Here is a 71,388-nt window from a genome sequence, read left to right on the forward strand (position 1 = left end):
GTAATAACTTATTCTTTGTGTTATCTTGATTTTGCTGGATTTTTCATTCACCTACATCATGTTTAAAAGTTTAATATAAGTATACAACATACATCTTACCCCATACTTAAAACTCGCCTCAAGTCAACTGCTTCCCTTTTTCTTTTTGCCTCCTTCTATTTCCTATTAAACTGAACTATATGGAGTCTACACTCTAGATATAGTAGTGCATATGAAAATAGAAATTGAGAATTAGTCACCTGTTAGCTTCTAACAAACCCTACCTATACACTTATACATAGCCTATATTTCTTTTGGTCCTACATCTCATTTGTGGTCTGCGTGTCCCTTGTAGACCAATTTCCTAAAACATAAACCTACATATATGTTTTGAGAGTGTTTACTACCACAATATTTTTTTTCTCTAGTGATTATTTACTGCTAAGTACTTTACATATTCTACATAATTACCTAATTGGTCTATAATGCATCCAACTATTCATTTAATAAAATAGTTCAAGAATATGTAACGATCCAAATTGTGATTAAGCGTCAACTCTCTAAGCAAGTTGATTGAAAGTTGCTAGCAAAAAATGACATTGGATAAAAATTGAGATTGATGTATAAACTATCAGCCAAAATCATCAAAACATGTTAAGAGTTAGCAACACATTTACAATTTCAGGTTCCACTACCTCTTTTAATAACTTGTAACTTTAAAACACGTAAGAAGCAGAAGTCACTCTACTACTCCCATAAGCGTAGTTTGATTTGAAGTGTCGCAACGTCAAAGAAGAAGGTAACCATCCAAAATTTGCAATTACAAACAATAATCATAGTCCCATAGACAATTTGATAATGGAAAGGTTCACCATCTATCAAGTTCTCCGAAGACACAAACACATGAAGAAGCTCGAGCTGTATACGATTTGATCTGATATCTTAACCAAACTTGCTAAATTTTGTTTATTTATTTATTTTTACTTTTTCAGTATTTAATAATGATGGAAGTATATTGACTCCTCTTGGTGAGGTTTAAGAGAACTTGGTAATAGGGAGAATAATGATGGAAGTATATTGACTTCTCTTGGTGAGGTTAAAGAGAACTTGGCAATAGGGAGAAGCTTTCCTTTCTAGTTTGAGACAACGCAAGGATTTTTCTAAATTTTGTAATTAGTTTAAGTGTTGTGAAAATATTAGAGTCTCTGTGAAGGCTCTTAAAAATAGAGCCAAGAGGGTATAGCTATAATATATATCTATTAAGTATTAAGTATAATCATCCACCAAGTGGTTGAAGCCCCTCAAAGCTTGCATAATTTATGTACATGTAATAGGGTCTTTAGCGACAAAAATAAACGTCGCTAAATATTGATAAAACGTCACCCATGATATTTAGCGACGATTTTTGGAGTGTGTCCACAACATAGCCAATGATATAGTCGGCAATTATATATAGCTGCGCTTTTTTAACGTCGCTAAATGTGACACCTTCAGCAACGATGGTAACTGTCGCCATTGTCCAAATTTCGTCGCTAATTTATTTCCGCGTTCCCAATACAATAACGTCGCAAAAGGTGAATGTTTTGCGACGTTTTCCAAATCGTCGATAATGAGGCCTTACTTAGCAACGTTTCTATCGTCGGTAAATGCCCAAAAAATTTGAAAAATTTAGTATTATTGCTGACGTTTTGATCATCGCTACAAGTCCAAAAAATTTGAAAAATTGGTGTTATTAGCAACGTTTTTATCGTCGTCAAAGGTCTAAGATATTTGAATTTTTAGTGTTTTTAGCGACATTGTTATCGTTATAAAAAGTCTAAAATATTTGAATTTTGAGTGTTCGACGTTTTTATCGTCGTCAAAGCTTTAAAATATTTGAATTTTGAGTGTTTTAAGCAACGTTCTAATCGTCGCTAGAGGCAATAGATATGAAACTATTTTCAGTACTAATATTGTCATTAATTTTGCACCAATAATTGTACAATTTTCACCTGTCCCCCCTCCCATCCAATTACCATTCAACAAATAAACCTAAAATAAAACAACTAGAATATCAATTATTTAATAATATGTAATACACAACAAAATTTCAATAAATAAAAATGAGTCAATTCACTCAATTAAAAACAAAAGAGAGTTGCATCATCCCCTTTCATAAAAAAATTCTAAAGTCATCTTAATAAAAGTATTAACTTAAACAAACACAATTCTAACCCTCAAGTAAGTTGCGAATGAAACCGTCTTCACAAAAAAATAAAAAATTGACCAATAGCATTTAGATTCATCGGAAGCCTCTTGCAATTCCTTATCACCATTTCTTCACAAAAAATAATACCACTTCTCTTTTAACGTAAGATTATCTGCACATTAAGATGTTATCCATTATATCACCCCAAAAAAAATGTGAAACCAAAAATATAATAGTTTCATCACGTTAAAATTAAAATCCAGTGAACACAACTAAGAAAGCAAGAATTCAACTAAGATAGGCCACCAGACATGAAAGTAGATAGCAAATTAACGAGAGAAAAAAAATTGTCTACTCTCCCTCCTATACAGTCGCCACGTGCTACATGTCCAACAAATCATTACCACGTCATGTCACACGGCATCCAAATAACAAAGTCCCACACATCAGAATCCTAACTCGAGTGTACACAATCAAGAACCAAGCACTCATAGAGGATAGCATATATACACTTTGTATGTAAGGGTAAAGGCCTAAGAATAAAAACTTATTTTACAAAATGAACAATAGCCGCTTGCATTTTGCACATTTTGCAGCAGAGAGACTTTTCTAGTTTACAATACAATGTTTGAATCAGGAAACCCACCACGATAATGAAGCAGAAGACGCAAACTGAAATTATTCAGAAAGTACCTTAATATTTTCGTGCATAGATGTGATGACTTGAAATATCATAAAGCACAAGATAGCAATTATCAGATAAAGATAGCAAAAGACTCTGTTTTGGTGAGTGCAATATAACATATATATCTAAGCCAAGATGAAAAGATAATTCAAGTAATACCAATACACTTCTTTTCTAGGAATGCAAAGGATTTTTCACTTACATGCCTGTGGCAATAGACCCTTTTCATGAACAACACCACCTGTTAGAAACATAACAATATTCAAAGACTACGCAGGAACTCTGTTATTCGGGAATTAAGAAGAATGATATAAGCAAACAAACCCCAGTTCTGCAATCTCCTATTCTTCCGAGCTGTCCACTTTGATATGGGGGAGTTGTATATCTGTGAAATTTCGAAAAGTGGCCAAAATTAATAGATGGATGAAAGAAAGAGAAAATTAACACTAAGAGGAAAAGAGAATGAGATTGTTACATGATTGAGGAGTTGGGTTTCTTTAGAATTTGAGATAAAGTTGGGAATGTACATCAAGGTTGGTAGAGAACCAACTTTAAACTCCTTAAGGTTTCTCTCTCCTTTCTCCATCTTCTAAAAGGCAGCTTAATATATGTTTGTTTGTAGAGGTCCTGTGCACAAAGTAAGAGTATATTTAGGGCACCAAAGAAAAGAGGAAAATAGGAGTCTTACCGGAAGTTTTCAGACTAAGACAAAAGTAAATCCACAATTGTTCACCATACGAAAAAATTTAATTTGGCCAAGCACTAGCTAAAAAGATGTAAAAAGAAAACATACAACAAGACAAACACACACACTCTCCTGTCTATTTAACAAATTAAAGAAGCTTTATAGATATGTCAAATAAACACAAAAAGCAGTTTAGGTCTTTCAAATGTAATATGAAGAATGAATTAGCATGAAGATAAGAATGGCATGTGTACCACAAATACAGACACAACACTAAATGCCATGAGTATCGGAAGGCACATGTCATCCCTACTATATTTAAGTCTCAAAAATTAATTGAGATGCTTCAAAAATCACTGTCAAGGTTTTGTGAAACCTTCCACTGTTTTAGTAACATATAAGAATGTTTCATTTCTTTCAGTCATTACCACTTTTATCAACTTTAAACTACCCCTCCTAGGTGAAGGTGAAAATCGATCCAAATACCTTGGGTCCCAAATCCCAACCTCCAAGGCTTGACCAGCCACTAGACACCTTCATTCATGTTTAAAATTACGATACACCTTCAAGCGTAATTGTTAAAGGGGAAAAAACATTGAAACAGGTCCACTGTTGAAAATGAGCCCAGGCACACTAACCGCAAAGACTGAGCACCATAAGGAGTAATTTCAAGTATCTATGCATAGAAACATGGGTAACCATGCTCACAATATTAATATAATGGGCACAAGTGAGTTCATATAAAAGTGAAACCGTAAGCATTAAGCACCAACAGACTTAATAGATGTAACATGCTAGTGTGAGGAAAAGATCAAATGCATAACAATAGCCAATTCTTAATTGATTTTTAAATACATAAATTTGTCTCTTTTGAATCAATGACAATATAAAGTGTAAATCAGATGGAATAACGAGTTCGTACCTGTTTTTTAGTTGAATAACGGAGTGCTAAGGAGAGAGTCGATGGAAGAAAGAAGAGCACTAATATTTATTATCGTGGACTGCTACTAAACATACAATCCTTTAAATGGTGCTTTTCTACTGAACATAAAATATGCAATTAGCAGTAAAATGTGAGTGAACTGAAATGGATAAGAAGTTACCTTTTTGGCTTCTTACTTTGAAGGAAGGAATTGCATCTTGGGTTCTGGTGCAGGATGTATTGGATGGCCTGACGAAATAATTGATGGAACTAATCAAGACAAGCACCACCAAGTCATGCCAGACACTGCAACAACAAAGCATAGAAGTTGCATCAACACTAAAATAAGATTTATCATGATCGAAGGAAAAAAGAGAAATCCGTTAAAAAGGATAGTTCTCAAAGATGAAAATAAGTTCATGTTACTTTGGCTGACTCATAACTGAGTTTAAGTTGCTTTGCCAATAAGCACTTTGACAAGGATGGACTCCAATCCACAAGTGCAAGAAGTTGAAATCAATAACGGGTAGATTGCCCAAATTGAATCATAAAATCCTCAAATCTATATGTATAACATTGATAGGTGAAGTCGTAATCATCTTTTTCTCTTACCTCAATGGTTGTGGAGTTGGGTTTTGCCTATTCTGCTCCCATCTATATTCTCTTTGGGCGTAACTGCACCCAAACAAAGTGGTAGTAAATTAAGAACCTCTTGCCGGCAGACATCACACTTCTTGTTTCCTTTGATGCTGAACCACTTCAATACACACGCTTCATGCGTAAGCCTGAGATCACCCTTGCAATTGCACTCCATCTTAAATGTATTTCGTCCTTCACACAATGAAATGAAGCAGATCCTGCAAACTGCTTCCTCTTCTAGAATCTCTTTATCATCAGCTTCCATGCATATAACCATGACAAAGATTATCTGACTTGGCAATGGATGAGGTGCCTGAAGTTGTAAAAGAAAACAGAGAATCAGAAGGCGTCTAGACATTTCTTAACAGACAAACAAGGTGGTTGACAAGTATCATTTTTACTTTATGTAAGAATGACTTAGCTTCCAAAAACCCAAGAAACAAGAGGGCATGCCATAGTAGAAGGGAAGTGGATTCTCCAAAATAAGGAAATAAAACTATATATATATATATATAATTGTCTAGGGTGCCACTCTTAGAGTGCCACCCTTATCTCACTCTTCATTTGAGCCGTCCGATCGAGCCCTCTAGATCTTCAGATCTAATTCACCCAATTTACTGATATTTACCGATATTTCGATATTTCATCATCTTCTCTTAAAAAAAAAAACCGATCTTCTCTTAAAAAAAAAAAACGATTCACCAAAGAGTTCAAACCGATCTAACAAAAAAAAAATTCAAAACCGATCTAACCAAAAATTAAGACCAAGAGACCGATCTAACCAAAAAAGAGACCGATCTAACCAAAAAGAGAGGGATCGACTAATCTGAAATGCGATCTACAAAACAACCATATATTGCTTTGTCGATTTGATTTCCATCTCTTCTTTTGTCGCGGTATGTGAACTTATCGGGTCTAATTCACCACATCTAATTTAGATCTGTTTTCCGCTTATGTTGTTAGGTTCTAAAAAGGTTATTTTTGTTGCGCCGTATATTTGGTGGCTCAAGATTTCGCGTTGAAATCAAAAGGTTGGTAATCGATACTTCCTTTTCCTCGATAGCATTTCATATATCTTTAACTTATATTAAACCGAACCTTATTCGTAAATAAAATTAAACCAAAGAATATTCTTTTTTGTTTTAAGAATGTAAATTTACTTATGAAGTGGATGTGATTTAACTTGCATCTATGTCACATGACTAGAAGCAACAACTAATAACCGATAGAAATATTGATTCGAAAGCATTTTGCTTATCAGATTATTTGGAAGATCCAAATGCAATATGACTAGAAGCAACAACTAACCTATCCAATATCCTTGAATACCGACACCACACCACCCATATTTGTATTAGCTTTAGAGTCGCTTTTAATCGCCGCGAATCGCGGTACCTACTCTTATGCTTAGTAGTTCAAGGAGCTAAATGTGTTTAATTAGGTGTTAGCATATTTGATGAACTCGCCGAAGTTCGTGAATTCTGTCGAGTTTTGAACTCGCCGAGTTCGTGAATTTCGCCGAAAGTTCTAAATTCCGCGAGTTCGGTGAATTCCGCCGAGTTTTGAATTCGCCGAGTTCTAAATTTCGCCGAGTTCGGTGAACTCTGTCAGAGTTTTGAATTCTGTCAGAGTTTTGAACTCTGTCAGAGTTCTAAATTCTGTCAGAGTTCGGTGAATTCTCGCCGAGTTCGTGAACTCGTCGAGTTTTGAATTCGTCCGAGTTCTAAATTCGCCGAAGTTCGGTGAATTCGCGAAGTTTTGAATTGCCGAGTTTTTGAACTCGCCGAAGTTCGTGAATTTCGCCGAGTTTTGAAGTCCGTCGAAGTTCTAAATTCTCGGCCGAGTTCGAATTCTCGCCGAGTTTTGAACTCGTCGAGTTCGTGAATTTCGTCGAGTTCTAAATTCGCCGAGTTCGTGAATTCGCCGAGTTCTAAATTCTCGTCCGAGTTCAATTCGTCCGAAGTTCTAAATTTCGCCGAGTTTTGAATTGCCGAGTTTTGAACTCGCGTCGAAAATTCTCGCCGAGTTCTAAATTCGCCGAGTTTTGAATTGTCAGAGTTTTGAACTCGGTTTTGAGTTCGCGAAGTAGCATATTTGGTTAACTCTCTGTCGAGTTTTGAACTCACGAGTTTCGATGTTTGCTATTTTATTTACACTGCTTATGTACATTGTTATTTTTGACCGCTTAAGTTATTTATATTTTTAATTTTTTCGATTTATAGAAATGGAGACATAGACATCAATGTTATGTTTATCCAAGTTCAAAATAAATAAATCATTAAATCAAACAATGAAGTTATGAACTTATTGTCTCTCCCGCTGATATCACTAGATTTTTATTTGAGGCCATATCGACCGAGTATCGCTTTGCTTTGATTCAAAATAAATATATAGCTCGCTTTCTAACTGCTCTATCTTTCTATCTTTTTTTATATATATATAATGTTATGTTTGATTCAATTCTTTTGAATTCTAGACACCCATTTTGTACTTTCCCCTCGTTGATATCACCCATTCTCGTTGATATCACCCATTCTTAAAATGAAGTTAAGAATGCATGAAAACCAAAATAAAGTCAACCTAGCTAGTGGTCATCCATCTAACACAAGTTTCACAAGATTTCGAAAGTATAACAAAATTTATATTTTCGCAAGTATAGCAGATATATATATAGATATCGCCCCGTAAGATCCACATCAAATGATATCGGGTTTTGCATTCACCAAACTCGTGAAGGATAAATCAGTTGATAATCGAGAAGTGAAGTTAGACAAGTTTTTTGTGACACCATTTAGAATGGTGTAATAGGAAATAAATACAAGCACAAACTTCACTTCTCTATCTAGCTTGCGCTTCTCTAAGGGGAGTGAAGCGAGGTCCCTCCTCTATCTAGAGGGAGGAGCGTAATGTCTAAGAGTATGATCTACTTTTTCTTTGATAGCTCGATAGTGAAACCCGAGGTGCATTAGTATGAGTTTGTTGACCACGTAAGGGCGATCCATCTTGATGACGAATTCCACGATAACGAAAATAGAAATGAATCGCTCGATGTCCGCCGCTCGTTCTCCCTCTTCAATTCCCAATGAACAACATGATCTTGACCTATCATTTGTTCCATTTGATCGATCCGATACTTAGTTAACTCTTTTATCTTGATGTTCCCCATCGATACCTAATCGATAACTAACCCGAATGGCTTTTTAGGTCCAATTCCATCAATTTTGGTTGAGGCAATTCTTACTTGTTTATCGAACCGATCTAGCCCCGAGATATATGACATTCGATCCTTCCTTTTACTAGTCTTCTCGGCTGAATAAAAAATGGGTTGGTTGTCTCCTCTCACTTCACTCCCCTCGAAAGCAAGGGAAAGAGATTACATCTCTCGCCCTTGCCTTCCACCGCTGTCTGCCGTTATTTACTCAGTTTGAGGCTTTATTCCGACTTCTCTAACTAAATAAGTGAGAAAGTGCTCTTCGATAGGTCTCTCCAACCTCGTTGTTGTTTTTCTTATTTATTTATTGAAAAAAGGAGAAGTCGGTTCCAGCCTCTGGCCATATTGTTGACGTGGGCTAGTTACCTAATGACTTCAAGGCTACGCTTTTGTTCAGAGAGCTACCGATCTAAACAAGCATAATTTGTCTAAGCTCTATCGGTTTAGGGATTCCGATAGACTTTATCCTTAGAGGCACTTTTACCGCTATATATACATATAAGGATATATGTGTTCAAAAGTGCAATATCCGGAAAAGAGTGCCTTCGTGCACATTCTTTTTAGTTGTGCTTCGTGGAGTTGTCTTAAAGCAAGGTTTAGCCGCCGACCGAAAGTAAAGTGAGCTTAACAGGCTTTGGCTTTGTCATTCTTGCAAGCCGAGTTGGAGTAAGCTTTTGTTGTTATTATGAGTCCTATTCAAGCAAGGCAGACTCGTTAAACGTTAAACCCGTTAGGTTATCTTGTGTCGCTCTTCCCGCTGATGCTAAGTCAGATACCTCGATCTTCTTTCCGTTAGGGAAAGAAGCTCCCGGTTTTAGGTCATCAAGCTCTCGCTCTTTATAGACTCAATTTCTCTTGCTTTCGTGGTATAAAGAGGAGGAAACGAGAAAAGTAGCTTGCCCGATAAAAGTAAATAGGGGAGAACCTATTATTTCACAAAAAGGGGATTTTACGAAAGAGAGCCTTCAACGCCTACCCTATTCTACTCCTCAACTCGCGCCATCCACGATGACTTCAAAATCTTAAAAGCCCGGAGAAGGGCTGGTACAAATTTTTCAAATAAAAGGATCGAATTCCCACAATCACTTTTCGTCAGTAGAAGCGACTGTGAACCGATGCGGGGGATCTTATATCTTATATAATCGACCGATCTGTATGTAACCCATGCCGGGACGCTTCCCTAGTTGAGCAGCAGGTAAGCAGCAAGGGAAGGGGGCTTAAGCAGACGTAAAGCTCTTGAGAGCCAAGATAAAACGGCTACTAACTAATGGAGAATGGAGAACTATGCTTATACTTATAGGTCTTGAGATGAGAAGTTTTCATAACTCTCTAAAGCACTAACTTCTTAGGTCGATAGAGCTTAAACGACCCTTAGGGGTAGAGAGAACGCGACTTAGTTCCGAGAGCTTACGACTTAGGTCGAAGCTCGCAGCCCAACTCTAACAAGGGAAGGAGCTTAACTATATTGCAGAAATGAATCACTACTCACAATAGGAAATGCGAAAAATAAGTATAAAAGATATAGTATGCCGCGACTCTCTAAACCATAAAGAAAGAGAGAGAGTAAGCTCCCCGCATTTAGCCTCATTCATATAGGCCTTCCTAAAGGTCGGGCTTAAGCCAGCGCTTTTGCTACGGCAGATGGAAGTTGCCAAGAGTTACGCTCACCATGGCGGAGTGATCCTCTTCCTATTGATCAAAAGCCCACACTGGTTTAGAATTCTATTCTAAGGGCACCCCCAAAGATCTCAAGTGATTAGGCAGGCTTTCAAATAAATAACTCAACTCGCCAAGCAGGCTTTCAAAGTTGGTTTATTGATGCTTGATGACATACCTTGATTGCTAGCAAAGAGTATTCCACAAAGCTTTAAAGGCTTTGAAAAAGTCCCACCCCTTAATAAAAGCTTATGGCCTAAGAAATTCTTTTTAAGTTTAGATGTTGTAAAATTTCAACTCACACGCCGCATAAACTAAAAGAGGTTACCCGACTTGCTAGTTTTCCCGAATCACACATGTCTTATATTGTCTTTCTTTATGCCGCTATTTACTATTTTCGCTTTTACAAATGTGCTTCTTTTTTCGATGTTCATTATCTCCATGGCGGCTTTAAAGTTTTACATGAGTCGTTCTCGCAAAGTTTTCCTAGTCGATTTCGCATGCTTGAATTAGTTGAATGTCTTATTTTTAACTCCTATTTATTTTGTAGCAATGCCTCGAACAAAGAATCTGAATGTGAAGAATGCAAAGCAAAAGTGTTTTCACCGGCAATGCTAAGAAGTTGTTAGGTGGGGAGTAGTAGTTTTTCGGTCAGAAGTTGTTAGGAGCCCGAGAAAAAGAGAGAAAGGGCAACAACTACCATCGCATCAACCGTAGGGGATCGGAAAGCCGATGATCCCAAAAATGTAGTAAGTGGTGTAGAGTTAGGAAATCAAAAGAGAAGAAAACAAACAATTATGAGTGATGTAGATTTAGATGTATGTAGATGTAGATTTAGATTTAGATTTAGATTTAGATGAAGATGAAGATGTAGATGTAGATGATGTAAATATGGATCGTGGGAAGAGTGTAGCTGTAGGTGATGATGAAGAAGATGACGAAGAGGGTGTTGATGACGCCGGAGGATGAGGAGGACGCTGGAGGATGAGGAGGAGGAGGAGGATGATGACGAGGAAGTCCCCTGGAAGTCCGTGACTGCACTCCCAGCGAATATTGTGAGAAAGTCCAACAATGACTTGGAGTTCCGAGAGGTGTTTATGGAGGTGGCCCTCGTGGTGTCACATCTATTGTATGACTATGCAAAGGCACGAGCTCGCGATGTTTGGGAGGGGCAGGTAATATTATCATATAGTGTCTATTAGTATTTAAATTTTGTATTACTTAAACTTGTGCATACATTAATACTAAGTTTTTGTTGTTTTAGGCGGAGCGAGGGTGTTGAAGTGCCATGGGGCACCTCAACAAGTTGGTACAATGGGATATCGAGAGGAGAGTGTTCGTGACCGCTCTCTACTTTTCACGGGAGCTTCAAAGGACCGCTTTATGTGCTCGGTCTTAGGTGTATACAGCATCGATCCCGTGGTTGGTCTCTCGCTTGTGGAGAGGTGGCATCCGAGACCAACACGCTTCATATGCCGTGGGGCGATGACAATCACGCTGATGATGTTTCCCAACTCTTAGAGTTCCGATCGAGGCAAAGCAAAGGATCGGGGACACCGATTTGACCTTTGAATGCATTAAAAAGACTTCTCCACAAAAATCTTGGCATACCCATGGATAAGATAGATGCGGAGATGAAATCCAATAAGTTCACTTCCAAAGTTAGGATGGATTTCTTGATGAAGCAGCTTTGTCGGGAAGGTAAGAGATGAAGATTTACGCGGATGAAAATGGGTTGTTGTGAAGAAGGCGCCAACCCAAAAAGAGGTGCGCTTTGTCGTGAGAGCTTATCCGCTATTTTTCTTTGATGTACCGCCTTTACCGACATCGCCCGAACCGCAGCCCCGCTTGTTATCCGAGATCGCCAAATTTGCCGAGATCGAGACTACGCTGGGGTGCAGCTTTACCGGGCTTACTTGTACGTGGGTCTTGGGACCGCCACAAGCCCAAGGTGAAGGGTGTTTCGTGCTATTTCACTCTCCTACGTATTAGTTTTTTGTTTTTTTTCAATGTCAATTTTATCTATCTATTACAATATTAACTCTGTCTATATTAATGTAGGCATGGATTTATGAGTACTTCCTTAGTTGTTCGTGCCATACCCAAATGAGGACTATCATTTGAGCATGTCCCGCGGCTAATAGGTACTCGCCATTTCGGCCTTTTATGCTAGCACAACAAATGTTGATTGAAGTATACCCGAGCCACCATTGATAATATGACTTGTACCGATGTAAGTATTTTGTATGTAAATAGTTTTATTTATTAATTAATATTATTAGTATGTGATTAATGATTAATTTCCTCGATCATATGCTATTTGACAAAGTTGAATGGTATCCCTATGTTGAAGTCCGAGCTACACGGCCGGGTGGATGAAATAGCATTTTTCGAGGGATTTATATGCTTTCTTGATAATGTCGAAAGCAAAGATAATGTTGCGGGTTGTGCGCCATTGGGTCATATGCAGTTTGTACCCTCGTGATCCCCCAAAACCAAAGAGCTCGACGCCAACTACTTCCTGACGCTGGTATGATGTAAAATTTAATATCAAGGCCTTCCCATCGAGTAATCGCGTAATCACTTGATTCAACTTGAACAACGCTGACCCATTCCGCCTTATCCATGGGAGTGTGTTAGTAGATACATGAGTTGGTACGAAAATAATAGTCATATGAGAATGATAAACCCCGATCATCTTAGTCACTACTCCCTACGAGTCTTCCATATCATAATCCGTGAGTTAATATCTTACAACGCTAATTTTGTTTTGTTTTGTTTTGTTTTGGTATTTTATAAATGTAAATGTATATACTAATGTAGTTTTGTGTTTTAATTTTGACAAAGACCTCGTCAGCCGATGAAATTTCTCGCTTGCTCAATCAAGGCCCCGAATCAGTGGGATCATGATTCCAGAGGATGCACGTAACGAGTTCATGGAGGCATACAATTTGACCCGTGCAAGTTCATTGGCGACGATATCGCGGAAGGAGCATAGGATTTAGGTATGTTGAGTTTGGTTAGTTTAGGGTTTAGGTTTAGTGGCCATATATCTTGTTTTTGGTGTGTTGAGCATAGATTGCAGCTTGTGGCCATATATCTTGTTTTTGGTGTGTCCACCGGGCAATGAGTGGAATGGGAGAGTCTCATTGTCCCATATATGTAGGTGTCCATATAGTCACTTCCCTAGTATCCGGCCAATTGCTTCATTTTTTGCTCTTGAAAATGTTGAGCATAGGATTGCATTGTGGCCCCCAAGAAAGCATATACATAGATAAAACTCATACACAATACACATATGAAGAGGGAAAATTGGAGAAAAGATAGAGATTATTAACTTCATATGATTTAGTTATCTCTAGCACCACCACTTTTGAGTTTGAAATAGACACCGGCTGTCAATGGCATCAACAATAGTGTTTTATGCTTAAAAAGGAGGAACTTCGCACCTTTCGCATTTAGTTGATCTTTTTTAGTAGACATATAACGACAAAGTTTGAAACTTGCTAGGGTCTTAGAAAACATAGCTAGTTTGGCAAATTGTCATTGCAAATACTTAAATATGATAGTGTTAAGTCTTGATTAGGTCATGTAACAAGGTGGTGTTTCTCATGATGCAAAGAATTACTTAATGTATTTCGGGTCTAGAGTGTAGTTAGTCTACTCAATGTGAAACCGCCACTTCTCATGAGCAAGAATTTCCCAAACTATGAGTTTGATATTTTTGACAATGGCATATATATGAAAATCTTAGAAATCATGATTTTGCATTTGAAATTTGAATTTTATGTTATGCCGCTTGTAGCTCAAAATGGAGGACGGTGATGAAATTGATGCGATGTCGCACTGCATCCGGGGTGCTCTCGACGATAATAATAATAGCATGATGAAAGCCGTAAGTCGGTAGGGAAAAGGTCAGGTGATAGAGGTGTCGTCGGGTCCGTTATTTTCGGTTTTTGTCAAAGATTATCTTCGTGTAAATTACCAAAGAAAAGGGTTAAGACATTTGTAACTTCGATACCCATATGGTTATGGTTTTATGTTCTTGATCAATATGTAAAAATATGATAATCCAGAATTTTACTTCATTTTTTGTGGACTCATATGTTTTACTTTGAAATAATGGAAGTACAATTCTTCCTTCTAAGCTTGTAATCCCTGGCCCTCGATGGTCTTATAACCGAATTATTTCTACGCGGATGTATGTTTCCATATATGCTTTCTCGCCCAATCAATCTCGGGTGATTAAACCGAGTGACAAATTGATGTATAGGGATTCTCGGGGCATTATCAACCTTGTTCATGTGATGAATTCATTAATAAGATTGGCAAGGAATAAGAGTAAGACCTTGATAGCATAACAAATACACCATCTTGAAATTATGATCCGAAAGCTTGGCATTCCTCACCCGTGCTTATTTAGTATATTCAAGAGGTTATTTTCAGAGAGAAATTGTCCTATAATGATCGGCTGAAATGCTTAAATTAGCTACAATTATATAATCAGCAATTGAACTTGTATACAAGCCATAACAAAGTAATGCTTGGTCCAAATTGGTTGTCTAATTTGCATTAGAAAACGCATGAGCCATGTTCATTGCTTGATCGGGTTGAAATGCTTACAAAAATGTAGTAATCTAGCAATTGAACTTTGTCCATGGCGGTATCGTGGTCCGCTTTGACTTCGAACTTGCATTAGAAAACGGCATGGCGGTCCGCTTTGGACTTTAACTTCCAAAAAAATTGGCGGTGTGCCGGACTTTAACTTCTAGTCCAAAATGGCGGTTCATGCCGTGGGGACTTTGTCCAACGGTGCATGGCATTTTTTTTTGACTTTGTCCAAAACGGCATGGCCACACCGCTTGGCCTTTAGTTCCAAACGGTGTGGCCATGCCGCTTTGGACAAAGTCCAAACGGTTCCGCCCATGCCGCTTGGGACAAAGTCCAAACAGACACACCATTTTTTGCAAGTTCAAAGTCCAAACGGCATGGCCACACCGCTTGTCCTTAGTACCAAACGGTGGCCATGCCGTTGAGACAAAGTCCAAACGGTGTGGCCATGCCGCTTGGACTTTGAACTTGCAAAAATAGGCGGTCTGTTTTGACTTTGTCCCAAAACGGCATGGCCACAACCGCTTGACTTTGTCCCAAACGGCATGGCCACACCGCTTTGTACTAAGGACAAACGGTGTGGCCATGCCGCTTGGGGACAAAGTCCAAACGGTGGCCATGCCGCTTTGAACAAAGTCCAAAAAATGGTTTGTCTGTTTTTTTTTGTTGTTCAAAGTCCAAACGGCTTGACTTTGGCCAACCGCTTGGACTTTGTACCAAACGGTGGCCATGCCGCTTTTTTGTCCCAAGGCCAAAAACGGTTCCATGCCGCTTGGGGACAAAGTTTGAACTTGCAAAAAAGGCGTGTCTGTTTGACTTTGTCCAAACGGCATGGCCACACCGCTTTGGACTTTGTCCCAAACGGCATGCAAACCACACCGGGTACTTTGGACAAACGGCATTGCTTGGGACTTTGAAGTCCAAACGGTGTGGCCATGCCGCTTGGGACAAAGTCCAAAAAAATGACAAACCATTTTTTTGCAACTTCAAAGTCCTTTGTGCAACGCATGGCCACACCGCTTGGCCTTAATTCCAAACGGTGTGGCCATGCCGCTTGAGACTAAGGCCCAACGGTTCGCCATGTCGCTTGGACTTTGAACTTGCAAAAAATAGTGTGTCCGCTTTCCCAAACGGCATGACTTTGTCCCCAAACGGCATGGCCGCCGCTTGATTTTAAAATAAACGGCATGGCCACACCGCTTGGTACTAAGTCCAAACGGTGTGGCCATGCCGCTTGGGGACAAAGTCCAAACAGACACGCCATTTTTTTTATCCAAATTCAAATCCAAACGATATCGCCGCATTCAAGTCCATATCGCTGATGTTGATGTTTTGGCAATTTATCAGTTTGGTTTGTTTGTGTTGATGTTCATTGATGATCATATGAGTTGAGGTAAATTTGTTGTTGACAAACGCTGGCATTATAATCGGTGGTATAGTATCCGCATCAATACATCATATCAACTTACTTTAACAAAATTGCAAGTGGGCACGCCAGTGTAACAACAAGAATATTTATAATAAGCACATCAAAATGCTTTATGCAATCCCAAATATTATTGTTCTCAGATACAACATTTAAGCACATCGTAATGAATTAGCAACAAGTATAGCCTCGCCAAGACCTAGCTTTGGCTTGTTCAAGCCTTTCACTCCAAGTTTCAGCTCTTTCAACTTCTCCACCTTTTTCAACACTTCGCTTTTCTCTCGCTTTTTCACGACAATTTCTCCCGCTATAGCTAATAACTCAATTTTGGCGACTTTCTTCAATGGTGCATAGTCAAGGTGGCGTTGATACCGCGGGCATCTTGTGGAACTCAAGCAGTAAAAAACATAACCGCAGAGAATGATGAAAAGATCAAGATCGATTGATGCAAAGTCGAGGGGCTGGAAACGAATGTATGAGTAGGCAGTATTTTTACCTAAAGCAAAGCTTTGCCTCCGTGATTCTCCATTTCTCCTTGAGCCATACTTCTTTTCTACAATATCAATGAGATTAGAACTCGGTCCTAATTAAACTCCCCAAATGTAACCTAAACCAAAGAATATTAAAATTTGAAAATAAAAAGGGAGAAAGAAGTTATCAAAAAGCACCGGTCTATCATTATGATGTTTCCTATCTAGAGCCTAGCTAGCGCACAACATTAGATACTATCCAATGGAATGATGCAATGGAACACAACCCTCGACGCTCAACTTAACAACACTTGATAAAACTCTAACAAGGCTGCCATATCTAAACCACTTTAACAAGTCCAGACATCAATGAAGTCCATGACGCCAGCAGATAAAAAATATCATTAGAACTAGTGAACATTTAGAATCAAAGAGTTTTGAATAAATCTATACTTACAATCGACACATTACGATTATTTTTCTCCTGACAATTTCTCGAAGTCATGGTTAGCAATCATTCACATCCGTGACACTTTCTTCCCCAATTGTTTAGGGCTATCTCTTTGGGGATTTCCATCTATCCGCTTTCTTCTTCCCTCCCTTTGTTTGAGAAATGTTGATTCAAAATCAATAGCTGAAATAAAGACCTAATTAAAATAAATATTTATATCAAATTAAACACCGAATTAAACACTAAATTTATATCAAATTAAACATTCAAATAAAAACCTGCGGATGTATTAACCGGTTGTATCGGGCTCGCGAATCGAGGCTCAGAACCGAGGCTTTGCAACGAGGCTCAGAATCGAGGCTCTCGCAACTTCGCCTCCTTTGTAGGAAGTCTCATTAAACTTTGAAATTTCAATAGCCATTTCACCAATCTTTTCAATAAAATATGAATAACCCTCAAAAGTATGCGACGATCGTAGTTTCACTGAGAAGCAACCTTGATAGAATGAGCCACTCTCAAAGGTTCATTTGAGACATTCCCACCACAAATCCAAAGATCAAACTCCGCCTATAAGTGTTAGACTTTTGCATCCACCGCGTCAATCTAAAATGGTTTGGAATCTCTTCAATCTCAGATCGCATAAAAACTTTTTAAGATATGACCACAAAGCAAACCCATAAACTGAAAGTACTTGCATTCGCGCAGCCTCCTAAGGTTCCTCTATCGAACTCACTCTCCAAACTGAATTCTTCAAATGGGTCTCCATTTCACCATGTAGCTTCCGGTTCCATACCCGGCCAATTTGTTCCCCATCAATTTTGTACTCCATCTTTGCCTTTTCTAGTTGCTCTTTAAATTTATTGAATATTGAGATCGATAGACCTTCGCGCATGCATAAGGATGAAAGCATCGTTAGGCACAACCGTGAACTATGCTCGGTGCGTAATCGAAATCTTTCTTTTTCCTAGCAAGCAAAGTCAAAGACTTCTCATTACCATGTACAAACCGCGATAAGTTTAGTCGCCGAATTGACAAACCGGTCATAATGAGCATTCATCGATTCACTTCGACCGTGTGTGCATACCAAAGAAAAAGGTGCCACCGAGATAACAAGGAACCCATTTCTCCCGCATTGAATATATCTCTCACAACCAAGGATTTTCGTGACAACTCATACTTCAATGATTGTACACCATCTTCTCAAAATCAACAATCCTATACTTAAAAAGAAATAGTGTTCTTCAACTCGCTTACCAATGTCTCAAATTTGGTAAATGACATCTTCTTTGAATTTCTGCATAATATGCCAAAGACAAGAACGATGACGCAGTATTAGGAAACACTTTGGCAATGGCTGCCATCGCTTCCATCCCGGTCGCTGATGATTGCAGTTGCATGACGACCACCCATGGCTGCAAAGCCGTGCCTTAAATAGCCATATGAATGTATCTTCGTCTCATCAAGCAACAATGCGAAACCAAACCGAATCGACCGATAATGATGGTTGACTCCAAGAAAAGGGGCAAAAGGCATGGAATATGCATTGGTACGATATGTGGTATCAAAAGACACAACATCTCCGAAATATTCATATCGGCATCGAGACCTCCCCCATGAACCCGTAAAAGTTCACCGCAAAGTCCCATTTTCATCTAAATCAATAATAAATAGAACCGGGATCCTCAAAGACTCTTCTCGCGATAAAATATTGCAAATTGCGGCGGCTTGCATCACCTTCTTTAGGCATCTTTCTGGTCAAACCATAATAATGGTTCCAACAATCTTTCCGTAAACCCAACTTCCTCTCCATGGAAAAACAGATGCCACTTTCCCAACAGATAAACCGTTATCACTAAATATCTCGGTCAAGCACTTCACCGCTTCGTGCATATGTTTGTTAGTTTTCATGCAAATTCTCTTCATGGGGTCACCGTGACCGCGGACTATGGTCATTATGAGCAACGCCGACCTCATATATCTCTTCATGCATTCTTTTCTTAATACGAATTCTAGCTTGGCAACCACACCGATAGTTGATGTATTTCTTGATCGACTTCATCTCTCTTAGAGTCTTAACCCCTTCACGCGAGCAAACCAAGAACAACCACTAACCAAATCCACCTGATTTTGTTGCTTAGAAGTCGTCCAACACGAAGTCTCAAATCCTCTTGTTGACCATACTCTTTGTAATAAGTCTTTGCCTCACAATACTTGTAAAAGTCATTCCTATATAAGGAGCAGCTAATGTTTATGCGGCTCTTGAACAGGGTTTTTAGTAGACGGGGTAAGACCCAACCACGCCTTCTTCGATATTGATTGATGTCTCTCGTCTCCATTTCTATAAATCGAAAAATTAAAAATATAAATAACTTAAAACAAATAAAAATCCCAATGTACATAAACAAAGGTAAATAACTTAAACATCGAACTCCGACAGAGTTAACCAAATATGCTATTTCATCAACTCGCCGAGTTCAAAACTCCGGACAGAGTTCACCGAATATGTTAGTTCACCGAACTCCTCGACAGAGTTCAAAACTCTCGACAAAGTTCACCGAATATGTTAGTTCACCAACTCGATCACGGCATGAAGAATATGACAGAGTTCAAAACTCGACAAATACAAAGTTCACCTAATATGATATTTCACCAACTCCGACAGAGTTCAAAACTCCGTAATACGGCATGAAGAATACGACAGAGTTAACCTAACTCCCCAGCCGAATAGTTTTGAAGTTCAAAACTTTGACAGAGTTCAAAACTCGACAGAGTTTACCAATATGTTACTTCAACGAACTCGACAGAGTTCAAAACTCGAAAGAGTTCAAAACTCGATAGAGTTCATCAACTCCGACGAGTTCAAAACTCGACCTAATCACTCATGAAGAATACGACAGAGTTCACCGAATCTCGAAAGAGTTTTGAACTCGCAATACGACAGAAGTTCAAAACTCCGACAGAAATTCACCGAATATGCTACTTCAACGAACTCGACAGAGTTCAAAACTCGAAGAGTTCAAAACTCGATAGTTCACCGAACTCCTGACAGAAGTTCAAAACTCCTATAGAATACATCATTTGAAGAATACGACGTGAGTTCAAAGAATTTTGAAAACAGTATCAATCGATACACGACAGTTCAAAACTCCGGCGAGTTCACGAATATGTTAATCAACTTAACCTCGACAGAGTTCAAAACTCAAGAGTTCAAAACTCGATAGAGTTCATCAACTCGACAGAGTTCAAAACTCCTACGTATCATGGCATGAAGAATACGACATTGGGAGTTCACCGAATCAAAGAGTTTTGAACTCCGATAATAATGACAGAGTTCAAAACTCGACAGAAGTTCACCGAATATGTTGCTTAACTTCGACTAAAACTCGAAAGAGTTCAAAACTCGAAGAGTTCAAAACTCGATAGAGTTCATCAACTCCCACGTAGAAACAAAACTCGGCGTATCACGCATGAAGAATATAAGAACGGATCGGATATGATTTAATTAAAATCTTATCTAAAAGTAAGTTAGATGAACCAACTGTACAATACAAATTTCTTAGTAGTACCGTACCGAAATCAAAATCAAAACACTTTTATCGTGACCCATATTGATAACAAGCACATCATTATCAAAAAGTAGATACAATTCCCTGGGCATCCAGGAAAAATCGAATGCAATTACAGATAAAGAGCTATTTGGGGACCAAGAGCATTGCACGGTTGCCTAGATTTTAATGTTCACCCACTTATGCTCTGCCCCAAAACCTAGTTTGAAAACCCTGAAACAGATTGTAAGCTAGACGATACCATTCTCTTGCTGTGTTGGATAAAATCCTCATACAATGTCTCGAAAGTCCTTCGGCTAAACAAGGCTTTGAGTAGTATGAATTCGCTGAAAACCATAAGGGGCGAGGACAAACAGTAATGGAATTAATTGTACAAATTTTTCTCAATATTACCAGAACCAAGATCGAAAACACCTTTATCATGACCCATGTTGATCATTTGCATATCGTCATCACAGAAGTAGATACAATTCCCCGGCATCCAGGATAATCAGATGCAATCACGGAAAAAGAGTTATTAGGGCCCAAAACAATGCACGATCGCCTAGATTTTTAACCTCCACCCACTTATGCTCGGCAAAGTCTAGTTTGGAAACCCTGAAACTGATTGTGAGACGATAATATTCTTCTTCTTTGTGTTGGATATATGCACCATAGTTCCTCTCTATCTGCAAAAGGTCAGTTGAAGACTCCACGAGATAATTGCGTCCGCCGCTGCCGCCATAATAATTCTCGTGGACATTTCCCGGTTGGGTTTTATAAATAATGACTTAGTGGGAGAAGGACCATCGAGGCCCTTCACTAAATCAACCTCTCCTCTACACCTCAAAGCATACAAGTCACCTTTGTAAAATGTAATGTCGGAGTAAACGGGACGTCGTTGTCGTGATCCTCCTTTGACGTAGCCACCTCGTATTTTCTTCCAAATAAATGGGTCGTCGTTGTCCTCTCCAGGCTTATAGAAAAGCAACATGGCGTGTTGGTAGGGAATAGCTATGACAATTGGAGATTCAGCATTAGGGGATGTAATAGCCTTATATATGTACCGATTGCGCATGCGGTTTGTGTCCCATACCATGTCAGGGAAGACCCTAAACCAGTCTTTAACAATATAAACTAGGGAATTGTGTTTTTCTTCCGAAATTCCAACATGGGGGAACGTGGTGAGTGGAGGAAGGTTGACTACTTTCCCAGTGAAGGGACGCAGGAGTTGAAACTCTGAATTCCCATGAACGGTAATTAGCCATCCAAAAGAAGAGCCACAGATTCGACGTCCCTGTAACTCTGGTATATCCACTTTATGAATTGCTCCATCCAGAATACTAAAAAAGCCCAAGACAGGGTCGGGACAATAGTTATCCCTAGTGTTGGCTGGAGGGGCTTGGCCGACAACATCATAGTAGGGAACAATTAGCCATGGTAGACGACCCACCCTTGTGGTGGAGGTGGATGCCAACTGAAGCAAGAGATCTCCAGGAAGAGCAGACTGATCCGAACCTCGCAAAATCAGGAAACCCAAGATGTTTAACGATCAGTTTTAACATATCATCAGGAAGTTTGTTCCAGTCAACAACCACTTTATGAAGGCTCTTATTACTTGTTGGTGAAGATTTGTTTGCAGAGAGACACATCTGGTAAGCAGTAGGGAAAGGCAGGTGTACAAAACCGCAGAGGAATACTTTGATGACGATATGATCTCTATGAACTCTAATTCCGGATTTAATTAAGGTAGAAAGATGCGTTTGCTTTTCAATTCTGAAAGAAAAAGACACGGGCGGCCAGTGGACTTTTCATTCAATGAGGACACTACATACCGTACTATGTTTTTTCTTCTAAGCGATTGGAAACTCAATCAGAAAATGGGCCTGATTTTGCCCGTTGGGCCAGTACCAAACCCAAGCTGAGGCCCGTCTGTAAACCATCAACCGACGAATATCACAAGTAAATCCTTTCAAATGTGGACTGCTCAAGTGTTTATGTTAATACCTAAAAAAGATTAGGAAGTGCTGGTATAAAATGGTTGAAGCATTTTGGCTACATGTACAACAAATGAACTTGTGTGGGTTTAGTGACCTTAATCCATTCTAACCAACTAAATAACTTAGTCATGTATCCTGTAATACAGTACATCTGTTTATTCTAATGTCAACAACTTGTAGGCATCTACAGCAGATGAGTACCACCACACATGCAAAAACCACAAATCGTTTCAACTATAAATTGATGTCCTAAATTTGTAATACAGTATATATCTGCTTATTCTACTGGAAAACACACACAAAATATGTTTAAACTTTCAATACATTAACAAGGCAAGAAATGTAAAACTGCAGCTCTACTGCGCTTAGAGCAACCTTAAAGCCTAACAAGAAAAATATCAATCTTCCATTTCACGTGAAGCAGATGATGCATTACTTCTGTACCGGTGTTCCAACTTCTCCTTCTCTTGGTAACTCTGGACATACCTGCATCCGATAGGAGAAACTGTTAGCATAGACTGCAAAAGGATAATGAAAGATGGGCCAAACGGAAACTGGCCCTGGCTATGTCCCTCCTTACAGCAACTCAAGCAGGAAACAAATGGTAAACCGTCAGATTCTCTTGAAGTGGGATCATGAGGATGGTCATGTACACACGAATAAGATACAAATAAAAAAAAAAAAAAAAAAAAGGCAAGTAGCAAGTCCCATGTAAGTTCAAGACAAATCTGTCGAAGTAAATCATGGTTGCACTAAACCTAGGAGATCCTCCTAAGCAAACACGTAATTGTTTACGGTCAAGTGTACGACAAAGCAATGGTCACCGGACTGTATTAACAAGGACAAGGAAGTACACGATAAACATTTTCGTTAGAGTCCAGTGTGATCAATGTAAATATATGGTAGGAAGATACCTTTGCTAACTCATAACTTGCAATAGAACATTCTTAACAATACATATAACAAATATATATACGAATAAATCTACAATGATTTGTTATTCAAATAACCTACAAAAGCTTTTTTTTTCCATTTTCTCCCATTTGTTGGCCTCTTTGAAACAGAATGAGACCTAAATTCTGGGATTCTATTACCACTAGTGTAGTGAAAATTACACAAGAAAACAATTTTATATCAAAGAACTGGCTCCTTTCATCATCTTACTTCTAAAACCAGTTTTCTAAAAGATGCTAGGAGGTAGTCGGACGGTGGGAGAGCACCTAGACATGCTAGGTGCTAGGCGGGGTTTTATTTATTTATTAAATATATATATGTAAGAGTGTAAATGTGTATGTATATATGAAGAATGAAGAAATGAAACTTTACAGACTTCTTAAAATGCATGTTAGTGAAATGTGAACAAAACATGTCTCGTGATTCAAAAATTGAAACAAAAAGGCATAAGAGTTTCCAAAACAAACATGTTTCATAAGTCATAACTGACAAAGACAAAAGGATGAAAATATCAAACATTCCACTATTTCTCTAACTCTTCCTCTCCACGTCTCTCCAAATTGGGCTTGTAACATTAATTTTTAAGTCTGCGTTTTATTTTGGACAGACCACTTAAATTGAAAAAAAAAAAAAAACAAAAAAAACACCTCCTAGGCCAATTAATCAGCCCGCCTGGTCCGTCTAATCGGACCACCGATTATAAGCCTAAACAGTTCGGCTAGGCACAGCCTAACACCTAGGCCGTTTTTTAGAACACTGTCTAAATCACATAAAATAGAATCTCATGATCTGAGGTAACTCCAAATTCTAGTTTGATTTCTTCACCCTCTTTTTCTATTTAGAGAAAACATGAAATCTTCACACCAACAATAGGATCCATTCTATCTTATTGTTTACCATCCATTCAAATACTTGAGAGGGTAATGTTAACTATATGGGCAACAACAGAAAATGGAAAATCAGATAAAAAGCCGCACCCTTTATGAATCACCAATATTATCCAAAAACAAAGCTAAAAAAGTAATGCAAAAATATTTAAAGCTATCCAAAGGTAATCAGTCACCAATACGTCCACGCAAACTACCCATCTGAACAAATAAATTCTGAGGTCTTAACCTAAGGCCAGTAATTTCATCAGTAATTTAGACGACGTGTACTAGAATCTACAAACTTCTTCCATCAAACACACAATTCGTCAATAACTTCAGCCATCTATATAAATCTATGTTGTCAAAGGCGTAGCTAAGCAGTCGGTCCCTCCGAGGCTGAGATTAGTGAAAATGGTTGGGATTTGTTGTCAAAGGTGTTCGTAAGGAGCAGCCAAGGTGCCTAAAGGCGCCAATTGGGAAGGCTACAGCCTTGCATTGTCCTGACAACATGTGGACCCATACAGTGTACCAGAGGCATAATTCTAGTGAAGTACGATCTACTCACCATTATGATCCTTCCCTAGAAAAAACTGCTCATTGGGATATCTCAACGTTGTCAGAATGGTAAAAAAAAATATGTCCCTCCTTACAGCAACTTGAGAAGAAAACAAAAGGTAAACCGTCAGATTCTCTTGAAGTGGGGATAATGAGGATGTTCATGTCCTCAGAACTAAGAAAAAAAAATAGGTAAGTCCCAACGTAAGTTCAAGACAAATGTGTCGGAGTAAATCACGGTTGCACAAAATTAGGGGTCAATTGTTCCCTTCAAGACTCTAATGAATGTATCAACATCTTCTTTTGTGTTGTAGAAGTGGAGACTAGCACGCACACTTGCATTAATTCCCAAGTATCGATGGAGAGGTTGAGCGCAATGATGACCTGATCGGATAGCCACTCCATACTGAAACTAAAAAACATAGAAAGTCAGAAACTTGTAGGTAGCTAACATGTGTTACATGTATATTTATCCATAATAAGAATGTGTTTTATCATTCACACATACACAACAAAATACCTCTTAGGAGAATATGATAGAATGATAGATACAGTAAAAATATGAAGACACGAGTGCTCTCCAGTCTCCTCAAATGATATAATAGATATTTAGAGACATAACAAACAATTTTGACTAAAGATGAAGGTAACACACAATAAACAAGTGTCTCTCACTAAATTTGAAAAAGTTTCACAATCTTACCTCTTGATCAAGAAAAGTTGCAATGTCTGTTAGATGTATATTCTCAACATTGAACGAACAAAGAGCAGCACAACTGACGTGTTCTCAAGGAACAGGGCCATACATGCGGACGTTGGGAATCACACGCAAGCTTTCATGAAGATATGTAGCCAACTCTATCTGCATGGACACAGAGCAAGGAGTACTTTAACAACGTTCTCTAAAGTCTCTAACCTTAAAATTATAGATAAACCTAATGATTTTTCTTTTTCTTTCCTTGTTCAATTCCAATCCCACAACTTAAAAGGATATTTAACAATAACTAAGTGCTGAAAAGACAGCCAGCTACAGCAAAGAGATGATTTGGCCAATACTTTCCAATTAGCAGTTCTAAAATTCGTAAATAATCAAGATACCAACAAGGTGACATCACTAGAAACATATAGAGAAGAAAGAGAGAGGAGGGGGTGGGAAGGATTTGCTCACCTCATAATCATGGATCTTTTGCATGCCAATCCCCAACAAATAATCAATTGCCACTCCAAGCCCTATAACCTCCCCAATTGCAGGAGTTCCAGCCTCAAATCTGATACAATTGAGCAAATAAAGATCCATGTCAGATTTTGATAGTAAGATCAAACATTTTCTAGTTTCTATTTTCTTTCCTGGGATTCATTACGTATAGTCGTATATAAGTTGTAAGTAAGTGAAAGCGAGTTTTGTTACATACAAGGTTCTAAATTACTTAGAAACTAGATTGTCACTTTTTTTTAAAGTTATGGGTTTATTAGTGAAAACCCCCCATTTTATGACATGCTTTTGTGTTTACCCCCCAAATTTTGAATCATCACAAAAGTCCCCCCACTCCGTTCTGGCCCCGTTCAGAAATCATCCATATTTACTCTATTGGCTAAAATGCCCTTGGGGGTAAACACAAATGTATGTCACCAAATGATCATATCCCAAATGAAATTTCAAAATCTTTTAACATCAAAATTCCAATAATTGAGTCGACTCATCATCTTCCCCAATTAAAACCAAAACCAAAGAAACCAAAGACAATCACTCAGTTTTCCAATAGTGATTCCAAAGCGTAGGTCATCAAAAAAGTACTCAATTAAAATGATTGGAATGGTGAAAGTATCTATATAATAAGCTAAGGTTTTTTTTTAGCACTAAAAGACAAAATTACAAACAAAGGACGGTCCAGATCTATTTTGAGAAAATCTAACGGCTGTTGAGTTTGAACCCAAGAAACATTAGTTTAGATTTTTTAGTTTCGATTTTTTTCTTACCAAAAACTTTCACCTCATCATTTGGGAACTTCTCACCTCATTGTCGCTGGGTTTACCAATCTTCTCACCTCAACGTTGAGCACTCGAACTCCAAAATCCCCAAATCCTAACAGCAAAGAAGGCAGCAAAGAATGTTTGAGCTGTCTTGATTATCTCAGTATACAGGTAATTATCTGTCCTATGATTTATACGAAGTGCCATTGGTTTGATTTAGAGTTACATATCTAACATTGATTTAGAGTTGTAGAGTTTTGACTTTTGTATACGAAGTGCCATCTACGAAGTGCCATTGGTTTGATTTAGAGTTGTAGAGTTTTGTTTTTGATTGTAGAGTTATATTTAATGGTGTAATGGCTCCTGTTGTTTGATTTGAATTTATTGGTTGGAGTTTAAATAGTTTAGTTTTGGAAATATTGAGCTTTCATAGTCTCGAGACTGATTTGAATTTATTGGTTGGAGTTTAAATAGTTTAGTTTTGGAAACATTGAGCTTTCATAGTCTCGAGACTGCTTCAGACTGTTTTCTCCTTATACATTTTGGTTTTTATACTTTGATGGAAACATATTGAGCTTTCATAGTCAAGAACTAACATTTTTTGGCTAGAGTTAAGAACTTCACTGACTTTATTAGTCTCGAGAAAAAACTGTTTTCTCCTTATACATTTTGGTTTTTATACTTTGATGATTGAAAGCCATAAACAGTAAGGCAGTATGATCCTTTGGTGCATGCCTTTTTTCTTTCCTTAGTTTATACATCATAGATGGTGTGTATAATGCACTTTTGGTTATATCGCTCTATGTTTAGTTAATGTACTTCAAGTATCATGTGGGCTGGCCTCTATTTTATTTGTTTATACACATTCATCGGCCACTTTTGGTAACAGTCAAAGCCTTAGCAGTAATAGTTTTTTCCATCAGTCACTTCTAATACTAAACTTATGTTTCAGAGTATTGCTACCTTTCGATGAATAATTTTAGTAATTTATGCTACTTTATGTAAACTCTGGTAGACTTGAGTTAAGTGAATGGTGGGAAGTTACGTATGTGATTCCTGTAGACTTTGTGAAAACAGAAAGCTTTAACCGAAAGTACTCCTTCCATCACTTTTCTTCTCACGACAGCTTTGCAATCTCCATATACCATTTTCCTATTTATTTGCTTTATTTTGTATGATGTATTGTATGATATTGGTGCCGCTTTTCGTTAGATATTTGGCAAACTGTTTTACTTCATGTTATTTTAGGTAGTATTTGAAATTTATTTTTACTTCCAAGTGAGAGGATTGGAGTCAATAGCTTACAATAAGGACTGTAGTATTTCAAATCCCATTTTTGTTAGGGGAGGATATTCATGAGCTTCTCTTGAGTTTCACGTGGTTGGTCGAGCTCCCCTAAACCAATATTCCGGTATAATATTTCACCCGCTTTTGTTCTTAAAACTCTCCTTATTAAACCATCATTTCAGTTATGATACCATTTAACTTTTCTGCATAATTTCTTTTCTAGGCAATCATGGTGAAAGAGCTTAATTCAGTCGTGCAAAGAGCAAATTACCAACAAATATGAAATACTATTATGTGATTTCACTTTGTGTCATAACCACTTTTAAATATCACTTGAACATAGTCCTCGAGTAACGAAATTGGTTTTTTTTTTTACATAGATTTACACACACCTACACACACATATATATTTGTCCAGTTCCATATCTATTATTATATTGATTGTTTGTTATTTACGAGTACAACTATATCAACATATTAACGGGAGTATCTTAGGTCGCGACTTCATTATCACAAACTGGAGAAATGAAAGAGAGGGGAAAGGAGTCGTTAATTCACACAGTCAATTCCATAGCACGACATCCTATTACGCCTCCCAATCCGATATATGTGCCTCCCCATCGAAGATATGCTACGCCCCCGAATCTGGTATATGTGCCTCCTAATCGAAGATCTACTCCTCCATCTGATGTGCTTCATAATCGAAGGTCTACTCCTTCTCCATCTGTTGTGCCTCATAATCGAAGATCTATTCCTTCTCCATCTGTTGTGCCTCCTAATCGAAGATGTAATGCAGCTCTAATAGGCTATCGGGTTGTGCCTCCTAATCGAAAATTCTCGCAGCTCACAATAGGCTATCATTTGTGCTTCCTAATCGAAGATCCACTGCAGTTCCCACTAGGCTATCTGTTATACCTCCTAATCGAAGTTCTATTGCGGTTCCCAATATGTTATCTGTTGTGCCTCCCAGTCAAAGATCTATTGCACCTCCTAATCGGAGATCTGTTGCACAACGTCTTCGAAGAGAAAGGGAAATGCAAGTGCCTCTAGATCACGATCAAATGACTATAGCACAACAAAATCGGAGACAGAGATAAAAAGATGTTATGTCTGATTACACAGCAGATTCCTTTAAGAAGACGAGGTCAATGTACGAAGTTGGGTCCTCTTCATCAATGTATAATATCTCTCACAGAGAAAACCAGCCTCCATTCACAAAAGATGTAACAATGCAAAGTTGTGAGGATAACACTATGTAAGTCAAGTACTTAAATTCTCACTCTTATGTTAAATTTCAACATACCGTAAAGCGTGATATATCATAGGTCTATTTTTGCAGTGATCATGATATGACTAGATTTGACGAAAGTGAAGAAGAAATTCTTAATCCTCATAGAGGCCATGCGCTTCCAGTTCCAAATCGCCGTCACTTTTTGGGAAAGATGGATGTTCTTTGTCCATTTTGTTCGGCCCTTCATTGGAAAGATGAACAGTTATCGAAATCAAGGCGCAACCGACCTTTATTTGGAACTTGCTGTTTACAAAGGAAAAGTTAAGCTACCGCTTCTTTATCCACTGCCTCGGCACTTAAATCTTTATTGAAGGATCTAATAAAGCGTGCAAGATTATTCCGTGAGCAGATTCGGCAATACAATGTGTGTAATGCCTTTACCAGTCTTGGTTGTAAATTTAACGATCGCGGTGTTACATGGACGTGGTCCTACCTCATTCATCGTTCATGGAGAGTTCGCGGCATCAAATCGGTTCATTGTTGCCGATCCGGGGATGGAACCTAAGTTTTCACAACTTTATATTTATGATCCCTAGCTGCTTTGGATCACCGCCATAATCGTAATCGAATTTGTCAAGGAAAGTGTTGAAAACTGTACAAGAAACTCTTTGCGCAGACCACAAGTTTTGTGATATCTATAAGCAAGCATTTGAGGTTTTAACCGAAAATGCTTCGAGAATAACAATGTTCGGTCCATCTACACTATGATCCGCGTTGGATAGACGAAGGTACAACCTTCCGGCAAACCGATGAGATTGCGGTGGTATTGCCCGGAGATGGGAGTAAGGTTGATGCCATGCGTGATATTGTACTTCGCTTTGAGAGGAGGGCATGAGTTGGAACGGATAAGCGAATGTCATCCCGCTTTATTTGCCTTTGCATTATGTTCTTGTTTCCTTATGGGGATTTGGGTTGGTCACCGATTTGAAGTTGTGGGACGCCAAGAGAAATGCTCCAAGCAATGCAAGACTCACCCAATTATTGTATTACGCCTACCGTTTGTTTGAACGACCCACGAGTACTCATCCATCTTCTTTGGGGTGTAAATTGTTGCATGAATTTTTGGTTGATGCTTGGGCTGCATATGAACGAGAACCGTCTGCGATACATTAGACTAAATCAAGACACCATCCGTTCGGATGTGTACAAGTGCTTGACGGATGTTGCACTTGAGGGATTAAGTCCCCGATCAAATTGGCCAACGGTTCATTTTGCCTTCCTCGCATGTTGGAAGTCCAAGGCACATGTACGAGATTTTTCAGGATTCAATGGCTATCACCCGGCACTATAAGCACCCGGATATTTTTCTTTACGGTGACTGCAAACCCTAATTGGCGGTGAAATTAAAGATGCGCTCAAGGAACACCAAACCCGACACTTCGCCCTGAAATAGTTAGCACGGGTATTCGAGCTGAAACGAAAAGCAATTATGAAAGAAATCTTGAAGAATGATATCTTCGGTTCGGTGGTTGCATATGTCTATACCATTGAATTTCAAAGCCTTGGTCTTCCACACATGCATTGCCTTTTATTTCTTAGCATGATGACAAGATCGAAACAAAGTGAGCAAGTTGATAAATTTGTATGTCTTTGAATTCCGGACCCGACACCCACCCTGCATTGTTTGAAACAGTGAAGAAGTGCATGGTTCATGGCCCCTGTGGTGATCGAGATCCGAGTGCTTCATGTATGGAAAATGGTCGATGCACTAAAAGCTATCCAAAAGAGTTTGTGGAGGAAACAATTATGGATAAAAAAGGGTACTCATCCCAAGAATATCTCTGGCTCCCTCAAATGCAGAGTTGCCTTTCAAACTATCAAGACGACAATTCCCTGTTCGACTAGCTTATGCCATGACAATTAATAAGTCGCAAGGCCAGTCAGTGAAATATGTTGGCATTGATTTGAGGACACCGGTTTTCAGTCATGGGCAACTCTATGTGGCCATGTCCAGATGTACTTCTTCAAAAAGAATATCCGTTTTTCTTCCACCTAATACAAGAAATTGTACTACAAATGTCGTATACCCAGAAGTTCTTCTCTAAGGACATTGATACCAATGAGAAAAGGCAAGTGAGAAATTAAAGAATGTTACTTTTATTGATTTAGAAAATAAAGAATATATTGTATCCATATATATGCTATGTAAGTTTTTATGATAGTTTTTTTTTGTTGATGATAGCGTGGATACTTAAAAATAAGAATAGAGATTATTTTATTTTGAAAACCATCTCTTTTGTAAACAATATGCTAAATGTATCAAGTCTAAAAAAATCATGTGTATGTGGTTTGTTTGCAGGTACCAAGTTAAATTGCCATAATTTTTCAGCGACATGATTGTAGTCTTTGCTCCATGGCGGATTTATCCATATGGTAGCAGAATGGTGTGAACAGTATGCATAGAGAGGAGAATGAGAGAAATGAGGAACTCGATAAGTGGGCGTGGAGTATTTATTTTATTTTATTTTTCCCTTTCGTTACTAGAATTAGCCCCAGGTGAAAAATTATGCAAAGTCTTCTTTAATGTTTAATGAGTTGTCTTTTAGTTTTAGAAGTAATTTGTGTTATGTATAAATATGAAGTTATATATTTTGGTATGGTTGATCTATGAGAATTGTATTGTTTGATTTTTCAGGTTATGACAGGATTAGGTTTTTGAAATGTTGAAAATACAAAGGAGACTTCTCTTTGGATTTTTTATTTTTAAAAAAAAAATGATGATGCTCTTAATTGAAGACTCTCCCTTTATTTTCATCATTCTCATTCTGATATGTATTAAATTAATGAATGTATAAGAGTATGTGTAATGAGTTGGTTTGTGAGAAATGAAATGCATAGAATTGCAATAATTAAACTCACTTGAGTATCTCACTTGAGTATGCGTATGAAATGATTATGAAGTATAAAACTGTTGGAAATGGTTATATCATCGATACAATGCTACCATAGAGATGGTCTCTCTTGGGGTGTTGTTCAAAAGCAATGTGTCTAGAGTGCCGACTGGCACGGGCATTCACTAGTAATATAATAGGACAGAGATAAGAAAAATTGTTGAATTGTTGACTACAAGTAGTTCTTGCTACTGATCATGGACATCCTAAGCAAGAGGTGAGAGATCGAGGTGGCTGGGTAAGCTTAATTGTACCTAGTCTAACTGTTTAGGGGTTTTGTTCCCACACTTGTCAGCAAAGTAAAAGGTCCTCTTCAAACTCCTCCACTCCTCTCCTTCTCTTCTTCATCTTCACAAACAATCAAAATGAGTCATATAGAACACATAGTCTTGTTCAAAGTCAAACCCAACACTGACCAAACCAAAATAACTACCATGATCAATTCCTTAAACAGTTTGAACTCATTTGACCATGTACTCCACTTATCATCATTTGGGCCCATTTATAAAACCGTTCATATTCTTATGACTTCACTCACATGTTACATGGCAGGTATGCAAGTAAACAAGAGTTGTTTAATTATTCGACCACCACGAACATGTGGGAGTTGTTAAAGGGATTGTGAATCCTATTTGTGAGGATGTGATGGCTGTTGATTGGGTTCGCGAATGTCGATGGGCGGTTGTTATTCGGCCGGGCGGTTATGAGGTTTAATATATTAAATCGGTGGGTTAGTGCTTAGGGTTTGCTGGTTTGGTGGATGAGAAAGAAGATGAGAATGATGGTGATCCTATACACCCGATCGTTGTTTAATTTAGTTAGTTGGGCTTGGGCCGATTTCTTTTAGTTTGTGTTTACTCTCGAGGGTATTTTAGCCAATAGAGCAAATATGGATGATTTCTGAGCGGTGCCAAGACGGAGTGGGGGGACTTTTGTGATGATTCAAAATTTGGGGGGTAAACACAAAAGCATGTCATAAAATGGGGGGTTTTCACTAATAAACCCTAAAGTTATTAGTCACAAAACCTGTTTAAGATCTAGTGAATGAGGACCTTTTCAAAATGAAGGCCTTATATACTAATTTATTATGTAAACAGTACCTTATCATTTGTTTCATTTTCAAAAAAAAAAAGGGAAAAGGAAAAAAAAATGAGTTGTATAGGACCGCCAACCATGTTATTACATGCATTAGATTTATGTTACATCACTGATTTCATCTTGTTCCAGATAAACCAAAATTACAGAAATTTTAAATTGTATATCATAAGGTTTTCAGTAGATTTTCAAACTTTGTAGAAAATAAATACTCGTTTTAGGGTAATAGAGAACAAGAAACTAGCAGATAAAAGGAAAGAATAGTTAAATCTTTGGAAGTGTGTCTTCAAAGTAGTAGAAAGATAGGCAAGCATGTGATATTGCCAACAAAAAAGGAAAAAGGTTATGTTCTGTTATAAACAAAAGATCCGATCATAAAGTTTTAATTTAGCAATTAGAGTTTCTAAGTTCTTGTTAAAAACCAGTTCACTTAAGGAATTTAAGCAATCAAATAAATACACGAATATGCATACAAAGCGGACCATTTGTCCAATATGGGGTAGGTAGATGAGCAACAACGGTCTGCGGTGATTAAACCATAGACTTGGTGTCAATAACCTAACCCAAAATGAAAGACAATAGGTGTGTGAAAGCAAAAGGGAAAAAGAATAGTTAACAAGCGATTAAATGACCAGGCAAATGAACTTTCTAGACGTAAACCTAGACCATATCAATCTTCTAGAGATATATATATCGGTGCTCTTTTACAAATTAAATTATGTGACTCATCAAATAATGGGTTCTAACTTCAAACACAATTCTAGTCATTCAATTTGTAGTGCACAATTCTAGCCGTTCAATTTGTAGTTTAGTGTATGTTAGGCTCCAAACAAATTCACTAACCTGGAAGGAGGTGGATTCGCATAAGTGGAATGATCTAAGAATACATCAGAAATCATTTCGCCACCGCCTGAAACATAAGAAAGCAAGTTACACATTGTGGTAGAACCAGTCTTAAAACTTGAATATCAGCTAAAATCTCTTACTAAGAAAACCCTTTCCGTCCAAGATTACCTAGGAAAGGAGGCATGCCAGACAAGACCTTACTTTTGCCATATAGGAATCCAGCGCCTGTAGGCCCACACATATGAGACATGTTTATTACTTAATTTCATGTATGGATAATCATAGGGATGAAACATAGTAACAACAATTAAAATACATGTAGAAATAGGTTTCAAAAGCCTCATTTTAGATTATACGAACCTTGTGCGATGATGCAACAAGGAAATCGGCATCTAGACTTTGCACATCAACCACCATATGTGGAACACTTTGACAAGCATCTACAAGTACTTTTGCCCCAACATTGTGAGACCAACTTGTAATATCCTTAATTGGAAGAACAGAACCTAAAAACACAAAGATAATCCATTATGGAAAAATGTTCAAACAACATATCGAACTAAGAACTTCGTCAAATGCAACAAAGAATAGAACCAGTCCTGTTCTATTCAACAAAATAATAAACACTGGAAAATCCTAGTTATAATTACAATGTCACACAACGGATGTAAATCAACGAAGAAAATAGAGTATACATCACAAAATAATGAATTATACATTGTCAACCTCAAGATAGCTATAAAATGTTGACCATGACAATGATAACTCGACAAGAATGAATTAACAAAACCAAAAGAAATCGGGGATATCAGTCACTTCAGATCCGTGACAAAGTAACTTAGTTTGTAATATCTTGGTGATTCTAAAGCAGTGAATAAATTAAATCTTTGGATTTATTTAGAGTATAAGAAGAAGATGGATATAAACGACCATTTCCTCTTGGAGGTAACCCCTTCAAAACGGCCCCCATTTTCTCGAGGTGGTTTAAGTTGTTTGTCCGGACCAATCACATTTCTTTGTCATGTGGTCAGTCTTTTCTCGTGGTTTCGACTCATTGCATACACCTAATCAACTCTTGTCCCCTAAGTCTATTCCTCTTGTAATTACCTAGAAAACTCTGTTTTTTTTCTCCTTGCTGAGTTTAACAGTGTGACAACCTCGAGCTCCCCGAGCTTTCAATCAACTCCCATGCCACACCAAGTTATAGTGAACTACGACCCACACTGTCCTACTTTCCATTAATTTTTCAAAAGAATATTTCTGTCCAATAACCATCTTCATTCTAACCTTAGATTATCACTTACCTTGAAAAATAACCTAAAACCAACTAAACATAAGCATTCTCTCTTCGCTCTTCTATTTTAAGCCCACACACTCTTTCAGAAAGGGTCATGTGAACATCTATGAAGGGTGAACATACCCATCAAGCCATCACACCAGGTAGAATAAAAGCTTTAACCGAGACAAGACATGAGAAAGGAGAACAGAAAAGTTTAAATAAGAAAAAGAACACACCTACCAAGAGTGTTGGAGAAATGATGAGTGACCACAAGTTTCGTCTTCTCTGACGACATTTCTTTCAACTTATCGATATCAGGAACTTCTTCTTCTGTTAAACTAACAAATTTGAGTGTCGCACCAGTCTTTTGAGCCACAATTTGAAAAGGAACTATGACACTGTGATGTTCGGCAATCGTAAGTATGATCTGCATGAAAGCAAAAGAAGATTTTAAAGGAGACAAGCAAAGTGCCCCAAGGCTGAAATGCTTGGGTAACCAGTGAAAAAGAGACAACCAAGTACAAGGATTTACCTCATCCCCTGGTCTTAAATTCAATAGGTCCCAAGAGTAGGCTACAAGATTCATAGCCTCTGTCGCATTTCGTGAAAAAACAATCTCAGTAGACTTTGATGCATTAATGAAACGAGCCACCTTTATCCTCGCTGATTCATATTCATCAGCGGCTCTTGCACTAAAGTGCATGGAGAAATTAGTTAGAATTCATGATGAAGATTATTTTCAGTAAAACTTCTTGCATCAACTGTGTTAAAAGGGATCTAAAAACATACTAGATTACATAAGTACCTCAAGAAATGAATACCACGATGCACATTGGAATTATAGGTTGAGTAATAGTTTTGTAGAGAGTCCAAAACAGCATTAGGCTTTTGTGAAGTTGCTGCATTATATCCAAGTAGACCAGTTTTGACTTGTTCACATTCTACAACACCCAAAACAACCATATTAGCATTTCTCTTAAATCTTTTTTTTTAATGAAAACGGTAACATTGTCCAACAAAAAGACACTTTATTTATCCATAACTCTTTTCAAACGTCCTTAGTTTATTACTTTCAATACTAAAACAAGTCTAAACCCAATATCCCACTATCCAAGATGAATTCTTTCACACCATTAAAAGAGTTGGCAATACCTAGTTGAGAATAGGAAAATCGGGTCTAGTAATATGCCCAAGTGAAATTGACTGTTTTTCAACAGCAAAAACATTTGAAGTAGTGTTTCCAAGGGTAAAAGGGGTTATGAGTTTCAATGAAGTTGGTAGTTTTAATAATATTCCTTCCATTTTAAAAAAGAATAAAATTTTACCGACAAAGAGAAGAATAATACGACCAAACATAATATGAATCTAATCTTCAGAGATAAAATGATCAAAAACAAAAATATACATGCCAAGTGACAATTCCAAACAAATGAAATCGAATAGTTAATTAAACTTTAGCTTTTACACTTCAGATAAAAAATAATAAAAAAACCCTTACTTTGGCGCTTAAACTTCCCTTTCCCCTGCAGGCCTCCGAACAATCTCATTCAACCGTGCCACTGGACCTCTAAACTCTGTCAAATCTTCATCCGTTAGAAACTCTGAGATACCAGATCCTTCAGGAAGTGACCATTGAATATGATCGTCCAAAGATTCGATTTGAAAGAGGAATTTCATGGCAAGTCGTACTCTTTCTTCGAACTCCTCAGTTGGGCTCTCACTCAGGCTTTTGAATATAGCAATCGGTAGTTGTCTAAAAACACAATGCAACATCTCCACAAACAATTTCTCTATAGATGTATATAGATCTTCAAGCGTTGAGTGGGTTTCAGCAAGGATGCGATCAATAATGACACGAAGATAAAACCCAACAAACGTATGATAATCGAGATCCGGTGATTCCTTCAATTTTAAAAGGATGTCACGAGCACGATTCAGATCCAGATGCAAACCGGATTGACGTTGACGATACTCCTTGGGGAGCAGACCACTAAAGTCGCCATCTCTCCACAAATCTTTTGCATATGAAAAGAATTCTTTTGCGAACGGATACGTTGTTGGTGGTATTAGTGTTTGGTCAATGAAGAGAGTGATTTGTTGGGCTTGTCTGCATGCGAGTACTAGAGATCCAACAAGATTACCTGGTAAGGAAACTTGTGCAATTTTTACAAGGAGTACCATTCCAAGAGTCACAGGATGTTCCATTGGATCAAAATCAGGGCGGTATGGGTATTTTCGAAAGAGTTGCAGTAGATTAGTAAGTGGCTCACTGCAGCAAGCCTTCCTTAATCTGATTATATCATCCACACTTTTTCGCACAATATACTCAGGCCCGAGATCATGCATGTCTATATCGTCTATGTACGAACCAAATAATAAGAAACGCACTAGCGCTAGTGGGAACACTATCAACCCCGACACTATCAAGACTATTCTATTGAATAAGCATGCACAGAACTTGTATAATATATAGACACTCACCCACTTTTTCAAGATTGGATAAGGAGGTGAATCATTCGAATAAATTTGGAATTTCATGCGCCTAAACAATGCTAGCCATCTAAAGACAATTGGGAAAGTTCCAACTATGACAGTCAGAATCTGGATAACAACTATTATTGGCATCGACCAGTCATAATCAGACACCCCAGAACAAAACTTCACCCGCTTTAAAACGAGAGATCTTATTAAAGCTTGTATTAAGATGACTAAACACAACAGGCAGATTGTGCCAACACCGGCAGACACCAGGTTTGTGCTTATTGTAAATTGTGGATCATAGCAATAAACGCATAGGTAACATCCCCTCAATCGACTTAACATGCTACTGCTACCTTCTCTAACAAGCGTATTATAGCTCCCAGTGGTGAAGCTATTATTCTCTTTAGTATACGGATAAAGCTGCCAAAACATTGAGAGCAATAGCACCATAAAGCACAAGACTATGATATGTTCTATGATGAACAGAACAATAACTCCAGTATGTATTTGTATACAGATGTTTACGACTATGGATATAACGAAAATGCTCAAGGCCATCAAATTTGAAAAAATATCAGCATCCCTGTAATTTCCAATAGAAGGCATGAGAAAACCCATACAAACACATATAAAGATAGTCCCAGACAGTTTAGACAACTGATCCAGGTCACTCGGCATTGAGGTTGTTAGATCAGCGGGGAGTTTAGTTGCTATGGAAAGAAGAGTTAGAGAAACAGAATTGAGTGTGAATAGCTTGCAAGGTAGCCATCGCTTCTTTGTCCGATATCCAACTACGATATCATAAAGCATCAGTAGCATGCATACGGAAGAAGCCGCGGCTATGTATAAGCCAATAACAGGCACAGGGGAAGAGATCTTAGAATTATGTACAGTTCCATTGATACAACCATGGTTTGCCATTAATTGTTTCTCTGTTGTCTCACAGTCTGAAGAAGTGAAGGATGGACCTAGCTCTCCTTTAAATAATGGCAATCGGAACAAGTTTTTTTTCTTTTTCTTTTTTTTAGATAAGCATTACTTTTATTGATGTATGAAGCAAGGTATAACATAGTGCACACTGCACATATGAGGGAGATTCTCATACGAATGATACATAAGCATAACTTTTATTGATGTATGAAGCAAGGTATAACATATCCTCATACTGTCCCTAGTATCCTAATTAAATCCCATTACTACTTAAGAGAGTATTCCAATAAAAAATCATCATTTCAAACAAATAATTCCTTCTTGCGGAGAATCTTGAGAACCAATACCACAACAAAGCTTTAACGTCAAGCAAGATTCTATCTATTACTTTGCCATTCTTTGATGTGACGCTCTATTACTTCTATCCCTACCTCAAAAACTTTCACGTACCCAGTTGGATATCGAACTCTGCACCTTTAAAGAAGAGATCACTTCATGGCCATTGACCAATGTATACACGTATTTACAGGCAAAGAAGCAGTTGCAGAAGTCAATGAGTAAATGTGTACTGCTCAAGTGTTTATGTTAATACTAAAAAAGATTAGGAAGTGCTAGTATAAAATAGTTGACGCATTCTGGTTACATGTTCAACGAATGAACTTGTGTGGGTTGAATCCATGTCGAGAGCTCCAATTTCTAAACTTGGGCTAGTGAAAAAAAATCAAGGGAACAGCAAGCAAGCACCCATCATCTAAGACAAGAAAATAACCATTTGCAGACAACAAACTTCTTGAACATACCAAATCCAAAGCAAGATAATATAATCATATAACAATTGCACTCGGCAGTTCTTCCCAGTCAAGACGACAAACACAGCAGTTCATCAGGAAGGTCTGTCAGGTCTGTCAGCACGACTAACCTAAACCTGTAAGTGTGTAAATAACAGTTGCAGCCTACAGCTCTCGGTTCGTTAGATAGCAACACAGCCCTTCACCAGGAAGGCCCGTGAGCAAAAACCTATAATTGTACATATATTATTACAACACTCCAGTGTATTCAGTATCTTGAAATACCATTCTAACCAACTAATAACTTAGTCATGTATCCTACAATATACTACATCTGTTTATTCTAATGTCAAGCACTTGTAGCCATCTAGAGCAGATGAGCACATGCAAAAACCACGCACATGCAAAAACCACAAATCTAATGAAGGTGCAGAACAAATCATTTAAACTAGAAATTGATGTCCCTATACAAGTAAATTTACGCTGAAATAAAATGGAGTAAATTTTGCATCATCTGGCAGTTGGAAGAACTGAAAAATACAAGTATACACAAGTATCCTTCCAAGGCTAGTCTTACTAATTGTCTTTTATTTCAACAAGAGTCTTGATGCGTCAGTGGTTTCAACAAGCAGCTAAAAGTAATTCCTACAAACCAAGCTAGCAAATGTAACTATGCTTCTCTTTTATCCATTTGAAATTTGATGGAGACAAATGTAATGTTATAGCGCTAACTTCAGAGCCTACATGGGATTAAACTGTTCCAAGTTTAGCTCACTGAGATTTCTCGAACTAGATTATAACAAAATAATGAATTTCTTAAGATTGTGGATAAACTTAAAACATGAGTGCCTAAATTTGCAGAAAGTCTCGACTATTCTGAATCCATGTTCGGGACCTATTTACACATCTCGACTCTTGAAACATCTTGCAGGCCATCCCAGGGATAACCGAGATCAAAGATGGCTGTAACCCGGCTACATGGATGTTGGAAGTCAGTGCTGCTTCTATTGAAATTCAACTTGATGTAGATTTTGCTGAAGTTTATGTCAACTCTACCCTCTATTGGTAAGTAGTATTTGAAAGAATACTTCACTGACTATGCATCTGCACAAGTTTCTTTTTAGTATCTTAAATTTCTTTGTTATTGTTCAACTATACTAATCTTTCCGTTGGTGTACATTTTAGGAGGAATCAAGAACTCATTGAAGAACTAAGTACTCCAGCATCAGGGTCCAAAGAAGTCTATTTTCCTACTGAGTTATCGCAAAGCTTTAGTACTCAATGCGTTGGCTGTTTCTGGAAATTTGTGTTCCTTGTTATTTTGTTAACTTTGTAGCATATATACCAAGGGGCTATAAAGAGAATACTATCTCTGACTCTCTGAGTCAATATAACTATGTTTCTGAACCTTACCTTTGAAGGTCGATGCTGCTATGACTCGTACATAGTGTTGTTCACTTATAACTAAAATAACCTTAATACAGAGGAAAAAAAAAGACCAAAGGATAAGTAGCAGTACTACAAAACGATTTTCGAACCTGCGCACCTAGTATTTTCAAGAAGAAGACTTTGCATATCAACGAAGAGAAAACAATGAAAATTAAAGAAGAAGACTTTACTGTAACTTGTTGAACTTGTTGCAAAACAGAATATGTTTGAGGTAGAAGACGATGAAGCTTGGAGAGTGGAGTTGTTAAATAGATTTGAGCCTAACAAACCCAACTATTCTCACGTGCTAGTCCTATTCTCAACTGAATAAGAGAACAAATATCAACTTAACAGAGTGGAAAGAGAATAAAATGCTTATTAAATGGTGTAATAGTAGTTATAGATAAATAATTAAAATGGCTTGCCTGTTTTATTCTTGGAAATATCAGTTGGAACTTGGAACAGATATAAAATGGCCTGCCTGTTTTCAAGGCTAATCTGTCTTCTTTCAAAAAATTAATCAGGAAAGTACTACAATCTATGAACGTTTGTATTTCGTAACACTGAAGCAATACTGTTCAAAAAAATTGAATAATGAAAAATCTACTATCTATAGCATACAACAGTTACAAAATTGTGCCAATGCTACTAGTTTGAATGATGTTGAATAAACTGGTTGCATAGTTGGAAATGCCGCATCCAGTAACTTTATGCACGAACTGAAACAAGAACTTCAACTCCTCGAGTAGCATTTTTTCGTAGGAAACAAACATACACAGCAGCGCATAGTTCAATGAGGTAGGTGTTGCATCACTGAAATGGATCAAGAAAGATATTGGGATCTCATCAGTGGTACCAAGAAGAGCAGCCTAAAGTTAGCCATCTTAGTGCAGAATATAGCAGGCGCTCAATCATACTGGTGGCTGCCATGTCCCTGGTTTGAAGGATGCTCCAGATCCTGTTGGTTCCAAGGACCTGAAACAATGTTAAAGTACTGTAAATTAATATTTTTTTGGCAAACTACAGAATTTCTTCGAGTGAACAAGCAGACCCCTTGCTTGTTTCCTTGCCAATTATAAATTATAAGTCTATCCAATCAACCAAATAGATGAATTGGACACAACCAAAATGTTATTTCCGACTGTACTCTACAAGTAGGGCACCCTGGTAAAAAATCAAAATAGAAGAAAACTTACTCTGGATACTCCGTAGTAAGTTTCTCTTCCTCTGTTTGTATAGAGTTCCTATAAATATCAAACGCAGTATAATGAAAACAATGAAACTACACCAAACATCTGATATGCACCCACCCAAGCCGAAATTCCCAATTTATTAAATGCTTACTACTAATAGTTTCAACTTCACTAGACTTAAACTAGTCACTGCATGAGAATGGACCCACCTATATCTTCCGGTGCTGCCATCTACTACCCCTTCCTCTTGCCCGTCACCTTGCATATGAACAAGGAACACAACAATCAAATACTGGTCATACAAATCTATAAGAAGTAAAAGCCTCAATATACCAGGCGGAAAGAAGGTCTTACGCAGCTTAAAACATAAGAAGCCAATCCTTAAATTATGTTTTCATTGATAGCTTTTCTGTGTTTTTTGTAAGTGCTGTCAGTAGAAATTTGTGATATGATAACCTCTACTGTCTTCAGTAAATGACTAAATGTAGCAAGTGTAAGACTTAATTTGTCCAACTTAGAACTCATTCATGTTGCTGGTTTGTCAAAGATTCTATTATCATAAATATAACACCAAACAGATATGTTGCAAGTTGTGATACCAATATGAAGTTAGAGACATATATATTTTCACAAAAAATTTTAACGTATTAACATGCTCGTTCTGTGTCCGCATTAAGTTTTTTCATTAGTTTGAAAACGTTCCCAATGTGGATAATCTCAGGAGTTACAGTGTATGATATAAAGCAATACTCCTCCTTTTGCTGTACTAGTCTTCTTTTCATCACATAAATTCATTTCATCATTCTCCAAACTAGAACAGCAAACCCTTTGTTATCCCGACCCTGGACCCTCTCCCTAGGTGCTGACAGGTGTTCAACCCAGGTCTATGGTAACAATTCTCACAAACTCACATCAGCTACCTTAACTAAGATTACAGACATTCTACAAGAATATGTAGTAATTCAGCATGGCATGAGAAGATGATTCTAGTCTAAGTACCTTTGGAAGAAGCAGTTGGATATTGTTGGATGAAGCTTTTTAAGTCTGGACCTCCAACTTTACCTAGTCAAAAGCACAAATATGATTAAAATTATTATATATAAGAAGAATAAGTGCTCTCAAAAAAGAAACAAAGGCTACTTAAGCAATAAAACTAAATAAAGATTGACTTGGCACAATTGCTCTGGTAAATAACTGACCAGTTCTCATTCTTTGTCGACTACTTCCCACTTTGGCCTTCTTTTCCTCTTCCTCTTTCTTGAGAACTTCATGAAAAGTGGAGTTGAGTCTTTAGATTATGCCAAACACATGATATTCGCATAGACCATCACTTAAATTTTCAGCAAAAGCAACTTCAACGAATCTCAGGGAAAAAAATATGAAATAATAAGCCGTAGTTGCAAATTGCAATACATACATAATGATTTCGGAATGACCATGTATGTAGTAAATTTACTCTATGTCACCAAGAAAGATACACGGCCATTGGCTGATTAGACGTGTACCTAATTATTATTCCACCTTGTGGATTACATAAAGTTTATTATAAATGTGGCTTATGATGCTTTATTCGACCATGAATCACAGAACTACAGAAGGTATTCCTCCATATCCCAATTGCGTAGAAACATATGTATAGAAAATTTTGGATTTTAGGGTTCTGTAAGCATCGCAAGCTAAATGGAGTTTGGCTACCGAGAAAGAGGCACACAAATGCAGACAAAAAAGTACAAAACACAACGAAATGCAGGTATCTGCGTTCTACGTAAGTTAAGTGTGCATATGTTCCTCTCATTTTCTACTTCTAGGACTTTACATGCCTTAGAACAGATCACACAACCATTCTTTTTTAGGCTTATGTCCACCCTCCTTGACCTATCCATTCGCCACATCGTCTCAATATCAGCAGCCTCCCACTTATTTATAAGGCACCAACTGTATAGGCTTTATGTGGCACGTCACTGAATCAGAAGAATTCCGGACTCTCCTTCCTGGTACCAATTGTAACTACGAACTGGTACCTTACGTTCTAGAAATAACTCTTGGCATCAAGATTGAATTTTCTGATTTCTTTATAAAGAAGATTATAAAAGATGTGAATATATTTTCTCCTCCCTCTAGTTCACTGACTGGTATATCTGTCAAAAATTTAGTTCGTCTCAAATTTGACCGCCTCATTTAACACATTCCATTGAAAAGCTTTTCTGATAACTCTTAACAGGTTTTCCGAAAGATATTCGACCGTTAGATAAATAATTATGTAAACAAGGAAGAAGGGCCAGAAAGTTGAAGCAAACAGCACATATGACAAACACAGCACAATGGAAAAGGGATACATACGAGCAACATTGAGTTTAACACGTTCACGACGTGCTTCCAGCTCGGCCATTTCCTGAAAGTTTGAATCAGCCTAAATATCAGATAACAAGAAAAAAGTTGCTAGAACAGGACGTAAACAAGTTGAAACACTATAAATATACATTGCAGTTGGTAACAACGATACATAGTCAAATTTTGACACGAGTATGACAAGGAAAAATGGGAGTACATGGCTAGTCCATGGAGTTTGGTAATAACGCTAGTGTCTAACACAAGTACTTCACCTCTTTAGAATGAACCATAGAAAACTACCTACTAGTACTTGTAAAAAAGAGGAACCGTGGATACTTCATCAAGGATGTCTTGGGCATTAAGAGCAATAAGATGTTACTTAGGAAAAAAATACTAATATAGTAATATATATTCAGTAAAAACATGTCAACAACGAGGAAGTTATAGGCCTAAGTGGTTTTAGTTTCTTGGTGATGATGAAGACCGAGAACAATCATGGTTGCTCAAACTTTGGTTAACAATACACTTCAGATGCATGATTTGACCAGTTTTAAGATTGCAAGAAGACAAATTAACATGTGAAAAGGGTCCGACACAAAATTTTATGTATTTGTCAACGCTTAGTTGAAATCTCGAGTTACCATAATTTACAATTAGAGACAAAGAAAGAGATAAACTCCCACAGTGATGCCTTCATCCACACTTATTGGCAACAAATGAGTGCCAACTGACATCATAAAGAGCTTAAATGCCTTCTAATAAGACTGATTCCTTTTCTATTTGAAGATATAATGTTCTGAATTAGGGAAAAAAATGGTGGAGTTGAAAATAGATTGCTTCCATCTGACCTCAGGAGTTGGAGCTATCTTTCGCTGCCCATTTAACCAGCATATCCACTCAACTACAATAAAATATAACCAGTGCATATTAAAACCACTAAAAAATGAAGAAATCTTTTTAAATGAGGTTTTCTGCATAACTACGTGAAAATTAGACCAAGTATATAACCCTTGTGCCTAACTTTCCAGCTACTGGTTATAGCTTGTTCCCACGAACGAGAGAAACAGAAAGGAATTAATATTTCCATTGTAAGCATACCTGGAACTGAGGTAGGATCTTCTTCTCCTTTGAATATCACCCATCGTTTTTCTTTCACTAGTAAATCAAACAAAAGGTCAAACACAGTCGGCCACCTATTGTAATTTGAGGAATAGATAAACCCATATGCTCATCAAACAATAGCATGAAACATTTGTAATTATATAACGTGTAACAAACCAAGATGGTCCTTTCGATGTTGATGCACAAGTATCACAGTATATAAGATCAAATCAAACCAAGAAAATCTGAATATGCATACAAACTTGCTAACAATATACATCAAAAAACAATTAAGCCAGACAGAAGATAATCTGGTTGAAAACGTTAAGATGTCAACAGTCCCAAAGTTTTACTAATTTGCTAGAATTCCTGTTCAGTTTTCTATTTTTCTTATATGCCACGAACGACTGCCAATGAAATTAAGATATTCGAGCCTAAATGTGTCTCAACAGTCTGCAGTATAAAACCATCCATACTTTCAGCTTACAATGTCCATTTCCAACACGACAAACCTGTCGAAGTAAAATGTTCTATACATAATCTTTTCAATTCCTTTAGCTCTATTGAGCATATACCCATTTAAAACACAACATCATATATCAGCTAAATATTCTTTACATGATGCCTCAGTAAACCAGTCCAACAACAAATGTTAACAAATTAAATTTCAGACCTTAATTGTGCAAATTATAAAGTAACACCCATGACTCAAAAACAAAAGTGAAACAGGCACTTACAATTTCCATCAATATCATGTTTTCTAGTGAAGTATTTATTCCCAGCTTTATCTACACCCGCAAATGTTTTTGAGCTGAACAAACCAGCAATCCTTGAAAATAACTTCGACATTTATGTGGAAATCATTTTCACCGGAAAACTGGAAATTTCTCAAAATGTTGAAATTTAGTTGCAAAATAGTTCGGACCATTTGTGGCCCATGGGATGGTCAGCCCATTTATTAAAAATACCCATTTGAAATCATAGCCCATGCCAACAGTTCGAAATATCAGCATGCCAACCCTTAAAAGCCTGGCAACTTATGGTGGGTGATAGAGAATTGGCCTTCTAAAAGCCTGGCAATAGTGCTTGGACTTCTCTGAACTCTCTGAATTCTAAGTTCATTTATATGATTTTTTGTAGAGATCACTTCTACATTATTGCGGATTTGTCACATGAGTTTTCCTATTCCAAAATTGTAAGTACAAATCGAGTGAGCGGAGCGAACGATCTTGGCAGAAAGGGAGATTATGTGGACAAAAATCAAGTTAGTTGGTTTCTGTCTGTCTGTTCTCTTTTTTTCTGTTCTTTATCTTCGCCCCTCTCTCTCTCGCCTCTCCCTTTCTCTCTCCCTCTCCACGCACTCTAAATCTCCACTTCTCCTTCTCCCTCTCCGCTCACACCCCCACTGCTTAACAGTATACTAGTGTAATTGCACAATCTATTGATGAGAAATAATATTTTGGGAAGGTACTTAGGCGCTACATAGTAGAATCATCCGGAGATTTGTTGCAAATTATAGACATACTTGATCACAAGCTTGATAATGACAACACCATCTTTCATGTCGTTGTTGATTACTTGATTTCCAAGTCTTTAAGTAGGACGAGATTGCAGTGATGTGGACAGTGGACTAAAGTAAAGAGGTTATGCGGACAAACATTGTTTCATACTTCCTGGTTGCAAATCAAATTGTATGTAGCTACTTTATTAACCAAGACTATGACACACGCCGCTGCATGATCGAATGTCTACAACTTGGAAGATGGCAGTATTGAACTACAATACCCAATTGAAACCAGGTCCAGTCCAGCCTATAGAATCTTTCAAACTGGGCCAGAGCCTACTAGTGTCTTGAAGTGTGGGCCGAGGGAGGGACCCACATAAATCCCTTAACTGACATCGCGAACTTTAAGGAAAACAACGTCCGGATTACGCTCTCATTCCGTTCCTCATTCTCTGAACCTTTCAAATCTAAGAAAAACTTTCATATCACAAAAACTGAAAACAAACAAAGAAGAGAAGACAACGTTGTTTCTAAGTTTCTAACACAATGATGGAGTAAGAACTCTCATTTTGCTTTTTTTTTTACGTTGGCATGGTTTGCACTTTGCATGCATGTGTTAACTTTGAGTGTTTTTTTTTGTGAAGAGAAAATAACATCCCAGAGCATGTGGAAGAGGTAAGAGAGTCCGAGTCGATAATAGACAAGATAACTGAGAAGATTCATGGTGGACATTCTTCTTCATCTTCTGATTCTGAAAGTGAGAAAAACTTGCCATCTGAACCGAAGAAGACTCGTTTGTTTGGAAGGGAGAAGCCTGTTCACTCTGTTCTTGGTGGTGGAAAATGTATAACCACTAACCCCCTTTTATTTTTACGTGGTTTATATATGTTTGTAATATCGGTGATGTGATTGTGTGATGCTTACAAATCTTCAATGTTCATGCTGTTGCTAGATTTATTATTCATGATATATATATTTTTAAGAAATTAAAAATATTTGTAAGGTCTCCGTTGATTGGTATTTGGATTGAGATAGTAGAAGGCATTTCAATTGTGTTTCATTGGCATCGATTGCATTATTTTTTTTGTTTGAGGCTAATGCATTGAAGTTTAAGAAATTAAATGGTGTTTTATGTGAATGTTATGTAATTAGATGTGAATCTGAAATTAAAATGAAGAAAGAGAGAGTTTGGAATTGCTGATATATGTAATTAAGACTGAAGGAGATACTTCATTACCTCTCTGTTTTCTAATCTATTAAGGTGAAAAATATACCGTCTTGAGAAAAAAATTGACAGTTAAAACTATAATTTATGCTATATGATTTCCAAGCTGTGATAGATTTTTGACCATGTCCTTAAACATTCGACATGTAGAACTCAATGAACATTGAACTCATATGTTGTCTAAAATGGATGCTCAGTTGAAACTGTTTGGTCAATCTGTTCTGATCGATGTTTATTTTCCTTTTTGTGGAGAATTTTCTTACTATTATCTTTATTATATGACCGAGTGTTCTGTTTTCAGCGGCTGACATTTTACTGTGGAGGGACAAGCAGATAGCGGCTGGCATACTTGTTGGTGTTACTGTCATATGGTTGCTTTTTGAGTGGCTAGGCTATCATCTGCTTACTTTTGTTTGCCATTCTCTTATACTTTCTCTGGCGGTATTATTCCTTTGGTCCAATCTATCTTCTTTTGTTAACAAGTGAGTGTTTTCCTCCACATATACTTTCACATTTAATTGTATTGTTTTTTATGCTCTGTCATATGTTTGTATGTTCTTGGGCACAAAACTTTTCTTTCCCACTTTCTGGAAATTTGGCACTCATATCTGGTAAAACAATGCATATTTGTATTGTATTTTTTTTTTCGGTACTAATTCTTTATATAATGGAATTGAACATGTTCTCTATCTTCAGCTATTTATGGATTTAGAGTTAGATCTTCATTGTTGTTGCTATGCAACACTGTTTTGGTTTTTTTTTTGGCTAAGTGAGCAGATTGTATTGATATGTTGAAATATACATAAGTACACTACACATCAGGTTAGTTGATTATGCAACACTGTTTTGGTGGTTCATTGCTCGCAAGAAATGTGGTTCTCTCTTTTTGGTGGTTCAAAGTTACTCTCTTCCATTTGGTGTTGTCTGTATTACGAAAATATACAGGGAGTTTGGGATCACCGGAGACCTTGTGTTTCACTTCATGAATAATTAGAACTTAATTATTTTCATTTGGTTTGAATCCCTGTTGAACCATTTACTTGTATTGGTCCTGCCAGTTTTCCATGTCCTTCTTTATTAGGTACTAAATATTGATATCTTGAATTGAAAGTACTTTTTGCCTTTCGGTGTAGGTCTCCTCCAAAATTTCCTGAGATCGTTTTACCAGAAGACCTCTTTGTAAGCATTGCTCTGTCCATGAGGTATGAAATTAATCGTGCCTTTACAACCTTCAGAGAGGTGGCTTCTGGAAAGGACTTGAAGAAGTTCCTTAAGGTATCTTATCTTGATAAATTTCGTACTTCCGTCCAAGCCTAATAATATGGGCCTTGTACCTTGATAACGTAAAAGAAACTCATGTTTGTGCAGGTGATTGCTACTCTGTGGGTGCTTTCTGTTATTGGTGGTTGGTTCAATTTCCTGACCCTTGTCTACATAGGTCAGTTTCAGAACTATCTTGTGTTATTGTAACTACAAGTTATAGAATGTAATTATGATATTTATAAAAACTAGTAATGTGAACTTGGTAAATGTTGACCTGTGGTATATTATTACTGGTTGATTATTGAATTAATCAATCCCTAGGAAATTTTGACTGCAAACTTTCTTCATGTTTTCTTCGGTTTGATTAAATGTCAGTCTGCCCTGTTAGAAATCATTTGTTTTATTTTTGTTTAAAGAGGTAATTATGATATATAGTTATTTAAAAATATATCCCAAATGGAACTAGGTTGCATTTCTTATATTGAGTTAGAGACTTTTCTTGCTTGTTTGTTAAGCTATCCGTGCCTCACAGTGGCATAGAAAAATGTGTACTGATGCTCTCAGCTCTTTCTTCTGATATGGGTTCTTTGTTGGTTCAGTGTATGTGATACTGCACACAGTGCCATTGCTATATGAGAAGCATGAAGACCATGTTGATACTTTGGCGGAGAAGGCAATGGTTGAAATAAACAAGCAATATGCAGTGTTGGATGAGAAGGTTCTGCAGAAACTTCCTAAGTACCCGTTTACCAAAGATAAGAAGCAACACTAATTGAGAAGCAAAAATGCATTTCTACAGTGTCGTGGACAAAAGAGTTTTATATTTTCTGTTCTGAACATTTTACATTGCTGTACTAGTATAATATTAGTAGAAAAGGGGTACCATTTGTAGAGTGGTACTTTTTTGCTCGATCCCCAATTAGTATTTTTGTCGGTTGCGGTTCTATATGATAATCACATTGTAATGAATTTAGTTATCCAAGCTGTGTACTGAGTTGCCGAATGGAAGAGGTTTTAAATGTTGTGTTTTCTTATGACTGTCCATGATAGCTTACTCCAAACTTCGTTTCATGATAACTAGTCAACTTTATCATGATTTCTGTTTCTGTTTTTCTGTTCTCCGCGTGTGTTCTGTTTTTGAGCTTGACTCAAAGCCAACCCACTTAACTTGCATTCAGGCTCACTTTTCCTGCTTTCGCGAACAAATAACCACCGTTACATAGGAGAGATCCAAGAGCTGTGGAGAGATGTCTACAAGTTACAAGTATCGATGGGAAGCAATATCTGCTTCAAGTACCTGCCTTTGGGAATAAGGTTATTTCTGAAGTCTAATGGTATTTAGAAAGTTTGGATGTGCTGCATGTGCAATGAGAAATTTTCTGATTCTGGATTGCATTTTCAACATGTTGAGGATGCACTTGAGGACGAGGTTATCTCCCCAACTTAATTCTTCTTGCCTGTAAGAGTCATTAGTGACGGGGAACCAATGATTGTTAATGGAACTTGGAAACCAATACACGCGTCTGCTGCTGTGTCCATACATGAAAAGTATAAAAAGAAACTCAGCACAGACGCGCAATCTGAAGAGCAACAGGAGGAGGCAGAAGAATACATTGGTAAGAGGACGGGTAGGAAGTTTTTCTGAGGAAGCACCCAAGCAGAATTTGGATTCGCCGTTGAATTTAAGTTGGAAGACGATGATTTGACCAGCATTGCGAATTCTTGTTCTGAAAGCTACTTCAGACGTTCTTATAAAATGAAATCAGTAAATATCACGCCTGAGCATTCTTTGATAAGTCTCACTACTGACATTTCTTCTACAGAATATTATAAGTAGGGGGTTTTGGCAGAGCGGTATCTTGCTGACATATGGGTGGAACTTGGAAGACGCATTCAAGAGAGCGAGTGATTTGGAGGTGGGCTTATCAGTACTTTCATTTGTACAAGGTACTGCGCAATAAGGTCCATACTAATTTTTCTGTGATCGCCCTTTGCTCTTGCTCTGCTGCTCCTGAAAACTCATGGAAACACAGAATTTGGAGCTCAATATCAACTCTTTGCTGCTGATGATTGATAGGAGGAGATTCTATTGGCTCTGGTGAAGTCTTATATATATTTGGGTCCTCACTAAATTTTTTTGGACTGCTGCTCGGTAATACAGGCCTTATTTATAATATATATGTATGTGTACTTATCTTGGTTCTTGCAATATATCCAGGCACATCTGGAGGGACATGCGGGAAAAGGTGCCACAGAGAAATCATAGGCTGTAGCGGAAGAGACTTTTGCTCAATTCACACCTGAAGCCAAACAGACTCTTACAGTGAGAAACAATCTGTCAGAAATTAGGCAAGGGTATCCTAAGAACAAGATGGAGAATCAAAAGAGGAAGACGAAGTTAATACAGAACCAAGGCGGCAAAGGCTATCAACGAACTAAAAGAGTACAAACATTAACCATAACGTAGTGAACAATCAGGATAAGTAAAACTGATCAAATCGTACTAGCTGTTTGTGAAGGAGCTGCTACATTCCCTTTTGGTTTTCCATGAAACGGTCCGAATTTCTGATCATATATGCAATGCAACAGATTCATACCTCTTATCTGATCAAAGAAGTATTAAAGTTTCCCTACTCTACTCCAGTTTAGTCTTATGAATCTTCTAATAGTATTTTTTACTTATCATTGAATCGCAAGGGAAGAAGGGAATTTTTGGAAAATTCAAAGATCACAGATGGTACAACAATGCTATTTTCTATGCTCTTGTCTAAGTTACATATTAACTCTGCCAAATTTGACTAGAAATACATGCCGTGATTTGAACACAAGGAGGAGGAAGTATTTTATCTCATGCTTTTGGGGTGCTAGATCCTGGAGGAAGGAAACTGTCCCACCATCCTGACTCATATTTTGGATAGGGTGCCACCCATTTTTCTGGCTTCTTGAACTCTATTTTAGTTGGGTTTGAGGCTAACGCATCTTCTAGGCTGTCAGCTTCAAAGCTTTCAAACAAAACTCGATCCAGTCTCAGCTTCATGAATCTGCATATCCGTGATATTTCAAGACAATACATTAGTCAGTTAGAAACTTAAATGATGATGATTGGATATTTTATATCCCAAAAAACCAATAAGTTACCCCAAAAAATAAGAAAAATTTCAAGAAACCAATATATGATTACCCAGAGACTTGTATAAACAGTTCATTTTCCAGTATTTTCAGTACTGTCTCAGTAGTACACAATAATTTCAATAATGGTTTCAGGCCTCTTATTTGCCATAACATCATGTAAAGTATATGGCAATTTTGTTTTGGTATGCAAAACTGGCTGGGGTTTACAAAAGGCTTTCACTTCTGGTCCATATGATGTTAGATTTGATATTGTTCAACTCAAACAAACATCTGATTCTATCAGAGGTAAAAATTAATGCAGCAGAGGAGATTATGATACTATCAGGAGATACCAGATTAAAACTCTTATGATCATGCACTGTTACATAGGATAGGGTAGAAACCACCTTCAACCATTCAGAGAAATATGCGGAATCAGAACTTACGTCATCCAAGTGCCATTTGTTGAAACCAAAGCAACCGCAGGCCTCTTTAATCTCTTGGTAATATTTGGAAACTTATCCAAGAACTTTGGTTCGATTACTAGCCAAAAATCCTGCTCCATATTACGTTCTCCAAAAAGTCGCAGCCGTTCACACAATTGTTCCTGAAAATGTTCCTCTTCATCCAGCATGAAATTTGCATTTGCAACGACAAAGTAATATTTCTTCGTTAGTTCCTGGAAAATCAAACACAATTCGATTACTATAAGAGGAAAAATGACCAACCAAAATTAGTAGTACCAATCACAATATATATGTTTCAAAACTAGTGGAAGTTATACTATTCACATTTACAATATATAACCTAAATCAGTGTATGGAAGAAAATCACCAGTTTGTGTGGTTTCACTCAATGTCGTCATTTAATTACGATTATACTTGGCTGGAGTCTGCTTAAGAAAAAAGTTTGTGGACTAGAGATAGCAACGCAGAACAATATGAAAGACATCCTTTGATTGATAAATGTAGCGTAGCAGCAGGTTCTATCCTAATAATAACTAAGTTCGACTTTCGTACTAATTTCCAAAGGATCAATTCGAGGATCAAGAACTTTAAAGTTTTGAACATAATTCTGAATTATATGCATAGGCTAAGCATACAATATTTCTCCCCCTTCTGCTGCTAAATGGCCTCCTTACTTGATGAGTTAAAATGACACATTTGAATACTAAATGATGTATGCACTATAAGTTTACGAATTACCTCAACTTATTCTAGTGATTCCCAAGACAAAACACAAGTGCAAAGCTCAAAGCAATGTAAAAATGTAAATAATTTGCCGAATTTCGACAAGTAGTGCTAAACTGGTACTACGTAATTATGATAATTGAACAAGTGCACAAAGTAGCATACAGAAAACATTCATATATGCATAGAAAGAAAGAATAAGAGTGTACCTTCTCAGCTGGGTCAGAGGAGCCAAGCTGACTGGACTCAACAGCAACAGAAGTTCTAAAATTCTTCTTCTTATTGAGTAACATTGACTTGGGTATCAGACCACCTTTATAGTTGCAAGAATTAGTATTGGAAAAGAGCAAAGAAGGAGATTTTTGTAGTGCACTTCTCTCAGTTTGGTAAGTGGGTGCAGCTAAACTTGCACAAGAACCAAATGAGAGAGTTGCTGGAGGTAACATTGTTTTGAGTATGAGAGTGTAACCAAGATGGTTCAGTATGCAAAACCCACTATGAGAGTATCCTTTAGCAAGAAGAAGAGAGAACCTTATCTCTCAAGTACAAGATTTGCAAAATCTAGTTGCCATGATCAGTTGGTGGACCCCATATTTGTTCATGGGTTGGCCAATTTTTATAGCATGGGCTTCCATACATGAAACTAAAGCCTAGTCCAGGAGTTCCAAGGTTATTTTTATTATTAGTTTTTTAATGCCCAAATGAACAGTTCTTTGTTTCCGCTGGTTTTCAGTTTTATCCATACGATTAATTCCTATGTAATAACTATTGAGTTTAGACTGAGAATTCAAATTACTTCGGAGCTACACATTCTTGTGTCCTACTCCACCATCTTAGATTCTTAGTTGTTTGAATTGGCCGTACATGGTGTTACTTGTAACTTTGTAAGTCGACATAGCTGCGGTTATAGGGCCGGGTCTCGAACCTCTTATATATATCCTTAAAAAAAACACTGAATTGATACATTCTTGTCAAGAAAAATTGTGGAACCCATGGAGATATATCCATTTCGGTCACCTGACTACCCGATTTCGGATACATGTTGGATTGTTGGGCACTTGGGCTGTTACGTTGGGAGAGCTACCTTAGAATGAAACTCACTTTCAGGTATACACGAGTAGCGCAATGCATCAGCATATACCAAGGGAAGTCTTGTTGACACATTCCCAGAATGAGAACTTTTCCAATCAAGATTCCAATCTTAGTTTAAGTTACATTTTTTTAAAGTAAATCTAGATTGTAGTCTCAAGTCTTGAACCTTGACCATGTTACTATAATGTTGCAAAAATAAAATAAAATTTAATGTGCAACTTTTAAACTCTTAAATTTAACAAGCTTTCTCTAATATATATAAATTGGACAAATTCTCATTTCTCCAATTTCTTCTGCCAATTATCTATGCGTGACAACTGATCACTGTCCTTCTATAGTATTACAAATATGATCCTAAGAATCAGCTTATCGATTAAAAATAAAAATATTTCTAAGCGTGTCGTACGCGTATGTAAACGCTTTCAAGGTTGTGTATGACTCTTTGAGTCGATCACACAACCATGCCAATTCACTCACGAGTCTAACGAGTCAACACATGGTATAAATGATTTTTTTTACAAAATTAACCACATACATATACTTGACCTAAAGCTATTTAACCACTCTTCCATGTCGATTTTTTTTTTAAGTTGATACAAAACTTAAATATGATATTATTGGGGTATCTGGCTGACATTTTAACTCGCCAAGTCGATTCCTAAGTTTCCGATCCGACTCGACTAAATGCAATTTGGATTTTGACCGAGTTTTGAGCTTTTGAACAAGGCCAACTTTCACCGTCAATTTCCTTCCAACACCCACATTAATCACATCTCGTCAAACACACCTCCCAGAAGTAAGTCATATAATAAGAAAGCCCTCAAAAATGTGATATCACGACACAAGTTAAGCACTTGGGGCGTTCAATGGTTCAAGTATTAAAATCTCTATTTAAAGCCCTTCACCAACACCATCATCAATAAATCACTTCTCATCTCCGTCCTCAAAACCTTAAAATCTGTCACACAGTCACACAAACACCATGTCAAAGATGGAGGAAGTTTCGTTAAAGCCCAAAACCATCTCCGATCCCATGGAACTCGAGGCAGCTCACGACAAAAAGCCCAGAAACAACAGACGCCGTTGTTGCTTGATAACAACGGCAATCATACTCTTATCCCAGATACTACTATTCACAATATTAGGACTCACCATCTTCAAAGTAAAAAGACCCGACAACAACACTAGTATCAACAACAATATCCGGGGTGTCGCCACGGGTCGATCTCCCAACCTTAAAGGTTGAGATGAACATAACACTTGATCTCAAACTTTCAGTACACAACCCAAATCATTATTCTTTCAAACATGGTACTGGGTATAGCCAAGTGTATTATCAAAATGATGAAGTTGCTAACGTGGATATTGCACCGGGTAATATTGGTGAGAAAGAATCTAGTGGTATCGATGCTACGGTAATTGTTGCAGCTCAGAATTTTACTTCGAATACGAGTGGTTTGATTAGTGATGTGATGGCTGGCATGATGAGTTTTGATGTAGAGACTAGATTGCCTGGGAGAGTTAAGATTTTGTTTATAAAGAAACACGTGGTTACTATTTCTACTTGCCACCTGGATGTTCAGCTTACTAATTTGACTGTTACTAGTCAAGTGTGTAAGAGTAAAGCTAAGTTGTAAACAATTGATGATTTAGGGACGCGATTTATTCGTTATTATATTATTATAGAGTTTGATTACATGTATTTTGGCTGATTCAATACTTCCATGAGATGGTATATATGTATGTTTATCGAAAAAAAAAAGAGATGGTATATATGCTTCAATGTTATTATATCAATGTTATTGTATGTGAGTGCACATGTATATCATTTTTAACTTTTAATATCTGCAGTTTTAGGAGTCTAGAACCTCATAGTTACCATTGTATATCTAGGATATATCCCAAAAATTACTGAATTGATACATTCGTGTCAAGAAAAATTGTGGAAAAAGGGTTAAAACCCATGTAGATATATCCGAAATACCCCCATTACTAAGATTTTTGGATTCAGAGGGGGGAGGCCTTAGAATATAACTGACTGTAAATGTCTAAAAAATTTACGTCAAGAATTACGGTTGTTGATTCTTAGCTTTATCCTTTTATGGCTTTAAAATCGATATAAAAATAGTTGGTTTCTAAAATAGGGTATTTTTTGTGGTATAAGAGGGGAGGCTAAATTAGAATGCAAGTAAAATAGAATTTAGCCGACTTTAAATTTGACTTTATTTCAAAACTTCCATTTTTACTTTATCGACTTTAAGAACTTAAAGGGGATTATAGTCCTTATGGCTAGATAATCGTAGGGGGGTGGTTTTGAGTGGTATTGGGTGAATGAGAAGATGCACGTAACTCTTAAGGATCGCTTTTATAGTCATTGAAGATGAGCATGGGTGTGACACGTGTGTATTGTATCGGTACATGACATTGCGGTCGAGATAGATGACATATGCTTGTGAGAGGTATATAGATGGGTTGTAGGTCTATCCGATCGGGCATAGGATGTAACGATGGTGTTTCCGTAATAATAGTGTAGGGTTGTAATGGTTGTAGGGGGAATAGAGAAAAAAAAAGAGAGATAGAGATGAGAAATATGTTGACTTTAACTGACTTTATCGACTTAAGACATTTTGTAGAGCTAAGATTTGACTTTAGACTTTATTCGACTTTACTTTATGACTTGTCATTGGAAAAGGATAGAACATGACTCAAAATCTAGTAAGGGGTGGTTTTGAGTGGTATTAATAGTCGAATGAGAAGATGCACGTAACTCTTAAGGATATTTATAGTTGAAGATGAGATTGCATCACGTGTATCGGTTGAAATACGGACAAATGCGGTCGAGATAGATGACTTTGTGAGAGGTGTATAGATAACAACAGTAGTCTATATCGGAGGGCATAGGATGTAACGATGGTGTTCTCCGTAATAATAGTGTAGGGTTGTAATGGTGCACGTATTACGGGCGGGAATGAGACTTAGAGATAAGATGGTAATGATGACGGTATACAGATGATGATGTCATGAGATGAAATCGAGTGACGAGTCACCGATCTATTGAGTATGCGAATATTGTTGAGTGCCGAAAGTGTTCTTTTGAAAAGCGGTGGATATTCGTGTGTCTAGAGATCACATTCTGTTAAGGGAGTCGTTGTGCATGCGCATCACGTCACTGAGGGGATGTCCTTTACACTCACTTTTAGCCTTTGAGACGCATTAATAAGAGAAATGCATCATCATTTCGAAGCCGCTATAAGATCATAATAGAAAATATCACGATATATATTGAGATATTATAAAAAGATACATAAATATCATGATATGCTCTTTGATATATTCAACTGTAAATATCGATGATATTTAGCGATATTTGGAGATATTTTGTGTAGTTAACAATTTTATTTAATATTTATCATTATATTTCAAATAAATATAAATTATATATCATGATATATCAAAAAATATCCACAATATTTATGATATTTATCGATATTTTGGATATATCTACGATATTTGCATGTGAAACAAAATCAAATATCTTCAAAAAATATATATATATATATCCACGATATATATCCATAAATCACGGATCGATATTTTGATATATCCTAATATTTTGTAATATGTTGAGTATTCCTCAACAAGTCAACATATACCAAGGGAAATCATGTTGACCCTTTCCCAGATTGAGAACGTTTTCAACGAAGATTCCGGTCTTAGTTTAGGTTACATTTTAAAGTAAATCTAGATGCTAGTCTCAAGTCTTGAATCTCGACCATGTTACTATAATCTTGCAAAAACAAATTAAAATTCACTGTGCAACTTCCACTCTCTTAAACTAAAGACTAAACAGGCTTTCTCTAATTTATCTATGCGTGTCAGCTGATCCTTGTCCTTCTAGAATAATACAATTATGATCGTTAGATCAGTTGATCGACTAAAAATAATTCCGAGCGTGTGTCATACTCGTATATAACGCTTTCAAAAATGTGTAGACACCTTTTTCTCCCAGCACCCTCATTAATCACACCCCCGGTCCCACCAAGCCCTCCCCATATCCCACCACGTGTCCTAAAATCCTCAAGAAGTCCTATAACGAGAAAAGCCTCAAGACTACCACATCACGCAACGAGTCAAGCAGTTGGGCGTTCAAGCATTAAAATCTCTATTTAAAGTTTTAAACCTCTTCACCAACACCACATCTATAAATCACTTCACTTCTCATCTCCATCCTCAAAACTCTATTCCAAAACCATGTCAAAGGTGGAGGAAGTTTCGTTAAAGCCGAAAACCATCTCCGATCCCGAGGCAGCTCACGACAAAAAGCCCAGAAACAACAGATGCTGTTGTTGCTTGATAACAACGGCAATCATACTCTTATCCCTCGTAGTCCTGTCCATAATATTAGCATTCACCGTCTTCAAAGTAAAAGACCCAACAACAACCTTAGTATCAACAACAATAACCGGGGTGTCACCACGTGTTGATCTCCCAACCTTAAAGGTTGAGATGAACATAACACTTGATCTCAAACTTTCAGTACACAACCCAAATCGTTATTCTTTCAAACATGGTACTGGGCAGAGTCTAGTGTATTATCAAAATGATCAGGTTGCTGTCGCGGATATTACAGCGGGTAATATTGGTGAGAAAAAATCTAGTGGTATTGATGCTACGGTAATTGTTGAAGCTGATAAGTTTACTTCGAATACACGTGGTTTGATTAGTGATGTGGCGGCTGGCACGATGAGGTTTGATGTATATACTAGGTTGCCTGGAAGAGTTACGCTTTTGGGGTTTATAAAGAGACACGTGGTTGCTACCTCTACTTGCCACCTGGATATTCAGATTTCTAATTTGACTGTTACTAGTCAAGTGTGCAAAAATAAAGCCAAGTTGTGATCGCGGTTGAGTTACTTGTATTTTCGGCTGATTCCAATACTTCCATGTAATGCATACATATACTTGTATTATATTTCGATTTCAATCTTATTTTATGCGTCATGAGTGCACATTCAATCACATAGGTTGTTGCTTGGTATATAAAAGGTGAAATCATTGGTATATAAAAGGTGAAATCATTATCTCGGAGTGGAAATTGACACTCTATTTGCTCAGATTGGGATGTACATGTACTCATTTACTAGTTAAACTAGACATTCGACTTCTTTTGTAGTGCAAATGATGCATCTTTGCCTGAAATGTTAAAGCCGTGTTAAGTCTAAAAGATAATTTCAGTTTGGGTTAACTAGTATTACCCCCCACTAGATGAGCCAATTAGGATTTTCCCCAAATTGAAAATTATATAAATATTTTTATTATTTTCAAAAAGAAAATGTTCAATTTTAATTAGGTAGGGGCATTTATGTTATTTTCAGTTGTTTGATTTGAAAGTTAACGGTCAAACCAAGTTGACCGTGTGTTTAGGGGAGAAACTCTAATTTTCCATCTAGTGGGGGAAAATCCTAATTGGCTCATCTAGTGGTGCCGTGGGGGATAACACTAGTTCACCCTTTCAGCTTTCCATCCCTTTCACATTTTGAACTGTACCATGGAATGTGGATGGAGCTTGGCTTAAATTCCCTTTCCAAGGTATGTTGGCTTCAGCTTTAATGTCAAACAATTGATTATTTCCCATCCCTGTTCGTTACAAGTCCAAGTCAATGACATGCCATGCTAATGAATTAAATGAAACAGCATGAAAACTTGAAAATTTAACCATGCTGTCTGTGAAGAGTTGACATTTAACTGTGAATGCTGAAGCTACTCTTCATACATTTTGACAAGAAACAGTTGTATTCAGATAGGTATTATATGAAGAGTCCTCTTCGTGGTCTTACCGTATACAGCTGAAAATGTTGCAAGCAATGAAGCCGAAGTAAATTTCATCAAAGAAAAAAACAACAAAGACTTCAAACTGGAAAGTGGAAACAACGGTTTCACACTTTCACAACTTCAAAATGGACTAAAACGATTCGACTCTAAAGTCCAAGCATGCATTAGTACATTAGCCCCCCTTTACTCCTTTTTTTGTCTTTCATTTCTTTTTTGTCTTTGTTTTTACTCCTTTTTTTGTCTTTCATTTCTTTTTTGTCTTTGTTTTGGAGAAATGTTGGCAACGTATTAGATATTCTATTGACCAAGACTTCGATTGCTTAAAGTGTAACTATCAGTACCAATTTTATCAAAGTGACAGCGTGAGGCCGTGAGCTCATGCCAGATTATTGATCCACCTTTTTCCACACGCAGACGGAGCTAACACTTCCTTGAGTTCTGAGACCAGCAATAGAGCACATAACAATGCAGCGACACTACCATTTGGTTGGTTGAAGCAGGCTGCAGGCTACTCAATCCGAACTGGGATTCATGTCAGGTTCAGTTCAGGCTTCAGATGGGGATACTTCATACTTTGATAAAGCTCAATCAATAAGTAGAGTGATCTGTCAGAATTAACAATTGCTGAATGGGATGCGCAGGGACTAACTGAAAGCTTGAGAGAAAGTAGAGGATTCCCTTGGGCGTGCCCAAGTATAGAGCGTCCTTACTGCTTTTTAATGCTCCAATTCCTATCAGTTAATATACTATAATAACTATGTAGCAAAAAGTCTATCAAGACTACAGAGTCTTAACCAGTATGACATTCGCCAAGTGGTTGAAATTTATCCCTTGAACTGTCGATGTTTCTATTTGATACGTTCTGTATTTGGCACCATATACTTGAACAATAGAAGAGGTTGGGCAAAGGGAAACTAGCGCAGTTTTGCTCACCGCAAGGTTCCCAGGACAACAAAGCGGCATTTAATATTGTAAAAACTACAAGTTTTTTGCATCTGTGTTGAAATTTCAGAATGGAGAAGTGTTGAAGAAGTTGGTGTCCTGGTTACATAGGTAACTCACGAGGACCAGAGTATCCTTTATCTAATAATCGTTCAAGTTATTTGGTAGACATTGACCCAAAGATGGACTCGTTTTACTTTTATGGCCGGAAGGGTTCATTATTGAAAATGCAAAAAACAAAGAGAGGAAAAGGAAACACACAGCGAGAAAACTCAAGTACTCAACAGTTTAGCCGGCTGGGAGTTTGCTGGAAGTACCAGTAAAATGGATATCCAACTGAGATCCTCTACTACTTAACTAATTGTACTAGCCTAAACAAGTTGGTACCACCAACACTGGATCCAGAGCATTGTTCAGAGTTGCAGAAAGTATATTCTGTGGCAAGTTCTCATATCTATAATCTATCCATACCACAGAGCTCAGTGTGGTCAAGTTTCCAATAGAGTTTGGACTTCACAAAACACAACCTTTTCTATGCTTCAATTCTACGTTCTGGAAATAGCAGCATAGTTCTTCCAGCATTTGATCCACTTATTACTGTACTTATGTTTGCAACTTCCTAAACCGTGCATATCCATTTACTTGCAGAAAGGACACTTCCTTCATGCCGGCAAGCTACTAGATCACAAACACTACATTTATCAGTCTGTTAGATTGCTACGTACACTTGTAGTTCAGACTTCAAAAGAACAGTATATTCTAGGATTTAGATAGTTATGTACTCTTGACTGGTTTACTCCTGACTGCAAATCAGAATTCATGGTCCTTGAGAGCATGACCTAGGAAAGAAGATGGCTAGCAATCCTAAGACATTCTATCACTCTCCAGTGAGGCAATCCTCAGGAGACCACAACACTAATTCTAACCCGATACACAGCTATTCAGCACATATTAGAACTCCGATGCACAGTTAACGTAAAGAGCTAAAATCAGGTTTCCAGTAGACGGTAGTTCTTCGGAATGTCAAATTTACTGCTCCTCCAGCCCAAAAACTCTTATATCCACTATATCTGATCCTCACATTCCTACTTTTGAAAAATAAAAGACCAAGACCGAAACCAATCTAGCACTAGCTGCCTCAAGAAAACTTGACAACTTTACTGCCAAAGTGCCCCTAAAAGATGAGTATATCACAAAGAAAACATTTACCACTTTAGAGAAGGATATTAAGAGCCTCAAGGGATAAAAACTCCAAAATTCACCCTCCCCCACCAAAAAACAGAAAAAGAAAAAAGAAAATCCTTTCCTCTTGCAGAGAGATAAGAATGATTCAGTATGTGGCAATGAACAAAGGGCATATTTAAGGTTGGACCAAGATCATTTCAAAGCATAATGTTTTAAGAAGCACTAGTAAATAGCATCTAACTTATCTAACACTAAAAATAAAAAAAAAATAATAATAATCGAGTGAGCGGAGCGAACGATTTTGGCAGAAGGGGGGGCTATGCGGACAAAAACCAACTTGGTTGGTTTCTGTCTGTCTGTCCTCAACTTCTCTCTCATTTTTTCTCTTTCTCCTTCACCCATCTCTCCCTCTCCCTCTCCCCTGCATCACCCAACTCTCTCTCTCTCCCTGCAGCTCTGCTCACTCCCCACTGCCACGCAGTATACTAGTAACACTGTTAAGTATATTGCGATAGTTTAGGCCATAAAACTTGGGATTTATGTTAAAGAGCTACATTTGGAGCGGTCTTGTTGAGTTGCCGTGTCTTAGCAGAGGATTCTGCAATAATTCAAGGCATCATGGAAGCAAAATTTTATAAGAATTTTTATGTATAATAAACTAACTGCAAGAATCAATTAATCTAGCCCCCTAAAAGTTTCTTGAAATTTGTAAAGAAAAGTAAACTAATAAGATACACACGAATCAGGACACAGATCAAACGGAAAAGTATTGTAAAATTGCATACTGGCAACGAAAATGATCATAGAACATTCTTCCCCTTTCCTCACATAATGTGCTCCCAGGAATCTTACTATACCAAGCAAGGAGTACATTGCATATTTGTTCAAAGCATCAAAACGCATAGTGAACCACAAACTATCTACGAATCAATTACTAATCCGAAAATCAACTTGAACAATACTATCTACGCATGAAAATTATGACTGCAGAAAAACTCAATTACAAACTGCATTCCGCTAAAACCAAAAATCAAAACCTTTAGGTGATAGTGAACACACCCACTTAGGATCTTAACATCCCTGATCCCACCACGCTACGCACATACATGCCCACATTGGCCTACAAGACAATGCAATCCTATGTTTTGATTTCCAAAAAATTCACTAAACATTCACATTTCACACTACTCAAATGGCCGATATATGTATAAAACAATCCAATCCCCAAATTACAACTTAGTCTTATACCTACATTCTGAACTCCCAACTTTTTGATTAGGAACATCAATAACAATATCGCACCAAGTATAAGAAACTAAATGATGCTTAAACACATTCAACACAGAAACTTGTCCAGATATCTTCGTATAACTAGCCAAAGGCAACATACCCGACACCACATCAGAATAAACGTTCGAATTCGCAAGCAACCGATCAGCTAAAACCGTAAGTTTAGTATTCAAAACTTTAGTTTCATCAGAAGAAATCTTCCCAGCAGGTATAAAAACTTGGCCCACGACATTGTTTCGATAATATAACAAAGATATACTATCGTTCCCATATTTGAAACTAGCTTTGTTTGGGTTTGTAATAGACAGGTTGACAATGAGAGTAAGATTTAAATCAAGTTTTAATCTTGGAAGATCAAAGGACACTTGTAAACTGTTAAGATCAATGGAGTTGATATTGGTTATAGGATGTTTTGGTTTGAAGACAGTGAATATTAGAATGATAATAAGTAGAAGAATGACAAGTGCAACGACTGTTATTGCTATACATATGTTTCTTTTTTCTTGTGATCATAGGGAGAAGTTGATCCTGTACTAGTTTTGCTTCCTTTTTGAGACTATGTCCATATTGTTAAGAATGTGATTGAAAAGTGCAAAACTTATGGGAATGGTGTTGAAGAATATATTGAGAAAAGAGAAGATTGTTATGGGTGGGAGAGTTTTGGTAAAGAAAAGCCAACCAGCAAGTTTCCCAAAATACAGTAACGGAGTAACCTCCTCTTATTTAGTTATTTATAGTTTTATACCGTACGTGCTTTTCTAGTGTATTATGAAGAAGCAATATTTGGCCCAGTCCAGCAGCACTGGGTCCAAATCTTTGGTAGCTTGATACTTGGAGATTATACAGGACGTACTTTGAAAGAGTCCTCCATGGACCATGGTATAACTGTATAACAAAAATGGTGATTGTATAATCTGTGAGTAATTCATAAATCATAATGCATGCCGTGGAAATCTGTATAAGACTTGCGCAGTGAGGTTCAAGGTATTATTTTTAATGTCCAAAATGTGAAATATCAGTTTGGATACTTGAATTGCAAATGTGAAATAGCATTTTCTAATGTCAGTGTTTAGGTTGCGTGTTTTTGTGTCTGAATAAAACATGTTGGAGCATTTCGAGTGCTGAAGATTTTGCACTGTAAAGTTGATTGTAGTGTTTCGCCAAGAAATAGACCACCTTGATACACACATTAGCATCCCAATCATTCTCTACAAACTCACGCTAAGTAGCCCATGTCGAACACCTAGTATAACATTTTAAGATGCAGCATGCTCAACTAAAGCTGTAGTCAAGAATATATACAACCTATATCGTCCGATTTTAAAGAGCACCAAGGGATTTGAAATGCTTGTATTGCAAATGCTAGCCATAAATTAAATCAGTGCTCTTCCTTAGTCTTTCATCAATTTATTGAGTATATATAGTTAAAGTTGTGTATGCAGTTCTCAGACGTCAGGAACTCAGTATCAAAATTGTGAGATTATTAACCTTATATAGTCATATCATTCCGCAACCTCTTCACGGGTACTGCGTTCCTCATAGATAATAAGATCAACAAGTAACAGACTGCATACATGCAACCTTGAATGTTAAAAACAAAGCCGTGTCAACTTTGAATCAGTTCAACGGTTCCAAATACCAAGTAATCTCCTCTTCCACATGATATATAACACTAGCAGAAAACATAATACTGCAGGAACACATGTAGAACACGTGAATAAACATTATATTAGTCTTCCATTTTACAAAAAAATTCTCTTGATAGCAACAATTGCTTTCTTAGACAAATTTTTACAGGTTTTGTTAATATTTTACTTGATTACTTAGAGAAGCATGAAATGTTTGATTGAACCCCCTCACCTCATCCACAAATTATCCAATTCATAATTGCTTGTTAACTAATATTTATATGTGTCCCGTATTAATGAGAAAGTGAGGTCTCTGATTTCGTGTAGGATACAATGATACGGAGTCCTGTTTCACTTCATTGCTGGAAAAGCGATCACATAAGCACATCTGGGAATACAACTAGCGATGTAGCACTTTATTGTATGGATGACCACTTGAAACTTTGCAACTAAGTTTAATTAAACTGCATTTTGATCATCCTAATTGAATCCATATATTCATTAAGTTAAACTAGTACAATAAAAAAAAATTGTTCATTATAAAAAATGGTAGTTTAATTGGGTACTCATCAAATTGGATTGGGCAACCCCAAATTTTTCTTTTTTACAAATTTGTCATATTACAAATTTGCCATCAAAGTCCAGGCCCAACCAATTCAACAGGTTTCGCCATAACGAAATATCTGGGTCATTTGAGTATACACTCAAACGGTCTCACAATGTGGTTTGAGTATACACTCAAACGATGCCACAATGTCGTTCTAGTGTACATCCAAGCGGTCTGAGCCTGTCATTTGAAAATTGGCTCCTGGAATCTCCATGTACGATCTGATTATGCCATTTGAGTGTACACTCAAATTGTACCACCATATCGTTTGAGTATACACTCAAACGGCTTGAACATATCGTTTGGTATCACATGCAAACAGTATTGGCTAGGTCATTTGGGGTTTCTATGGGGCAACCTAGGAGAGTCATTTGGACTAACATAATTGAGAAGTTCTAAACCAAGGAAATTCCTGATTAACCAATGATTAGCCCTATTAACCAATAAAAATTGATTACATAAACACCAATTACACTTTTCTTATACATAAATACCTAATACTTTCTCTTATAATACAAAATCATTAATCGATCATAATTGTACAATAATTTATTTAAACAATGATCTGCAAAATTGAATTAGTAATGATCAATTATCAATACATCCCAATTGAATTAGCAAAATTGAAACCGATTTAAAAATTGGGTTAAAACAACACAATTAGTTGCACCAACATAATTACATGCATTTCGTGACTTTTTTATCCTGTTATGACATAGTATCTATATAACCAAGTTAAAACATGCCAAAATCTAAAATAATGTAATCAAACATGCCAAAATCTAAAATAATAATTTGTTTTATATATAAAATTTTCATTTTTCATTTTTTTTTTCAATTGTGAATCATAAACTAGTTTGGGGTTTGGGGTTTAGGGTTTAGGGTTTATAAATTTCGTACCAACATATTTCACTCAATTATTCGAAATAATAAGTTGTTTTATATCTAAACTTGTTATTTTTTATTTTATTTTTCAAATTGTGAATCATAAACTTGTTTGGTTTTGGGGTTTGGAGTTTAGGGTTCAGGGTTTACAAATTTCATACCAACATATTTCACTTAATTATTCGAAATAATAATTTATTTTATATCTAAACTTGTTATTTTGCATTTTCTTTTTCAAATTGTGAATCATAAACTAGTTTGGAGTTTGGGGTTTAGGGTTTAGGGTTCATGGTTTACAAATTTCATACCGACATAAATTTTTTTTAATTTCAAACATATTTTACTCAATTATCCAAATAAAAAATAATAATTTGTTTTATATCTAAACTTGTTATTTTCAAAAAAAAAAAAAATCAATTGTGAATAATAAACTAGTTTGGGGTTTAGGGTTTACAAACATATTTCACTCAATTATTCGAAATATATCAAAATTTCAAATATCTCTACATAGAATACTCAAGTTTCTCAGTTACTCCTTACTCCTTTTTTCATACTCAATCAAATACTCAAGTTTCTCATTTACTCCTTACTATTTTCATACTTAATCAAAACTCAATCAAAATCCTAAATGGAACACAAAGATGAAGAACAAGCATTTGAGGTAATGCTTGAGGTGCAACAACAAATTAGAGAAGGAGAAAATAGAAGAAATGTTGAAGGTGAAGAACAACCAATAGAAAGTGAATAAGTGGCAAAAAATGTTGAAGGTGAAGGTGAAGAAGTTGAAGAAATAGAAAATGCGACTAGTCGAGCAAATGAGATTCCGAGAAATCATCGACGACAAAGACAAGCAAAACCTAAATAATGAGGTAACACTTGATTAGAATGAATACAAAACACTTGATTGATTGATTGAATGAATGAATCTACAAGAGAGCATTGATTAGAATGAATGCAAAATATTGATTGATTGAATGAATGAATTAATGCAAAACACTTGAATGAATGAATCAATAACATTTAGAACTCGAGCCCAAACGATACCTCTGGGTCGTTTGGGGACTCTAGCAACCAACATGGCTGGGTCGTTTGGACCCTCTATGGAACTACATGACAAGGTCGTTTAGGAACCCTATTGGCCGATGTGGCTAGGTCGTTTAGACCTTCTATGGAACTACATGACTGGGTCATTTAGGAACCCTATTGGTCGATGTGGCTGGGTCGTTTGGACTAAATTTAGTGAGAAGTTCATTTTTTTTGGTGACTTTGAAATCCCTCATTACATAAATTGTTTTAGACTCTTGTTTTATTCTATATGTAGGATCTTTTGCAACTATCCAAGAACCGGTCCTCTGCAAACTCGAATGACGTGGATTGTCAACCGATTTTAAGTGATACAACATAAATATTTACTATGGAAGAGGTATGATGGAGTAGGCATTGATTTCATTTTTTTAAAAAACATTTCTAAATATAATTTTATTAGTGTGTTAATAATAGTTATTATTTTTTATGTGTTGAGGTCTTTCATACACGTAGCGGGGCAATTGGTTGGGCAACCGCTAGAGGAAAACAAGTTAATATGGTTGTGGTAATTGAAAAGTCAGAGTATGCTAAGGGAAACCGAGTAGCAAGATTGAATTTGGCTTGCGAGTGCTCGGGTGTGTATCGATCACATAAGAAGGAAGGCGAAGGGAGGGCTAATAAGAGAAAGTCAGGAACCAAGAAATCAAGATGTCCATTTAAATTAAAAGGTGTTTTCCAATGCGGCATTGTCAATAGTTTGAAAATGAAAGTTAGAAATGGTATTCACAACCATGTATTGGCGAAGACCCTTGAAGAACATGCATTTGCTACTCGTCAGACCGTTCCAGAGTTTGAGTATTTGTCAGAGATGAGTAACTGTGGAATAAAGCCTAAACAAATTTTGGATTCCATCAAGAATAGGTATCATGAAAACATATCTAGTATATCCCAAGTCTACACTGCAAGGCAGAAGGTGAGGAGATTAGATATGAACAGTCTCACATAATTGCAGAGATTGCGTGAGTTGTTAGAAAAAGAACATTATTTTGAGGAGTTGAGAGAGGATGAGAATACTGAGGAGATAACGGGGTTGTTATGGGCCCATCCAGAAGGTGTTAAGTTAGCTCGGACTTTTCCAACAGTTTTCATGTTAGACGCTACCTACAAAACTAATAGGTATCGGTGGTCTTTCGTACAATTTGTTGGGGTGAGTTCAACGTGGAAGTCTTTCACCATGTGTCAGGTGATGCTTCAGTCTGAAACAACAGTCGACTATGAGTGGGCCCTGCATCAGTTTAGTGGCTTGCTTGGTGACATAAGCACATCCTTGATCGCGGTCGATAGGGACTTGTACGATGAGTCTTTGTTGATAAAGTTTTCCTTAACGCACACAAGCATCTATGTAGATGGCATATTGCTACGTGCATCTTTTCAAAATGTTACGATATTTTTACAAGCACAGAACTTGTAAAGAAGGCCCAGTTCTCGTGGAACACTGTAGTCAAATCGAAGACATAGGTTATTTTCCAGCGTAAATGGGATGCTTTAATTTGGAAAAAATATTACAGGGTTGAGTACTCCAATTTTGTTAGTTATTTGTGAGAGACTTGGTTTTCTCACAGGGATCGATTCGTATGTTGTTGGATTGACCAACACATTTACTTTGGGAGTACAACGACCAATAGAGTTGAAGGGTCTCATGCTCAGGTGAAGCGTGTACTAGGAAATACAAAATGTCATGATTTTTTTAGTATGTTTAGCTTAATCTACCCGATTCTAGAGATCAAGATGTCCAAGATTAGAGCTACCTTTGAGAGGAGTATTATTGTAACTCAGCACCACCACCAGATTCCTTTGTTTTATGAACTCAGAGGCCTTGTCTCACGCAAATGTTTGGACTTGCTATTTGAAGAAATATATATCCGTGTAAAACTTAACGTGTTAAAGATGGAGAGATCAGGTGTTGGTACTATTTGCGCACGAGCCATGGACTGCCATGTGCTCATGAATTAATTGAGTTTGAAGAGCAAGAGCGGTCCATCCCTTTGACTGCTATCGACCCCTTTTGGAAAACATTGTCTGCTTCTCCCAATGTGTCAGTTGGTGTTGGTCTCGATGTTAGACCTTTGATCGACTTGTTCATGAAAAGGTTTGCAATGGTTTATGAAGAATAGCAGAGGGTTATGATTAGGAATCTTATGGAGATTGTCGTACCATAAAGTACATGGCTAGTACCACCTTGTGAGGAATCAAAAACCAAAGTTCGACCGAAAGGTAGCTGCAAGAGAAAGCTTCCAACTGGAGATGAGAACTATTCAAAGCGAGATCCATCTCATTTTGAACATTCTCAACGTGACCATGAGAAGTGGGTCTCATCACAACAAAACACTACACCCACCCAAAACACCCACACCACACCAAGAAAGAAGTCTTCTCCAAAAACACCAATCCAAAACACCCACACCACACCAAGGAAGCCTTCTCCAAAAACAACCACCCAAAACACCCAAAACACCCAAACCACTCCAAGAAAAAAGGCTTCTCCAAAAATACCAAAAATAACTACGCCAAGAAATAAGGCTTCTCCAAAAACAACTACACCATAAAATGTGAAAGATGGGGTAGACTTTGGAAAGACGAGGGGTCCTAAAGATTATGGGTTGGATATTCTTAAAGAAATGCACAAATATATTGTTAGAGTCAATTACCCTGTTGGCGATGACAACTGCGGTTATAGAGCTTTGTGCATTACATTAGGAAAAAGTCAAGAAGATTGGCTGCAGATGAGAAAGGACTTGTACCAAGAGCTTATTGACCACCTCCCCCTTTATTGTACTTTGTACACTCAAA

The 71,388-nt window shown here is 37.2% G+C and overlaps 7 protein-coding genes across 15 annotated transcripts; 3 read left to right on the forward strand and 4 right to left on the reverse strand.

Annotated features, from left to right (window-relative positions):
* Positions 1 to 22,684: 22,684 nt before the first annotated feature.
* Positions 22,685 to 41,464, reverse strand: LOC147483731 (cysteine desulfurase 1, chloroplastic-like). Of its 7 annotated transcripts, none has more exons than XM_086580394.1 (8): positions 37,005 to 41,464; positions 36,312 to 36,447; positions 36,039 to 36,198; positions 35,747 to 35,933; positions 26,015 to 26,114; positions 25,550 to 25,708; positions 25,181 to 25,258; positions 22,685 to 22,954 (listed from the first exon to the last, which is right to left on the reverse strand). In XM_086580394.1, the coding sequence occupies exon 1, from the start codon at positions 38,906 to 38,908 to the stop codon at positions 37,013 to 37,015; it is 1,896 nt and encodes a 631-aa protein (XP_086436520.1). In that variant the 5' UTR covers positions 38,909 to 41,464; the 3' UTR covers positions 22,685 to 22,954; positions 25,181 to 25,258; positions 25,550 to 25,708; positions 26,015 to 26,114; positions 35,747 to 35,933; positions 36,039 to 36,198; positions 36,312 to 36,447; positions 37,005 to 37,012. The 7 variants fall into 7 exon arrangements, with proteins under 7 accessions (XP_086436520.1, XP_086436521.1, XP_086436524.1 ...); XM_086580398.1 differs by lacking the exon at positions 22,685 to 22,954 and adding an exon at positions 34,588 to 34,733 and having other exon boundaries at positions 24,895 to 25,258; positions 37,005 to 37,532; XM_086580395.1 differs by lacking the exon at positions 25,181 to 25,258.
* Positions 41,465 to 41,601: 137 nt separating this feature from the next.
* Positions 41,602 to 46,695, reverse strand: LOC147483732 (uncharacterized). 3 transcript variants are annotated; one of them, XM_086580402.1, is made up of 9 exons: positions 46,496 to 46,695; positions 45,756 to 45,812; positions 45,506 to 45,558; positions 44,667 to 44,718; positions 43,526 to 43,591; positions 43,326 to 43,388; positions 42,536 to 42,584; positions 42,330 to 42,377; positions 41,602 to 42,108 (listed from the first exon to the last, which is right to left on the reverse strand). In XM_086580402.1, the coding sequence occupies exons 1-9, from the start codon at positions 46,605 to 46,607 to the stop codon at positions 42,045 to 42,047; spliced, it is 564 nt and encodes a 187-aa protein (XP_086436528.1). In that variant the 5' UTR covers positions 46,608 to 46,695; the 3' UTR covers positions 41,602 to 42,044. The 3 variants fall into 3 exon arrangements, with proteins under 3 accessions (XP_086436528.1, XP_086436526.1, XP_086436529.1); XM_086580400.1 differs by having other exon boundaries at positions 42,478 to 42,584; positions 46,496 to 46,686; XM_086580403.1 differs by lacking the exon at positions 42,330 to 42,377 and having other exon boundaries at positions 46,496 to 46,668.
* A 983-nt stretch (positions 46,696 to 47,678) lies between these two features.
* Positions 47,679 to 50,782, forward strand: LOC147483733 (reticulon-like protein B1). The gene is made up of 6 exons (XM_086577386.1): positions 47,679 to 47,816; positions 47,907 to 48,106; positions 48,789 to 48,969; positions 49,621 to 49,762; positions 49,856 to 49,925; positions 50,350 to 50,782. Exons 1-6 carry the CDS (start codon positions 47,809 to 47,811, stop codon positions 50,520 to 50,522), a joined length of 774 nt encoding a protein of 257 aa, XP_086433512.1. The 5' UTR covers positions 47,679 to 47,808; the 3' UTR covers positions 50,523 to 50,782.
* Positions 50,783 to 52,408: 1,626 nt separating this feature from the next.
* On the reverse strand, positions 52,409 to 54,640 carry LOC147483734 (protein YCF54, chloroplastic-like). Its single transcript, XM_086581197.1, has 3 exons — positions 54,261 to 54,640; positions 53,308 to 53,540; positions 52,409 to 52,791 (listed from the first exon to the last, which is right to left on the reverse strand). The coding sequence occupies exons 1-3, from the start codon at positions 54,495 to 54,497 to the stop codon at positions 52,599 to 52,601; spliced, it is 663 nt and encodes a 220-aa protein (XP_086437323.1). The 5' UTR covers positions 54,498 to 54,640; the 3' UTR covers positions 52,409 to 52,598.
* Positions 54,641 to 56,134: 1,494 nt separating this feature from the next.
* On the forward strand, positions 56,135 to 56,845 carry LOC147483735 (uncharacterized). The gene is made up of 2 exons (XM_086579630.1): positions 56,135 to 56,225; positions 56,314 to 56,845. Exons 1-2 carry the CDS (start codon positions 56,135 to 56,137, stop codon positions 56,778 to 56,780), a joined length of 558 nt encoding a protein of 185 aa, XP_086435756.1. The 3' UTR covers positions 56,781 to 56,845.
* Positions 56,846 to 59,394: 2,549 nt separating this feature from the next.
* LOC147483736 (uncharacterized) lies at positions 59,395 to 60,042 on the forward strand. Its single transcript, XM_086579631.1, has one exon. It carries the CDS (start codon positions 59,395 to 59,397, stop codon positions 60,040 to 60,042), a length of 648 nt encoding a protein of 215 aa, XP_086435757.1.
* A 4,245-nt stretch (positions 60,043 to 64,287) lies between these two features.
* LOC147483737 (uncharacterized) lies at positions 64,288 to 64,898 on the reverse strand (the record flags this gene model as incomplete). Its single annotated transcript, XM_086578445.1, has 1 exon — positions 64,288 to 64,898. A coding segment is annotated over one exon (567 nt), but the record flags the coding sequence as incomplete, so codon positions are not given.
* Between the last annotated feature and the right edge of the window lie 6,490 nt (positions 64,899 to 71,388).

This window comes from Coptis chinensis, chromosome 8 (genome assembly GCF_015680905.1).
Source record: "Coptis chinensis isolate HL-2020 chromosome 8, ASM1568090v1, whole genome shotgun sequence".
Lineage (NCBI taxonomy): Eukaryota > Viridiplantae > Streptophyta > Magnoliopsida > Ranunculales > Ranunculaceae > Coptis > Coptis chinensis.

What these genes read in the sequence shown, in the direction of transcription:
- LOC147483731 (XM_086580395.1), bottom strand. Translation starts at nt 38,908, where the DNA reads ATGGCAAACCATGGTTGTATCAATGGAACTGTACATAATTCTAAGATC.
- LOC147483732 (XM_086580400.1), bottom strand. Translation starts at nt 46,607, where the DNA reads ATGTCGAAGTTATTTTCAAGGATTGCTGGTTTGTTCAGCTCAAAAACA. An exon ending in ACATGATATTGATGGAAATT is followed by an intron (nt 45,813 to 46,495) that starts GTAAGTGCCTGT and finishes TTGATTTACTAG; the next exon opens with TGAAAGAAAAACGATGGGTG. An exon ending in TCGACAAAGAATGAGAACTG is followed by an intron (nt 43,389 to 43,525) that starts GTCAGTTATTTA and finishes GCTTTTGACTAG; the next exon opens with GTAAAGTTGGAGGTCCAGAC.
- LOC147483733 (XM_086577386.1), top strand. An exon ending in TGTTCTTGGTGGTGGAAAAT is followed by an intron (nt 48,107 to 48,788) that starts GTATAACCACTA and finishes TTCTGTTTTCAG; the next exon opens with CGGCTGACATTTTACTGTGG. An exon ending in ACTTGAAGAAGTTCCTTAAG is followed by an intron (nt 49,763 to 49,855) that starts GTATCTTATCTT and finishes ATGTTTGTGCAG; the next exon opens with GTGATTGCTACTCTGTGGGT.
- LOC147483734 (XM_086581197.1), bottom strand. Translation starts at nt 54,497, where the DNA reads ATGTTACCTCCAGCAACTCTCTCATTTGGTTCTTGTGCAAGTTTAGCT. An exon ending in CCTCTGACCCAGCTGAGAAG is followed by an intron (nt 53,541 to 54,260) that starts GTACACTCTTAT and finishes TTGATTTTCCAG; the next exon opens with GAACTAACGAAGAAATATTA. An exon ending in ACAAATGGCACTTGGATGAC is followed by an intron (nt 52,792 to 53,307) that starts GTAAGTTCTGAT and finishes ACGGATATGCAG; the next exon opens with ATTCATGAAGCTGAGACTGG.
- LOC147483735 (XM_086579630.1), top strand. Translation starts at nt 56,135, where the DNA reads ATGGAGGAAGTTTCGTTAAAGCCCAAAACCATCTCCGATCCCATGGAA. An exon ending in GCCCAGAAACAACAGACGCC is followed by an intron (nt 56,226 to 56,313) that starts GTTGTTGCTTGA and finishes CAAAGTAAAAAG; the next exon opens with ACCCGACAACAACACTAGTA.
- LOC147483736 (XM_086579631.1), top strand. Translation starts at nt 59,395, where the DNA reads ATGTCAAAGGTGGAGGAAGTTTCGTTAAAGCCGAAAACCATCTCCGAT.